This window comes from Triticum aestivum, chromosome 3B (assembly GCF_018294505.1).
Source record: "Triticum aestivum cultivar Chinese Spring chromosome 3B, IWGSC CS RefSeq v2.1, whole genome shotgun sequence".
NCBI lineage: Eukaryota > Viridiplantae > Streptophyta > Magnoliopsida > Poales > Poaceae > Triticum > Triticum aestivum.
This window is the reverse complement of record NC_057801.1, coordinates 264,278,934-264,351,022: the sequence shown is the minus strand read 5'-3', so window position 1 is coordinate 264,351,022 and position 72,089 is coordinate 264,278,934. Positions and strand designations below refer to the sequence as shown.

Genomic DNA, 72,089 nt, shown 5'->3' with positions numbered 1-72,089 from the left:
TAGAAAGGGGGTAGGTATGGGGAGGCAAGATATCAGCTATGGTGAAGGTGTACACATGAGTTTTACGAGTTCAGGCCGTTCTCGGTGGAAGTAACAGCCCTACGTCTCGGTGCCCGGAGGCGGTCGATTGGATTATATGTGTGATGTTATAGAGGGTGCGAACCCTTGTGCCCAAGAAGGGGGGTGGCTTATATAGAGTACGCTAGGACCCCCATCGCCCTCCATTACAAGGGACTTAATGTACATAAAGTGGGGGTGTTACTGGTAACGCCAGCCTTAACTGTTGTTAATGACCTTAAAGACTACGGAGTGAACGCCTGTCCGTTGTAATGCTGAGTGACTCCTGGTCTTTGGTAGGTCGAGTGATTATTTGAATGGTCGAGTGACAATAGGTAAGAGGACTCCCGAGTGACATGATTGTCGAGTGGATTGCACTCGACATCTTCGACTGGGGGTCCCTTGTTGCCTCTTGGACATCTTATCTTCTAGGGTAGTGACCTTGGGTAGGACGTATAGGCCAGACCTATGACCCTACCCCAGGTCTGTATCCTCATCAGTAGCCCCCGAATGGATTAAGGTTCGAGTGGAAAGTAGGTTGAAGTTGAAGTTGTTCTGAGCTTTGCACCTTCGCAAGCGTTTTCTGCAAGATGGAAAACTCACGTTGGTACTTCAGCATCGACTCAGCCGCCTTGATCCATTCAAAGAGTTGTCGACTGAACTTGTGGCATCATGCGCCGAGTGCTGTATTAGAGCGCAGGATCTTGGGCGCGATTGGCTGCTGTGTATCCCGGATTTCGCGGGATACGTAATTTTGGGGAAGCACGCGGGACGGGGAGCGCCGAAGCAGACGGAGTGGTTAAACAGTGATGCCTCGATTTCTGCACCGCCTTTTTCGCCATGTACGTTGCGCATGACTGTTGCGGGATTTGACAGGATTGCCTGGTCCCACGCGTCAGTCACTCGGAAGCAACCCTTTATAAGGCGACGGGGCCAAGGCGTCTGCACTGTGCACGCCCATTCCTCCTTCTTCTTCCTCCGTTTCTTCACCGCGCCCAGCTCTTCCGCTCTCGATGCTGCCGCTCTGCCGCCATGGTGAAGGACAAGATGGCGGTGCTAGAGTGCACAAAGAAGGCGACGGGGGCGGCGAAGGGCAAAAAGCAGAACCAAGGGTCGTCATCGCACGCGGGGCTGCCACCGGGCTGGATCCAGGGTGATTGGATCCGGTCTTCGATTCGGCAAGAAGATCTGGACGAGCTGGCAGAGTCCGGACTGATCGCCAAGGGAGCGGCAAGGTTGCCGGAGGGGGAGATGGAGCCTCAGCCTCGACCGGGTGAGTGTGTACTGCTCGCCACCCACGTCGACCGGGGTTTTTCACTTCCTCGGCACCCTTTCTTCTGGGGATTCTTGAATTTCTTCAGTGCTCAACTCCACCATTTTTCTCCCAACACCATCGCGTATCTGGCCGCATTCGTGTCGATGTGTGAAAACTTCTTGGGGTGTCAAAAGCACTGGGGTTTTTCAAACATATCTTCACCATCCACTCCCAGTCAATTAAAAAAGCAAAGTCGAGTGACTCAAAGACCCATGTCATCCAGTTGTGTGGGGGTTTAGGTATCCAAAAAAGGCATAGGAGTTCTTTCCCTGCTATGACTCTCCCTGAATCCGTTAGAGGCTAGCAGTCGACCTGGTTCTACTGCCAAGACACTGTAGCTCCAGGTCAGTCGACCGGCCTCCCCCACTTCACATTCGACCGCGTTCAGACTCCTTCTCCACTCAAAGTGACCGCTGCTGAGAACGTGGATACGAGGATGCTGGTGGATAAAGTGGTCCAACTTATCAACGAGGGTGTCACCGTCCTAGACCTGCTAGAAGTGTTCCTCAGTCAACGCATCCAGCCTCTCCAGGCTCGTGATCATCCTATGTGGTTGTACTCTGGACCTGAAGACACCGCTCGGGTCCACCCAGAGGAAGTGTCGTCCGAGATCGTGGCCATGTGGTTGAGGAGTATCACAGGCAATCAGGACAATCCCAGAGGATCCAAGCGAGTCATCCCTTTCAGAGACGACAATCCACCTAACAAGGTATGCCCTTTTATTCCGACCGCGTGGCGTATATGTTCTGACTGCACTTGATGTCGACTGACTTTTACTTGACGTTTTGTCTTGTAGGTTTTCACCGAGATGTATTCGATGCCAACGGCGAACAAGCTCTAGAGAAGGGCCAGGAGGGAGAGGCCAGTGCAGAAGAGAGCGGCGACTGGGAGTCTTCAGATGAAGAGGAGGAGGAGAGCGAGGAGTCGTACGACGAGGAAGAAGTCGACTCGCCGCCGTGTTTCGAGCGCCGATCCAAGCAGCAACACGACCCGGCAGGCGGGCGCGGGAAGAACGTGGCTCCGAGTACTCATGCTTAGAAGCACACTCGGACGTTGACTCCGGAGCCGACGGAGAAGATTGCCAAGTATTCCAAGGTTGCTCCTCCCAAGACTCGGAAGACTTTGCCGCAGATCAAGATGGATGTCCCAGTGGCTTTTGGGTGAGTATCACACTTGTGTTTATACAGACCGACTGAAATTTATGTTCTGACCAATTGGATTATGCATATTTCTAGTCCCACCTCTGCTGCTACTGACATGGATGTCGATAAGGCACCAGGAGACGAGGAGGCCACCTCTTAGGCTGGTAAGTCCGTTCGACCAAGTTTCATTTAGTCGAGTGGGTAGTCAATCGGCTGAATATTTGATATTTCTCCCTTTCTGTAGCTCTGCAAGAAATCATTGTGCTCCCTAATGACGAAGAAGAAGAAGCGCCTCTATAGGAGAGGAGGAAGAAGAGTGGAAGCTCGAGCAGGAGGAGGCTCGAAATCCAAGTCCCTCAGTCGACGCCGGCACTTGAGGCGGTGGTCGAACGTTCCGGAGGGCCGGTTCGAACCAACGTCACATTCGCCAGCCCGCTGACGACTGATCTTTTGTCGGGATCGACTGCATAGACTCCTGTCGCTCCGGTGCAACTCCACGCGTCTGACCCAGTAACTGCTTTGACTACCTTGGATCCATCACTCTTCGCCGCGCATCATACCCCAGACGACTCGCCGAGTGCCGCTAGGGAAGCTCTTCGTCAGGTGAACCTTGTCATGGAGCAGGTGAAGGTGATGCATGAAGCTAGTCAGGTGGCTTACAACGCCAGCACTACCCTTCAGACCAATGTTCAGGTCAGCAAAACTCCGACTGAACTTTTGAGTGTTGTTTTATATCTAATCACCCACTAGGATGTTCCTTTGTTTAGAGTTTAGGAAATCTTCCACTCCGCTCGCCTCGAGCTGAGTCTCAGTAAACTGTTCGAATCAGTGGGGGCATGCCGAGTGCACCCACTGGGTGTAGTCCCCGAGACCACGGTCGACTGCTGGCAGTCGATTGAGTTCTAATGATGTATTCTCTTGCTTCTTCTTTTTTGAACTCACGCTGGGCAGACCCTGCTGAGTATTGATCTGAACCAGTGGGGGCACGCTAAGTGCACCCACTGGGTGTAGTCCCCGAGACTACTATTGAATATTTGATTTGGCAGTAGTCTTAGAGTAACTTTTCCCTGTCACTGTCTCTTATTTCTGTCGACTAACATATCTCTCTTGCAGACTGCAGAGGTCTTGTGATCTTGGAGCTCAACTTTCCGAGTTAAAGAAGAAGCATATCAGCGTTGAACTTGACCTTGAACTCGCAAAGAAGAATCTCAAGACTGCTCAACAAGAGACAGCCATCATGGGAGGTAATCATTCGACCGTCTTGTCTGCTTTGTAGCTCGCACTTCGCACTGCTTTTTCTTTCAGTCTCTTTGAACCGAGTGACTTCACACAAGAAGATGTGCGTAGTAAAAATCGCCAACTTCAGGCTCATTTGAAGAGTGTTGTTTCTTTAGAGAGGATGAAGGAGGCTTTGGAGAAGAAGGACATGGACCTTGCTGCTGCTCAGAAAGAAGCACGTGAGACGATGAAACTTGCGGACCAGAAGCTGGCTTCAGTCGGCAAATTGTAGGAGGAGAACGCGAAGTTGAAGACCGCTATCTCGGAAGCTAATCAAGAAGTCGAGCAGCTGTGGAAGGACAAGGAGAACTTGACAACTAAAGTTGGCGGCCTCAGAACCAAGACAGACAAGCTAGAGTCCTATCTGGAACAACTTGCCGCGAAACTTGTTCTGAAGCTTGAAGGTATGGTCATTTGACTGGTTAATTTGTTGTCGACTGAAGTTTGTTGTTATATTGTCGACTCATCGTTCTTCCCGATGGGACAGAACTTTGTCAGGACTTTGAAGCTCAAACCGGGTGGGTCGAGACAGGTCTCGACCCCATCAATTGTCCCATGAAAGATGACGTTGCAATGAACCTGCTGCGATTGGAGTCGCGCTTGGATGGTGCAGTCGCTTATCTGGCTCGACTGAAGGCGGCGATGACCCGAGTGGACACTAAACTCTAGCCTCGGGTGGAACTTTCTCAAGACCTTGAGTCGCTGATGACTCGACTTAATCAGATTCCTGGCTGAGTGCAAGAGTGGAAGAAGTCCTCTGCTCGCTGTGGTGCTGACGTCGACTTGTCATTGGTTCGAGTGCACTGCAAGGAGGCTAAGGAAGACAAGCTGGCTACCCTCAAGGTAGCGAATGCTAAGAAGCACTCCTTCCAGTCCTTCATGGACACCTTCCTCGAGGCAGCCACTCGTATTGCCGACAGCATCGACCTCGACAGCTTCTGCGATCCGGCCAGTCCTTCTCCCGCCGAGTGACTGAAAAACATTATGCTTCACCTTTATTTGCCTCAGAATGCCGAGTGATTTTGTAATTGTTAAAACTCCTTCGGGCCTGATGCCCGAGTACTTTAATCTGCGATTAGGAATCTTTGGATTTATCTTTGAATATATTGCATTTATCTTCGAGTGAAATTCGTTCTCCTCTCGGATTGGTTTCTGTTCGCTTGATGCAGCTTCTGAAGAAGAATCAGCAGTCGACCAGTTGGACGAACCTTGAGCAACATTGATCAGCTCATCAGCAAGGCACTCAGCAATGGTCTTGACATTCCTGTCGGCCGTCTACCTTGGTGCCAGCCGTTGGATGGACCTTTGACAGTGTGCACAATCTCGTCCTTCCTCTTGACGGTGCAGCCCCCCCCCCCCCCCCGGGGGGGGTGTCGTGGTCGACCAGCACCATTCGGCGGGGCCGGTCAGCTCATCAATGAGGTATTCAGCAATGGTCATGACGTTCCTGAAAGTGGCTCGCCTTGGCGGCACGCTCAATCTCGTCCTTCTTCTTGATGGTGCATCTCTGGAGTGGGGGTCGTGGCCGGCCCGCACTTTGCCAAGTCCCCGAGCGAGAAGGTCAATTTTCACTCGGAAGGGTTTTTAAAACTTAGGCGAGTACTGGATTGCAGCTAAGCCTCTGAGTGGGAGGATTGCTCACCACTCGGTAGGATTTTTCAAACTTAGGCGAGTACTGGACTGCAGCTAAGCCCTCGAGTGGGAGGATTGCTCACCACTCGGTAGGATTTTTCAAACTTAGGCGAGTACTGGACTGCAGCTAAGCCCTCGAGTGGGAGGATTGCTCACCACTCGGTAGGATTTTTCAAACTTAGGTGAGGACTAGACTGCAGCTAAGCCCCCGAGTGGGAGGATTGCTCACCACTCGGTAGGATTTTTCAAACTTAGGCGAGTACTGGACTGCAGCTAAGCCGCCGAGTGGGAGGATTGCTCACCACTCGGTAGGATTTTTCAAACTTAGGCGAGTACTAGACTGCAACTAAGCCCCCGAGTGGGAGGATTGCTCACCACTCGGTAGGATTTTTCAAACTTAGGCGAGTACTGGACTGCAGCTAAGCCCTCGAGTGGGAGGATTGCTCACCACTCAGTAAGATTTTTCAAACTTAGGCGAGTACTGGACTGCAGCTAAGCTCTCGAGCGGGAAGATTGCTCTCACAATCTCATCCTTCTTCTTGACGGTGCGGCCCCGGGAGGGGGGGTCATGGCCGACCCGTACCGTTTGATGGAACTTTTTAAACTTAGGCGAGTACTGGACTGCAGCTAAGCCCCCGAGTGAGAGGCGGACTCACCACTCGGTAGGATTTTTTATTACTTAGGTGAGTACTGGACTGCAGCTAAGCCCCCGAGTGAGAGGTAGACTCACCACTCGGTAGGATTTTTTATTACTTACGCGAGTACTGGACTGCAGTTAAGCCCCCGAGTGAGAGGCAGACTCACCACTCAGTAGGATTTTCTCTTCGACTTAGGCAAAACGGATTCGCAGCTAAGATACCCACTGGGGGATTTTAGAACATGTAAAAAATGAAGAACAATCATTCGGAAGACTGTAAAATCATGTCTTTTGATAATCAAACTAAAAGGTACTTCTTATTACATCTCACCAGTCTAAATACTTAAGAGTAAAAAGGGCGGAGCAGTTCCGCATTCCAGGCGCGTGGCTCATCTTTGTTGTGCTCGACGTTGAAGAGACGATACGCTCCATTGTGGAGCACTTTGGTGACGACGAAAGGGCCTTCCTAGGCAGGAGAGAGCTTGTGTGGTTTCTGCTGGTCCACTCAAAGAACCAGGTCTCCTTCTTGAAATGCCCGACCCCTTACGTTTCTGGCATGGAATCGACGCAAGTCTTGCTGATAAATGGTCGACCGGATCAAGGCCATCTCTCTTTCTTCTTCTAGGGGATCGACTGCATCTTGCCAAGCCTGCTCTGCTTCCTCTTTTGAGAAGAGTTTGACTCGGGGCGCATTGTGGAGCAAATCACTCGGGAGTACGGCCTCGGCTCCGTAGACTAAGAAGAACGGAGTCCGTCCAATCGACCAATTAGGAGTCGTCCTCAATCCCCAAAGTACTGATGGGAGCTCATCGACCCAAGCCCCTGCTGCATGCTTGAGGTCACGCATCAATCGGGGTTTCAGTCCTTTGAGAATCAATCCATTTGCTTGCTCATCCTGACCATTCGACTAAGGATGAGCGACCGAACCATAGTCGACCCTCGTGCCTTGGGAAGCACAAAAGGCTCTGAATTCATCAGAGTTGAAGTTCGAGCCGTTATCTGTGATGATGCTATGCGGAACACCATATCTGAATATCAGTTCCCTGATGAAACTCACAGCTATACTTGCTTCAAGGTTTTTAATGGGCTTGGCTTCGATCCATTTGGTGAACTTGTCGACTGCCACTAGCACATGAGTAAATCCACTCCTGCCAGTCCTCAGAGGTCCAACCATGTCCAATCCCCAGACAGCAAAAGGCCAGACGAGTGGAATTGTCTTCAGAGCTAACGCAGGTTTATGGGACATGTTGGAGTAAAACTGACAGCCTTCACGCTTGTCCACTATTTCCTTTGCCATCTCATTGGCCCGTGGCCAGTAAAATCCGGCTCGGTATGCTTTGGCCACGATGGTCCGAGAGGACGCATGGTGACCATAGGTCCCCAAGTGAATATAATTGAGGATCATTTGGCCTTCTTCTGGCGTGATGCACTTCTGGCAGACCCCAGTTACACTTTCTCTGAACAACTGTCCTTTTATCACGGTAAAGGCCTTAGATCATCGGAGGATCTGTCGAGCCTCTTCTTCATCCTATGGAAGTTCTTTCCTAAGAATGTATGCAATGTACGGCACTGTTCAGTCGAGAGTGATGACCAAAACCTCCATGACTAAGTCGACCACAGTTGGGATTTCGACTTCAGTCGGATCTGTGGCGCTCTTGGGCTATGGTGACTCTTTAGTGAAAGGATCTTCCTGAACTGAAGGTGAATGAATATGTTCCAGAAACACATTGCGGAGAATGGCCTCTCTCTTTGTACCTATCTTTTCCAACTCATCTGCAGCTTGATTTTTCAGTCAGGGTATATGGTGAAGCTCCAATCCTTCAAACTTATTTTCCAGCTTTCTTACTGCATTGCAATAACCAGTCATGGTTGGGCTTCTGACATCCCATTCCTTCATCACTCGATTAACCACCAAATTTGAGTCACCGTATACCATAAGGCGACGGACGCCGAGTGAAATGGCCATACACAACCCGTATAAAAGTGCTTCATATTCTGCTTCATTATTGGAGGAATCAAAATGAATCTGGAGAACATAGTTAAGCTTGTCTCCACGGGGGGACACCAATACTACCCCAGCACCTGATCAATTCAGCATCTTGGAGCCCTCAAAGAACATAGTCCAATGCTCTGAGTGAACATGAGTCGGTAGTTGCTGCTCAATCCACTCGGCAAGGAAATCTATGATTGCTTGGAACTTGATAGCTTTCTTCGCCTCAAACTTGATATCCAATGGAAGGAGTTCGATCGCCCATTTTGCCACTCGACCAATTGCATCTCTGTTATTCAGAATTTCAGATAGTGGTGCATCGCTGACGATTGTAATGGAGTGATCAGAGAAATAATGTGCAAGCTTCTTCATGGTCATGTATATTCCATAGACAAGCTTCTGATGATGTGGATATCGTTGCTTGGATGGAGTCAAAACTTCAGAGAGATAATAAACTGGGCGCTGAACCTTGTAAGCTTTTCCTTCCTCTACTCGCTCGACCGTGAGTACTGTACTGACAACTTGTCCAGTGGCTGCAATATAAAGCAGTAAAGAATCTTTGCTGATTGGCGCAGCGAGCACCGGCTGGGTGGAAAGCAGGGTTTTGAGTTCTGCAAACGCTGCATCAGCTTCCTCAGTCCACTTGAACTTATCAGATTTCTTCATCAGTCGGTAAAGAGGCAAGGCCTTTTCACCGAGATGAGAAATGAATCAACTCAAGGCGGCCAAACAACCAGTCAACTTCTGAACGTCATGCACTCGCACAGGGCGTTTCATTCGGAGGATGGTATCAACTTTTTCAGGATTGGCGTCGATTCCTCGTTCGGAAACGAGAAAACTGAGTAACTTTCCTCCTGGAACTCCGAACGTGCACTTTGACGGATTAAGCTTGATATCATACCTTCTTAGGTTGGCAAAGGTTTCTGCGAGGTCAGTCAATAGGTCGGAACCTTTGCGAGACTTGACCACAATGTCATCCATGTATGCTTCCACATTCCGACTGATTTGAGTGAGCAGGCACTTCTGAATAATTCTCATGAATGTGGGTCCAGCATTTTTAAGACCAAATGGCATGGTGACATAGCAAAAGCACCCGAATGGGGTGATGAAGGCTATTTTTATTTCATCGGGACCATATAGTCGGATCTGATGATACCCGGAATATGCATCTAAAAAAGACAAGCGCTCACACCCCGCAGTCGAGTCAACAATCTGATCGATGCGGGGGAGAGGGAAGTGATCTTTCGGGCAGGCCCAATTGATATGCTTGAAATCAATGCACATATAAAGTGAATCGTCCTTCTTAGGGACCATGACTACATTGGCAAGCCACTCAGAGTGGTAGATCTCTCATATGAACTCTGCTGCTAGCAGCTGAGCCACTTCTTCGCCAATCGCTTTCCTCTTCTGCACGGCGGACCGCCGAAGGTGCTCTTTGATGGGTTTTGCCTTGGGGTTGACACACAAATGGTGCTCAGCCAGTCCTCTGGGTACACCCAGCATGTCAGAGGGTTTCCATGCAAAGATGTCCCAGTTCTCACGGAGGAACTGGATGAGCGCTTCTTCCTATTTACTGTCGAGTGTCGTTGATATATGAGTCGGCGCGGCATTGGGATCGGTCGGGTGAATATGAATTGGCTTCGTTTCACCAGACGACTGAAATGCAGAATCCGTGGCAGGCTTCTTGGCTCGGAGCAAATCACTCGGATCTGCATTCTTCTGATACCCTTGAAGTTCAACAGCTGCCATCTGCGCATCGGCAATTTTGGAACCTTTCTGGAAGCATTCCTCTGCCTTCTGCCGATTGCCAGTAACTATGATCACACCTTTGGGGCCAGGCATCTTCAACTTGAGGTACACATAACATGGTCGAGCCATAAAACGTGCATAGGCAGGCCTACCCAGAATGGCATGATAAGCACTCTGGAAATCCACGACTTCAAATGTCAACTTTTCCTTATGATAATGCTTGGAATCACCAAAAACCACGTCGAGAGTGATCTGGCCGAGCGATTTGGCTTTCTTTCCAAGGATAACACCATGGAAACTCATATTGCTCTCGCTAAGTTTGGACATCGGAATGCCCATCCCCTTCAAGGTTTCAGCATAAAGGATATTCAGACCGCTACCACCTTCCATCAGCACTTTAGTCAGTCGAGTGCCCCGACCATCGGGTCGACCACCAGCGCTTGCCTCCCGGGGGTGGCTACACGAGCAGGATGGTCAGTCTGGTCGAATGTGATGGCTGTCTGAGACCATTTCAGGTATGTGGTCATTGTCGCTGGAGCGACCATATTCACTTCTCTGTTGATAACTTTCAGCCGACTCTTTCTCTCAACATCAGCAAAAATCATGAGGGTGGAATTAACTTTGGGATAACCGTCGTCTTCCTCTTCATCCTCATCTTTGTCCGACTCTTTCTCCTTCTCACTGGGTTGTTTTTCTTGGACCTTCTAGATCAGGAGTCGACATTGTGGAGTGGTATGCTTAGGGTAGATCAGATTACCTTCTTCATCCTTCTTCGTGTGGATGTGACATGGCAAATCCAACACATCATTCCCTGCTTGATCCTTTACCTTCTTAGGGGGCAGGGCCCTTTAGGTTTTCCCTTAAACTTTCCTTGAGCCACCACTGCAATCTCACCGGGTTCCGCCGGCTGGGCCTTACGCTTCTGTTTCCAATTGGAATTACCTCCACCGGCCTCTTGGCCGACTGGCTTACTCTTCCTGCTACGGAGTCGATCCTCTTCTTCTCCGTTAGCGTACCGGGTGGCTATCTCCATCATCTGAGTCAGAGTCATATCTCCAGTCCGACTGAACTTTAGGACCAACTCTCGGTATTTGACGCCTTCCTTGAAGGCGCACACTGCTTGATGCTCTGATACATTTTCAATGGTGTGATGCAAAGTGGTCCACCTCTGAATGAAGTCCCTCAAAGTCTCACTTGGCTTCTGCACACAATGCTGCAACTCGGTCAATCATGTTGGACGCTTGCAAGTGCCCTCAAAAGTTCTGACGAACACTCGAGCCAGCTCTTCCCAACTATATATACTGCTTGGAGCCAACTGAGTCAACCACGCTTGGGCCGACCCTTCCAACATCAGGGGAAGATGTTTCATCGCTACTTCATCGTTTCCGCCTCCAATCTGCACAGCCACTCGGTAATCCTCAAGCCAAGTTTCAGGCTTGGATTCTCCAGTGAACTTACTGACTCCAGTTGCCAACCTGAAGTTGGGAGGAATCACTGCCGCCCTGATGGCTCTGCTGAAACACTCTGGACCTGAAACATGCACTCTTCTGCCACTTGGACGATCTCTACCAGGGTCTTCTCTATGTGCTCTGTTCCGGTCGACTAGGCCTTGAACGAGAATGGATCCCGCATCGAAGCCTGGCTCCCTTGGGTCGACTGGTGCTCTGCGCTCGCCACTGTGACGGCGTCTATCATCGTTCCGCCGAGGCACATATGACGCACTCCTCGGAGGAGGCGTGGGCACTCGACGATGATTGTCGCGGTCGAGCTGACGATCATACTGTCCACGGCCTTCACGCCGCACGGGCGATCTAGGGCTATGGGCCGACTGAACTGTATCCGCTACTACGGATCTGCTGTGAATCCTATTCCGCGACTGAGACACTGCTGTGTCCTGCTCTCCTGCTGCCCGAAGCAAGGCCCGGATCCACATCAACCCTCTACCAGCCTCCGACTGGGAAGGTTGGATCGACTCTGCTATTCGAGCCGCAGCTGTGAGGTTCTAAATCAGAGTACGGTATACCTTAGGCGAAGGTGGGAAAAGATGCCATCGACTGGACTCAGGGACCCACTCCCGAGCACGCTTGTCGAGAGCGCGCTGCAGGTTCTCCAGTTGAGTGCGCTCAGCCAAATTAGCTAGGCGCGCCTCTTCCAAGGCCCGAGCCTCGGGGGTTTCTCCAACGACGGGCGTGTGAAGTGCATCCATGTTGCGGCGACGAAGTTCTTCTCTCTGTTGTGAAGAAAGAGGTTCAGGATGGTATTCCTCATGGACGCGCGACGGATCGCCACCACCATCTTCACCGTCTTCGCGATGAAAGCCAAGTGGACCACGCGGTCCATCGACCATCAAGACTTCAGCCGCAAGGTCGCTGCTATCGCACTCGGATGCGGTCTCTGCAGAGCCAATCGACAGATCGAACAGGCCGTGGAGAGTTTCGTCGGGCTCGATTGTCGCGACTTGATGGGTGGCCGAATGCCGAGCCACCACGTGTTTCACCCACCGCTGAAGCCGCGATCGACCGAATCACTTGCGGCGGCAAACATCGGGGAGGGAAGACACCATCGGAGCCGACTGATACTGAGTCGACGGCTGCCAGAGAAGGACGCTGCGAACGAACGCGCGAAAGTGCGTCGCACCATGGATGGGGAGCGCCTAAATGTCATGGGGAGCTTCTTGAAGCCATGCTGATTCATCGACGACTAAAACGAGCGCGCCGAGATGGATCTCGCGGCCCTCAGCCAATCCGCCGCCGGAAACCATGATGATGATGATCGGAAACACTTGCAACTTCACCAACAAGTCGCTAAGATACCTGCCCCAAGGTGGGCGCCAACTGTCGTGGTTCTAAGACTGGCAGTAGAAAGGGGGGTAGGTATGGAGAGGCAAGATTTCAGCTATGGTGAAGGTGTACACACGAGTTTTACGAGTTCAGGCCCTTCTCGGTGGAAGTAACAGCCCTACGTCTCGGTGCCCGGAGGCGGTCGATTGGATTATATGCGTGATGTTACAGAGGGTGCGAACCCTTGTATCCGAGGAGAGGGGTGGCTTATATAGAGTACGTTAGGACCCCCATCGCCCTCCATTACAAGGGACTTAATGTACATAAAGTGGGGGCGTTACTGGTAACGCCAGCCTTAACTGTTGTTAATGACCTTAAAGACTACGGAGTGAACGCCTGTCCGTTGTAATGCTGAGTGACTCCTGGTCTTTGGTAGGTCGAGTGATTATCTGGATGGTCGAATGACAGTAGGTAGGAGGACTCCCGAGTGACATGATTGTCGAGTGGATTGCACTCGACATTTTGGACATCTTATCTTCTAGGGTAGTGACCTTGGGTAGGACGTATAGGCCAGACCTATGACCCCACCCCAGGTCTGTATCCTGATCATGCTGCCCCCTTCCCCTAGTCCAATTCGGACCCATGAGGGGCGGCGCACGCCACCTCCCCTTGGACTGCCTCCTCTATTTCCCGTATGGCCCAATAAGGCCCATTACTTCTCCCAGTGAATTCCGTAACTCCCCGGTACTCTGAAAAATACCCGAATCACTCGGAACCTTTCCAATGTCCGAATATAGTCTTCCAATATATCGATATTTATGTATCAACCATTTCGAGACTCCTCGTCACGTCCTGATCTCATCCGGGACTCCGAACAAACTTCGGTCATCAAAACACATAACTCATAATACAAATCGTCATCGAATGTTAAGTGTGCGGACCCTACGGGTTCGAGAACTATGTAGACATGATCGAGACACATCTCCAATCAATAACCAATAGCGGAACCTGGATGCTCATATTGGCTCCTACATATTCTGCGAAGATCTTTATTGGTCAAACCGCATAACAACATACGTTGTTCCCTTTGTCATCGGTATGTTACTTGCCCGAGATTCGATCGCCGGTATCATCATACCTAGTTCAATCTCATTACCGGAAAGTCTTTTTACTCGCTCCATAATACTTCATCTCGCAACTAACTCATTAGTCACATTGCTTGCAAGGCTTATAGTGATGAGCATTACCGACAGGGCCCAGAGATACCTCTCCGAAACACGAAGTGACAAATCCTAATCTTGTTCTATGCCAACCCAACAAACACCTTCGGAGACACCTATAGAGCATCTTTATAATCACCCTTTTACATTGTGACTTTGATATCACACAAGGTGTTCCTATGGTATTCGTGAGTTGCATAATCTCATAGTCTGAGGAACATGTATAAGTCATGAAGAAAACAGTAGCAATGAAACTGTAACGATCATAATGCTAAGCTAACAGATGGGTCATGTCCATCACATCATTCTCCTAATGATGTGATCCCATTCATCAAATGACAAGACATGTCTATGGTTAGGAAAGATAACCATCTTTGATTAACGAGCTAGTCTAATAGAGGCATACTAGGGACAATATGTTTTGTCTATGTATTCACACATGTACTAAGTTTCCGGTTAATACAATTCTAGCATGAATAATAAACATTTATCATGATATAAAGAAATATAAATCACAACTTTATTATTGCCTCTAGGGCATATTTTCTTCAGTCTCCCACTTGCACTAGAGTCAATAATCTAGTTCACATCGCCATGTGATTTAACATCAATAGTTCGTATCTGTATGTGATTAACACCCATAGTTCACATCGCCATGTGACCAACAACCAAAGGGTTTACTAGAGTTAATAATCTAGTTCACATTGCTATGTGATTAACACCCAAAGAGTACTAAGGTGTGATCATGTTTTGCTTATGAGAGAAGTTTAGTCAACGGGCCTGTCACATTCAGAGCCGCACGTATTTTGCAAATATTCTATGTATACAATACTCTGCATAGAGCTACTCTAGCTAATTGCTCCCATTTTCAATATGTATCCAGATTGAGACTTAGAGTCATCTGGATCGGTGTAAAAGTTTGCATTGACGTAACTCTTTATGACGAACTCTTTATCACCCCCATCACCAAGAAACATTTCCTTAGTTCTCACTATGGATAATTTTGACCGCTGTCCAGTGATCTACTATTAGATCACTATTGTACCCCCTTGCCAAACTCATGGCAAGGTACACAATAGGTCTGGTACACAGCACAGCATACTTTATAGAACTTATGACTGTGGCATAGGGAATGACTTTCATTCTCTTTCTATCTTCTGCCATGGTCGGGCTTTGAGTCTTACTCAACTTTACACCTTGTAATATAGACAAGAACTCCTTCTTTGACTGATCCATTTTGAACTCTTTCAAAAACTTGTCAAGGTATTTACTCATTGAAAAATCTTATCAAGCATCTTGATCTATCCCTATAGATCTTGATGCCCAATATGTAAGCAGCTTCACCAAGGTCTTTCTTTGAAAATCTCCTTTCAAACTCTCCTTTATGCTTTCCAGAAAATTCTACATTATTTTCGATCAACAATATGTCATTCACATATACTTATCAGAAAGGCTGTAGTGCTCCCACTCACTTTCTTGTAAATACAGGCTTCACCACAAGTTTGTATAAAACTATATGCTTTGATCATCATCAAAGCATATATTCCAACTACTAGATGCTTGCACCAGTCCACAGATGGATCACTGGAGCTCGCACACTTTGTTAGCACCTTTAGGATTGACAAAACCTTTGGTTGCATCATATACAACTCTTCTTTAAGAAATATACATTTGAGGAATGCAGTTTTCACATCCATTTGCCAGATTTCATAAAATATGGCAACTGCTAACATTATTCAGACAGATTTAAGCATCGCTACAGTTGAGAAAATCTCATTGTAGTCAATACCTTGAACTTGTTGAAAACCTTTTGCGACAAGTCAAGCTTTGTAAATAGTAACACTACCATCAGCATCCGTATTCCTATTAAAAATCCATTTATTTTCTATGGCTTGCAGATCATCGGGCAAGTCCACCAAAGTCCACACTTTGTTCTCATACATGGATCCCATCTCAGATTTCATGGCCTCAAGCCATTTCACGGAATTTGGGCTCATCATCGCTTCCTCATAGTTCGTAGGTTCACCATGGTCTAGTAACATGACTTCCAGAACACGATTACCGTACCACTCTGGTGCAGATCTCACTCTGGAAGACCTACGATGTTCGGTAGTAACTTGATCTGAAGTATCATGATCATCATCATTAACTTCCTCACTTATTGGTGTAGGAATCACTGGAACTGATTCTGTGATGAACTACTTTCCAATGATGGAGAAGGTACAATTACCTCATCAAGTTCTACTTTCCTCCCACTCACTTCTTTCGAGAGAAACTCCTTCTCTAGAAAGGATCCATTTTTAGCAACAAAGATTTTGCCTTCGGATATGTGATAGAAGGTGTACCCAACAGTTTCCTTTGGGTATCCTATGAAGACACACTTCTCCGATTTGGGTTCGAGCTTATCAGGTTGAAGCTTTTTCACATAAGCATCGCAACCCAAATTTTAAGAAACGACAACTTTGGTTTCTTGCCAAACCACAATTCATAAGGCGTCATCTCAACGGATTTTGATGGTGCCCTGTTTAACGTGAGTGCAGCTGTCTCTAATGCATAACCCCAAAACGATAGTGGTAAATCGGTAAGAGACATCATAGATTGCACCATATTAATAAAGTGCGGTTACGACGTTCGGACACACCATTACGCTATGGTGTTCCAGGTGGCATGAGCTGTGAAACTATTCCACATTGCTTTAAATGAAGTCCAAACTCGTAACTAAAATATTCTCCTCTACGACCAGATCGTAGAAACTTTATTTTCTTGTTACGATGATTCTCCACTTCACTCTGAAATTCTTTGAACTTTTCAAATGATTCAGACTTGTGTTTCGTTAAGAAGATATACTAATATATGCTCAAATCATCTATGAAGGTCGGAAAATAACGATACCCGACACGAGCATCAACACTCATTGGACTGCATACATCGGTATGTATTATTTTCAATAACTCACTAGCTCGTTCCATTGTTCCGGAGAACGGAGTTTTAGTCATCTTGCCCATAAGGCACGGTTCACAAGAATCAAATGATTCATAATCAAGTGATTCCAAAAGTCCATCTTTATGGAGTTTCTTCATGCGCTTTACACCGATATGACCCATACGGCAGTGCCACAAATAAGTTGCACTATCATTATCAACTTTGCATCTTTTGGCATCAATATTACGAATATGTGTATCACTACGATCGAGATCCAACAAACTATTTTCATTGGGTGTATGACCATCGAAGGTTTTATTCATGTAAACAGAATAACAATTATTCTCTGTCTTAAATGAATAATTGTATTGCAATTAACATGATCTAATCATATTCATGCTCAACGCAAACACCAGATAACATTTATTTAGGTTCAACACTAATCCCGAAAGTATAGGGAGTGCTCGATGATGATCATATCAATCTTGGAACCACTTCCAACACACATCGTCACTTCATCCTCAACTAGTCTCTATTTATTCTGCAACTCTTGTTTCAAGTTACTAATCTTAGCAACCGAACAAGTATGAAATACCTAGGGATTACAATGAGAACTAGTAAGGTACACATCAATAGTATGTATATCAAATATACCTTTGTTCACTTTGCCATCCTTCTTATCCGCCAAATATTTGGGGTAGTTCCACATCCAGTGACCATTTCCTTTGCAGAAGAAGCACTCAGTTTCAGGATTAGGTCTAGCTTCGGGCTTCTTCACGGGAGTGACAACTTGGTTGCCATTCTTCTTGAAGTTCCCTTTCTTTCCCTTTGCCCTTTTCTTGAAACTAGTGGTCCTGTTTAATCATCAACACTTGATGCTCTTTCTTCATTTCTACCTTCATATATTTTAGCATCACGAAGAGCTCAGGAATCGTTTTCGTCATCCCTTGCATACTATAGTTCACCACGAAGTTCCAGTAACTTGGTGATGGTGACTAGAGAACTCTGTCAATCACTATCTTATCTGGAAGATTATCTCCGACTTGATTCAAGTGATTGTAGTACCAAGACATTCTGAGCACATGCTCACTAGTTGAGAAATTCCCCTCCATCTTTTAGGAAAAGTACTTGTCAGAGGTATCATACCTCTTGACACGGGCATGAGTCTGAAATACCAATTTCAGCTCTTGGAATATCTCATATGCTCTGTGATGTTTCAAAAACGTTTTTGAAGTCCCGCTTCTAAGCCGTAAAGTATGGTGCACTAAACTATCAAGTAGTCATCATATTGAGCTAGCCAAACATTCATAACGTCTGCATCTGCTCCTGCAATAGGTCTGTCACCTAGCGGTGCATCAAGGACATAATTCTTCTGTGCAGCAATGAGGAGACACCTCAGATCACGGACCTAGTCCGCATCATTGCTACTATCATCTTTCAACTTAGTTTTCTCTAGGAACATATAGAAACATGTGGAAGCTATAACACGAGCTATTGATCTACAACATAATTTGCAAAACACTATCAGGACTAAGTTCATGATAAATTAAAGTTCAATTAATAATATTACTTAAGAACTCCCACTTAGATAGACATCCCTCTAGTCATCTAAATGATCACGTGATCCAAATCAACTAAACCATGTCCGATCATCACGTGAGATGGAGTAGTTTTCAATGGGGAACATCACTATGTTGATCATATCTACTATATGATTCACGCTCGACCTTTCGGTCTCTAGTGTTCCGAGGCCATATCTGCATATGCTAGGCTCGTCAAGTTTAACCCGAGTTTTTTGCGTGTGCAAAACTGGCTTGCACCTGTTGTATGTGAATGTAGAGCTTATCACACCCGATCATCACGTGGTGTCTCGGCACGAAGTACTATTGCAATGGTGCATACTCAGGGAGAACACTTATACCTTGAAATTTTAGTAAGGGATCATCTTATAATGCTACCGTCGTACTAAGAAAAATAAGATGCATAAAAGATAAACATCACATGCAATCAAAATATGTGACATGATATGGCCATCATCATCTTGTGCTCATGATCTCCATCACCGAAGCATCATCATGATCTCCATCGTCACCGGTGCGACACCTTGATCTCTATCGTAGCATCGTTGTCGTCTCGCCAACTATTGTTACTACGACTATCGTTACCGCTTAGTGATAAAGTAAAACAATTACATGGCGATTGCATTGCATATAATAAAGCGACAAACATATGGCTCCTGCCAGTCACCGATAACTTTGTTACAAAACATGATCATATCATACAACAATTTATATCACATCATGCCTTGACCATATCACATCACACCAAGCCCTGCAAAAACAAGTTAGACGTCCTCTACTTTGTTGTTGCAAGTTTTACGTGGCTGCTTCAAGCTTCTAGCAAGAACTGTTCTTACCTACGCATCAAAACCACAATGATTTTTCGTCAAGTGTGTTGTTTTAACCTTCAACAAGGACCGGCCATAGTCAAACTCGATTCAACTAAAGTTGGAGAAATAGACACCTGCCAGCCACCTGTGTGCAAAAGCACGTCGGTAGAACCAGTCTCATGAACGCGGTCATGTAATGTCGGTCCAGACCGCTTCATGCAACAATACCGCCGAATCAAAGTAAGACGTTGCTGGTAAGCAGTATGACTATTATCGCTCACAACTCTTTGTGTTTTACTCGTGCATAAAACATCTACACATAGACCTGGCTCGGATGCCACTGTTGGGGAACGAGATAATTTCGAAAAATCCTACGATCACGCAAGATCTATCTAGGAGATGCATAGCAACGAGAGTGGAGAGTGTGTCCACGTACCCTCGTAGACCGAAAGCGGAAGCATTTCAATAACGCGGTTGATGTAGTCAAACGTCTTCATGATCCAACCGATCCAAGTACCGAACGTACAGCACCGCTGCGTTCAGCACACGTTCAGCTCGATGACGTCCCTCGTGCTCTTGATCCAGTTGAGAACGAGGGTGAGTTTCGTCAGCATGATGGGGTGGTGAAGGTGATGATGATGCTACTGGCGCAGGACTTCTCCTAAGCTCTATGATGGTATGATCGAGGTGTGTAACTCTAGAGGGGGGCACCGCACACGGTTAAGAGAAACTTGTGTGTCTATGGGGTGCCCCCTGCCCCCATATACAAAGGAGGGAGGGAGAGAGGGTGCCCCCCTAGGGGCGCGCCAAGTGTATGGAGTCCTACTAGGACTTCCAAGTCCTAGTAAGAATCATTTCCCTTTTAGGAGTAGGAGAGAAGGAAGGAGAGAGGGAGTAGGAAAGGGCAAGGGGGGCGCCACCCCCTTCCCCTAGTCCAATTTGGAACCATTGGGAGGGCGCCACCTCCCCTTGGACTGCCTCCTCTATTTCCTGTATGGCCTAATAAGGCCCATTACTTCTCCCGGTGAATTCCCATAACTCCCCGGTACTCCAAAAAATACCTGAATCACTCGGAACCTTTCCGATGTTTGAATATAGCCTTCCAATATATTGATCTTTACGTCTCGACCATTTCGGGACTCCTCGTCACATCCGCGAGCTCATCCGGGACACCGAACAAACTTCTGTCATCAAAACATATAACTCATAATACAAATCGTCATCGAACGTTAAGCGTGCGGACCCTACGGGTTCGAGAACTAGACATGATCGAGACACATCTCCAACCAATAACCAATAGCGGAACCTGGATGCTCATATTGGCTCCTACATATTCTGCGAAGATCTTTATCGATCAAACCAACAACATACGTTGTTCCCTTTGTCATCGGTATGTTACTTGCCCGAGATTCGATCGCCGGTATCATCATACCTAGTTCAATCTCATTACCGGCAAGTCTCTTTACTCGTTCTGTAATACTTCATCTCCCAACTAACTCATTAGTCACATTGATTGCAAGGTTTATAGTGATGAGCATTACCGAGAGGGCCCAGAGATACCTCTCCGAAACACGGAGTGACAAATCCTAATCTTGATCTATGTCAACCCAACAAACACCTTCGGAGACACCTGTAGAGCATCTTTATAATCACCCTTTTATGTTGTGACGTTTGATAGCACACAAGGTGTTCCTCCGGTATTCGTGAGTTGCATAATCTCATAGTCTGAGGAACATGTATAAGTCATGAAGAAAACAGTAGCAATGAAACTGTAACGATCATAATGCTAAGCTAACAGATGGGTCATGTCCATCACATCATTCTCCTAATGATGTGATCTCGTTCATCAAATGACAACACATGTCTATGGTTAGGAAACATAACCATCTTTGTTTAACGAGCTAGTCTAGTAGAGGCATACTAGGGACAATATGTTTTGTCTATGTATTCACACATGTACTAAGTTTCCGGTTAATACATTTCTAGCATGAATAATAAACATTTATCATGATATAAGGAAATATAAATAACAACTTTATTATTGCCTCTAGGGCATATTTCCTTCACCTCCTACTACGTTATGGCCGCCGATGACCAGGAGTAGTTTAGGAGGATCCCAGGCAGGAGGCATGCGCCTCTTTCGATCCGTATCCCAGTTTGTGCTAGCCATCTTATGGCACCTTTTTTAACTTTATGACTACACTCAGATATTGTTGCTTTCGTTGACTCGTTTATGTTCGAGCACTTGTATTCGAGCCCTCGAGGCCCCTGGCTTGTAATATGATGCTTGTATGACTTATTTTACTTTTAGAGTTGTGTTGTGATATCTTCCCGTGAGTCCCTGATCTTGATCATACATGTTTGCGTGCATGATTAGTGTACGGTCAAATCGGGGGCATCACAGGGTGGGGGAAGATTTGTTACCTGAATCTAGGACTTGGTCGAAAGAGGAAATAATGGGGACGAAAAGTAGCAGAGACTGGGTATCCAAGTGGTCTCTTGGTCTAATAGGGAAATAAAGGGAAGCACGGTACAAACTCCATATAAACCGATCTATTGGTTGAAAAAAGAAAGAAAGTGGGGACTGGGGGACAAGTCAGCAGAGTATGTCCAGCACTAGATTTGCTAGCTTGACACAGTATAAGGTGGCTATACCGAACAAAAATGGGACCAACCCAGATATCATATTCTGATGTTTGTTGCCCGGAGCCCCTCTTATGTAATTCCACTGGTAAAATGTAGCAGTCGCAGTGTTAAAGTAAGGACACGTTAAACCAAGTAATGTCGTATTTGACGGTTGTCATAGTTAATCCTAATGCCCACACCAATATCTAGCAATGTTGCTGCTTTAGAAATTGCTACTGTCCTTGTAGGATCGCCATTTAGATGAGGAACATGCTTCTTTTCATTTGATGTATGTTTCATCACCTGTTAGTCACCCTCCTTTCCACCTCTTTGTGAAACAGAGATATACATTTCTCGCTTGATCTTAGTTGAACTGCACAAATGATATCCAAATTATAGTTGAACATTCCGTGAGCTTCACAACCAACCTTGATGTTGCTCAATTTTATTGCAACCAATGAAGAAGAAGTTGCTAGCTCATGGGACATTGCTTCATTTTAGGTGAACTGCACAAAAAGGTCCCATGAATTGAATCATCCATGTTGGTGACTAGTGTCATCCCTTCTAAGATGGCGTCGAGTGCAGATATGGTTCCCATCACGAGGTATGTTCCTTTTTCGTTCGACCATTTGCCAAAGATCCCGCATGTTGAGTCTGCTCTTGTGCTACTGTTTTGGCACTGCCATGATAAAGTAGTAATGTTATTATTTTGCACCTTAATCTAGTGGCACTATTAATTTGAGGCAATGTTTTGGCACCGCTAGTGCCACTAATTTTTTATATATATCGAAAGAGGGGGGTTTCCTCCGATTTCATTAACGAAACCCAACCATAGAGAACCATTATCCTACAACATCTCAATGTAAATGGGTGGTTATGCAACTACTACTAGAATAGACTGAGTACTAGCAGGGGACAAGTTTGCCACATAAGCTAGGCAGGTAGGGGGACGCAGCACCAGCTCTACCAAGTTTGGATCACAACCCAAATGCTACCACAGAAACATCAGGGGGGAAGATAGGGACTGAAAGAGCCAGCTTCAGCATCCCAGTCTAAGCCCCCTCTGGCCTCCATCCTTGCGACGCATAGTGCACCTCGCTTGCCACCTGCTCGACCCTAGTGCCACTGATAAAATGAAGTAATAATACAATTAAAATAGAGCGAGTGTCCTCTCTATCATTTCATTTACAATGTAGATAAAGAAAGTGCTTTTCTTTTGTTATTATATGTTTCATCAACTAGTCCCATTGTTAATGTTTAAGTGTTTCTGCAGTCTGGGGTGCTTAATTTTAGTTGATCTGCACAAAAGTATAGATTGGAATGTCTCAAGGCCCCTCCTTGTACTACCGCTATACACTGATGTTCATCACCGGTAGAAGGTGTATCAGGGAGAATTGGGTCGATTTCCAGTATGAGGCCTACCATATGATGCGTGCAGGGCCCATCTCGCCCTCGCAGCATGGCATACTATGATACTATCGCAATATTTTCTTCTATTTATTAGTGTATATTTCATCAACTAGTGACACTATAATGTAATCATGCTTTTTCATTATCTGTGCAAATAGGGTTATTCAGCTGCATTTTGGTGGAACTGCACAAATGTACGGATGGAACCGGCATATATGCAGAGTGCAAGGTGTGCCAAGTAAAAATTACCGACACCAACCATGCTCCATCTAAGCATTGGCATCCACCACCACCAGTGGGATGTGTGGCGCTCTCTGTGGACGGATCTTTCTCGGCAGCAAATCCTCTAACCAAATACTAGTAGCTTATATTGGCACTTTTCTAGGGAGTACTCTTTTCAGAAAGAAGCATCAATCTATTTTTCTTTATTTGCACACAGTGTCACAACTTTGTTTTTGGTCCAGAGCTATTTTAGGGTGATTGGCGTAGTACTCAGAGACTGATTGTAAGCATGAATTTTATTGGCCATCACACTGATTGTAAGCATGAGCAGATGGAAGATTAGGTTAGTGCAAAGTCGGTGGAGTCTTCGTTGACCGAACCCAACTGCAACAGGAGAAAAGAAGTTGGCCCGGTGACGCTTCCCCGCCATCCTCTCCCTCGCCGTTCACATCGTCTCACGGGGCGACTGTCTGCCGTCGAGGAATAGGAGGGGACTGCCCCCAACCCAATAGTCGGGCAGGTTGTGAATTGTTAGGAGGAGCTTATGGTTGTCAGTATTGCAGGTTGTGAATTGTGTTTTGTGTTCCGTATTTTGAGAGTACTTTTAGATATGAATGTCTTTTGAATTTCAGATTTGCAGTATTGAGCATATGAGGAATTTTATGAATTCTAGAGATCTATTTTTAGCACTTAAAAATGTAGATTCATATAAAAGTGCAAACAATGTGATTCTTATAGAAGAAACTGCAAGTTTCAGATAAGAAACTACAAGTTTCAGAGGCAGAGCATTTATATTAACACACACTTTTCAAAAGGGATAACATCATGTTGGAGGTTTTATTCATGGTCGAAAATGGAACTACTAGCCAGTTAACATCATGCTGATCAACATTCATGCATAGCACATCTTCATATGATGCACAGTCAAAAAGATATGGTATTTTCAAAATGCCCACACAATGTCGAGTGTGCGAATAACAGAGAAAACGAGGGACAGAGTTTTGGTGTTGGACATGGTGTGCATAGATGACAATGGGGACCCACATGTTAATAATGGCAGAGGCAAAAAATTTGGAGATATTTTTATTGCATCAGGTGGAATCGAACCTGGGCGGAACAACGGTCGGGTAGTGTCACTTAGCCACTGGGCTATTTCAATAGTTTCGGTAAAAATAAGGCACAACATCTACCATTACTACCGTATGCCTTCCCCGGCTCCGGTGGTTCGTTCTCGTCCTCCGCTTTTGTGTGCTCGCCGCGGCGCCGCTGTCTGCCGTTGTGAACATGTTGAACAAACGAGAGGAATATGGAGAGGACTGTATGTGGAGAGGCAGACAATCCGGCCACTAGGTCTATGGCCCTACGCAAGCAAGTGTCTCATTAAAAAAATACTTCCTCCTAATGCTATACTAAATTGGGGCCCACGGGTTTGTCAACATAGTTACATTTTTTTAGGTGCTTCAACGTAGTTACTAAAGAAGATAAATTTACAACGAAGTCGGGGAGCTGACAGGTGTCATTTATTATCAGTGGGCCAGCAAGTATCAGCTAGGTTGTGGGCTGCCCCATCTAGGCTTTGTTTTTTAACATGCACAACCCACGACATGCCGGTTTATATTTTATTGAGGGCCATCATGTATCGACCGACCTATGGACCTCTCATCCTAGGTTTTATTTTTCCTGAAACATCCGCAACCCAATTTATGTGTTTTTTGAAGAAAACGCGGAGGTCTGTTCTATTTTTCTATATAAGAAAAGGAACGCCAGGTCCAACTTATGTTTCCCTTCTAACTATATTATATATATTTATATTATTTCATATGTTATTATATATTATTGTTATTATCATCATATATTTAACAGATACTTACATATATAAGAAAATAATATCCCACGTCTTATTAACTTATAAAAATAATTTTTAAAAATAAATTCCTGGATTTTTTACATAAAGGCAACGAAAATCCTGGTTATTGTGTACAAAAGCTTGGCAAGATGTAAGGATCAATGTAATAATAAAGCACTTATTATTTAAATATATTTATAACAAAATGCCCATCCCCTGTTTATTTTTTGATAACATTGATGCGCCCAACCCAACATTATAATTAGAACCAGCCCAGCAAAATCGTGTATTTTGATAAAGTGCAAATGGGCTGTAATTTTTTTAGGAAAAAATAAATGAGCCACATGGATGCTACATTATTTGTGCAGCCAGCCCAGCAAATTCGTGTATTTAGAAAAAGTGAAATGGGTTGTAGTTTTAGAAAAAATGGGTCGCATGACCCTACATTATTTGTTCATCCAACCTAGTAAATGGACTGCAATTCTCAAAAAAAGATCAAATGGACTATAAATTCTGAAAAAATGGGTTGAATATGTGCCACATTTTTTGGAGGCTAAAATATGGGCCAATAGGTCAAAGCCAACGCTAGTCGTTGTCAACTTAGTCAACAAATGATTCTGACATAGATAGCCGTTGGATTTACATCCAACGGCCGGCATCCATCTTCAATCTCCCGTCTTCTTCCTCGAGCGCCGCCGGGACCACCTGCTCCCGCTTCCTGCTGCTAGCAGCTCTGCTTAGAACACTTCGTTGTGAAGCGCTACCGCACCGCCGGCAAGGCCATTCCTCCACACCTCATGTTCTTCTCCACCGACTGCCGAACCACGCCGCACCAGAACCAGTTAACCCTCGTACACCTCCCTGTCTGCGACTCCACTCCCGTGTCTTCCCATTTCCGGCTTGTTGCTGTCTGAGGCCTCGCCGTCGTCCACCACCTTGGATGCACTCGGCGCGGCATGGCCAACGTGGTCAACAAACGAGAGTCATCAAAAGAGGACTGTACGTTGAGAGGCTAACAGTGGGTACGCACTAGGTTCATGGACGCACACATGCAACCGCCTCCTTATTACGTGAATTTAAAATTATTCATCCCCTGAAAGCTGGGACCCACCACGTATATCTTCGCACGCAAGGAATGGCCTCCTTAGTCCTGTCACTAACAGCTGGGACCCACCAGCTACATCTTCGCATGCAAGGAAGTGCATCCATATTACGGGCAAAAAATATGATTCTCCCCCTGACAGTTGGGACCCACCAGCTATATATTCGCACACAAGGAAGTGCCTCCTTACCTCCCTGACAGCTGGGACCCACTCGGTCGAATCGTACGTAGGGTTGTCTGTCTAGTCGCGAACGTGTACGTACATACTGGTCGATCGGTCTGTCTGCAGGCTGCAGCTATGAACTGTGGCCGAGTAAGGAAGGGCACATGCCATAGTAGAGGCGCAAACGTAGCATGTCATGCTGTCCCGTCTATATCGTGTACACGTACGTACATCCAGGGTGCAAGAAAGTAAATACGGCTACATACGTACATACGGGCAGGGTCTCAAACGTCTACTCGCGCATACGTAAGGCCAGAGCTTGTGTACATGGAGAGACAGCGGAGAGCAGCGATGATGTCCTATTCATCGGCAGCCAACCGACTGGGTCGGAACAGAGAAACTGCATCGTGTTCATCGGGAGGCAATGAAATGTGTCGTGTTCATTGGGAGCCAACTGATTTGGGCAGAACATCCAAAACGAGGCCTGACGTACCGCAGAACGGAGGAAACGGCCTTCTGTTCGACCGCCTACGGTCGAAATGGGATCCTATTCACCGGGAGGGGTCTAGCGTACTGCAAAACGGAGGAAACGGACTTCTCTTCGACCTCCTACGGTTAAAACGGGGTCCTGTTGATCGGGAGGGGTGTGGCGTACTGCAAAGCAGAGGAAACGGACTTCTCTTCGACCTCCTACGGTCGAAATGGGGGTCCTGTTCATCGGGAGGGGTGTGGCATACCGCAAAACGGGACTCCACGGGCTACTGTTCATCCACCGTCTGCTGCCTTGTTCCAGCCTCCATGGGCTACTGTTCATCCACCATCGACCTCCTCCAGCCTTCACCTGCGACTGTTCATCCACAGCGTCTCCCACCTGCCTCCACCAGCTCCTGTTCATCCACAGGCTCCTGTTCATCCAGCCTCCACCGGCTACTGTTCAACCAGCCCTCCACGGGCTAATGTTCATCCATCCCTCCACCGACTACTGTTCAACCAGCCCTCCACGGGGTCCTGTTCATCCACCCCCAACCGGCTCGATCGGGGTCCTGTTCATCCAGCGCCAACGGCCTCTACTACCATGGGGTCCTGTTCATCCAACCCCCACCGGGAACTGTTCATCCAACCCCTAACAGTGCTCATTGTTCATCAAGAGGCAGCAGGTTCGATCGGCTTCAGTTAGCAACAGTAGCGAAGGAATCTCTCGATCGAGTTCAGTTAACAGCCAGGGATCGATCGATCGCCCGGGTTCAGTAACGCGCAGCCAGTGCAATTGCTCGGGTTCAGTGGGCGAACGCCTCGCTCGGGTTTAGTTAGAGCCCAATGCCTCACACCCACGCGCGTACGTGTACGAGAGAAATGCGCAATCCCTCCGTGCATCGCTCGGCCCCGACCACCCATCGTAACCGGCAACTCCCCGATATTTTCCTCGCCCTCGCTTCTACCATGGTTTTTTTCCGTCATGGACGGCCCAAAGAATGTCATGCAGCTGCGTCTCCAGCCCGCCCAGGATGAAAAGCCCATTTTTTGTCATGTTTTTTGTCATAGAAATAGGAGCCCACCACATCTATGATGATACTGGGTTTTTTCACAATTATTGTCATAGAAGTGTCATAAGCATGACAGGAAAAAAATCCGTTCGGCCCAAAATGTCATGGATGTGTCTTTTTTTGTAGTGCTGGAAGCTATTATGGAATGTGATCAAGACTATGCCTGCCAAAGACTTGACGTACACTCCAAGACATCTCCTGCCGCCTCCATATGTGCCCCTGGATACCGACTATGTAACCCTAGACCCCCTACTTGGGATGTATATAAGCCGGAGGGTTTAGCCCGCAGAAGGAACCGAATCGCGATTACATTCACCTAGCCCTAGGGTTAGAACACAACTTACGAGAGGTAGATTAAGCTTGTACTCAATACATCATCATCAATATAAATGACGGCAGGACGTAGGGTTTTACCTCCATCAAGCGGGCCGAACCTGGGTAAACGTCGTCTCCCTTGTTCTTGTTACCACCGATCTGAGATCCACAGCTTGGGGGCCCCTACCCCGAGGTGTACCAGTTTTGACACCGACACCGGCCATTAACGTGCTGACTAGAAACTGCTCCTTGCTGAGTAATTGAGAATGCAAGTCTCTGAAAGACGGACTGGAGAACTGCAGGAGATGGAGGTTGGTCAAAGAATCTTGGTGTTTGAACAGCACGAGCATAGGATTTTAGATGACCCTTATGGTAAAAGTTAGTCCATTCTGCATCTTCTTCACGGCAGAAAGCCTCAAATTCCTTAAGGTAATCAAGACCTCCAGAACCCCAAAGAGAAAAAAGGAGAGATTGAAGTTCTGATTTGGATGTTACCTCCCTTCAAAATGGCCATACCTACATCCTTTGATGCAACTTAGAACTTGAAAGACCAATTTTGACAACAAGAAACCTTGAACATCGAGGCGTGTCCACCAAAGCACGATTGTAGAATGAGCCCTACTGAGTCAATGTTGAGCATGATCTTTGATCTTGAAAAATCCGCCACTAGAAAGAATTCCTTTAGATTCCTTCCTTCGATGAAGTCTACAAGAAAGCCAAACTTCTTCAAGATCAAGTCCTCGAAAGCCAAGCCTTGTTCGAACTTCACGTCAGAAAGAGACATGATTTGGGAGATTGGTAAATGCAACCGGGATGGCCAGCAGTGATATGGTGGCCGTCGTGTCCGAGGAGTAGACCACGGCGGTGGAGAAGGCATTGGTCACCGCGGCCGGAGCGGCCTACTGCGAGGATATGGGGAGAGCGCCAGGGCTAGATAATGTCAAGTTGTCAACTAGTGTCTCGTGGGCGTTGTCAAACAACCAATAAAACGCGAAGACTTCTGAAGCTCTGCGTCATCATCCCTGAACCTTGCGAGGAGACCCTGCAACACAATAATCTGCATTCAGACACAAGCAAGTCCTCATATTCAATCACGGCATAATCACTGCCATGCTGCTTCCCCATTTATTCTCTTCGGCACCGGAAAAACAAGGGCACACATGTGCATCAAACATGCCTGCACCAGTCCTCGCCGTCTATGGTTTTCAATACCACTATATGTACCTCTTCCAGGTGGAAGAGAACTAGGACCCGCTCCTGCGCCGCGGCCGGACTAACCACCCAAGCAAAGCAGGACATCCCTTCGGCAGCAGCACAAGAAGAAGGAAGAACAACAGCAGAAAATCATACCGGCGAGGAAGAAGAATCTTCGTCTCCACACAACCACCACCCATCCAAAGACATCTAAGAAATATAATTCGCTACACATTCCCGACCCTCTCCAAGGTGATCCATACAAAATGTTGAAACGTGGGTGGGATTGGAACTGTGTACAACCACATGAGGAAATGTACAGAGTTCCAGTGCACAGGAGACACCATTCAAAAAACACATGAGGCAATGGTGTTTGCTATACATAGTGTATACTATACTCCTTCCGTCCCAAAATAAAATAAATGTCTCGACTTTGTACTAATTTTGAGACAGAGGGAGTACTGTATAATAGTACAACCTAAACATCCTACTGCATAATCTGTTGTCTAAAATGTACAGGAGAACTCCTTTCCCCTCTCATAGCAATAGGCCGAGCTCCTGTTCTTTCCAGGCAAAGAGGATAACCAATTCTACAATTTGAAATGTTCAGAGCACTTGAATTTTAATCTGAGTCCCTACAACTTCTGATCCATGCCAAAAACCACAGAACCTGCACAAGACAAAGAGAAAAGGGGGAGCAAGTAGTAAGTACAGGAGCAGCGGCAGTAGGCAGCAGTTTTTTCCTTTGTCATGGTCAGTGTTAATGTCAGTGCTAGGACTGCAAGTTAACTTGGATACCTAGAGTTGGCAGTAGGACGGCGAGAGTTGCAACGCCCACCACTTTGATGGGTATTCCGGTGAGCACCATGTCCTTGATGGTGATGTAGCCGGTGCCAAACCCGACGACGTTGGGCGGCGAGGCGGTGGGCAGCAGGTACGACAGCTGCGCGCCGACCGTGCCGGGGACCATGAGCAGCAGCGGGTGCACGCCGATGGTCTTTCCCAGCTCCGCCAGCAGCGGCAGGACCAGGGTGGTGGCCGCGTCGTCGGACGTGAACTCCGTGATGGCGGCGCTGAAGACGCACGCCACGGGCGCGATCACCAGCGGCGGTGCGCCCCTCAGGAATCCCAGCCCCTCCGAGAGTATGTCCGTCAGGCCGCTCGCCTTGAAGCCTTCGGCGATGGCGAAGCCCGCGCCGAGGAGGAGGATGATGTTCCACTGCAGCTTCCGGCACTTGCCCCAGTCCATGAGCTTCTCGCCGCCGCCCTTGCCGTTGGGGATTATGAAGAGCAGAGTCGTCATCATGATCTGCATTAGTAAGTCGATACGACATATCCAGTGAGCTCGTGCGGCAGATTTGTCTGTTCAAAAGCTGCGTGCGGTATCATGCATCGGTGCTCTTACGGTGACTGTTCCATCCCCGACTTTGCCGTGGAAGAGGACTCCCCACCCAGGTATGTCGTTCGTCAGGCTCCTCGTCATCCACAGCACAATTAGGCCCTGCAAGAATTCATTCTCACTTCATTTAGTTTTGCTCAATAAGCCAAACAGAATGGCTACAACTTGTACTGGCCGAGAACGTAGAAGCATACCCCCAAAACGGCTAGAACCATCTTCTCTGCAAAAGCCATTGGACCTGCGGATAAGAAAGCAGAACAGACATCAGATAACAGGTTAATAATCAGTTTAACACTGACCAGAAAGCCAAAGAGTTGACCACTGACAAGAACGTATGGTCCTCACACGGAGCAACATGGTTTGTCCAAGCTAGAAAAGAAAGAAAGAGCACGTACCAAGCAAGCTTAGCTCCCTCCTGAGATGGGTCCTGTCGAGGTAAGCCGACAGCGCTCTTCCCGTGTTGCTGGAGCAGTACATGAGGCAGAGCGTGACCCAGAGCGCGGCGAACAGGACAAGCGCGACGGGGAAGCCGAAGGACATCCAGGAGCTAAAGGTGATGGGCCGCTGCTCGGGAAAGTAGGTCGACCACATACCCACCAGAATGATGTTGGCGCCCGTGCCCGTCAGCGTCGACATCCCGCCGATGGTGGACGCGTACATGACGCCGAGCACCACCGCCTTGGAGAACCGCCGGACCTCGTGCGCGTGGGCGGACGAGGACGCCGCCTGGCCGCGCGGGAACCGCTGCAGGATCCCCGTCGCCACCGGCATCATCATGACGGTGCAGGGCGTGTTGTGGATCCACATGCTGATGAACATGGTGGTGCCGCAGATGCCCAGCAGCAGCAGCGGAGGCCTCACCGGGTCCCCGCAGAAGAGCGACGTGATCTGCATGCGCGTTAGTTAGTTTTTCTTCAACGTGTGGGCGCGTGCGTGGGTGCCTAGTTGTAAGTAATCGTTCGATCGACGATCGAGGGTGCGTACGTTGAGAGCGAGCCGGCGGTGGATGTTGTAGTGCTCGATGGCGAGCGCGAGGATGAAGCTGCCGAGGACGAGGGAGATGACGTCGTCCATGTAGGCCTTGGCGACGGCGTCCGAGGAGGAGATGCCGAACGCCGGGAAGAGGAACAGCGGCGCCATGGACGCCACGCCCAGCGGCACGGCGTCGGTGAGCCACCAGATGAACACCCACGCCAGCACGCCCAGCATGTTGCGCGCCGCGGCGCGGCCTTGGCCCAAGTCCACGAATGCGCAGATCAGGGCCGACGCCAGCGGCCCCGCCGCGATCACGAGGTACTTGTTGGCGAGCAGCGACCCGAGGGCCGAGCACGCGCACCCGTCCGTCCTGCCGTCGGCATGCAGAGGCAGCAGCGGCGTCGACACGTCCTCCATCGAGCTCTCCCACTGCTGGCTGCACCGCGGATCCATGCGCCGACCGATCGCTCGATGCAAATGCACTTTCGCGTTCTCGGTCGGTTCTGTTGCTTGCCGCTTCTTGATGTCCAAAAAGGTTTGAGTAGTCTTTCTTATAGGCGCGGCGCGGGAACACAACTCAACTCTGTTCGGACAACTCAAATGTTGTTATCACGCACAGTGCTGGTTTACACGTAGTCGAAATGGCGAGTAACCGTGATGACGCCTCATACAAGGCGCCACGTCGGAGACAATATTCAAGTGTCTAGAGGAGAGCCATTTTCCCTGGCGCCTAGCAAGAGCAGGTTCCAAGTGGGATGTTTCTGCTGCGATGACGCGTCATGCAAGCCGCCACGTCAGATGCAAGTTACTGGGACGGGCAGAGATTTTTCGCTGGCGCCTATCCAGAATCCCAAGTTCCAGACCGCTACCAGTTGGACTAGTTAAGCGATCGGTTACTTTTTCGAAAAGAGGCGCTTTATTACTTAAAAGATTTAAGCATTACACCCGGCCTCTGCATAGCTAAGATGCACACAGCCAAACAATATCCTCTCATTCAATAAATAAATAAATAAATAAAGGCAAAATACAAGGAAAACATGCAGTATCCGTATAACGCCTAAAGCGGAGGGAGGCCAATCCTAAGATCATGCTGCCACCCATGTTGGGTAAAAGTATCCCTCGCCGTAGCCTCCAATCGTGTACACACCTCCATAAACAGGTCTCGATTCTCCACACGTTGTAGAGAGGACCATAAACGAAGAGTCCCGGTACATCTATAGATAACCTGCATAAGAGAAGTACTTTTATCGTTAAAAACCTTATCATTTCTACAGAGCCAAAGCGACCAAATAACGGCAAGCGCTCCCACTCTGAGAAGGGTTCTAAACCTGTGATAAATCCCATGTAGCCAGTTGCCAAATACATTAGCAACACTACAAGGAGGATACAAGCCAGAAGCTATTTGGATGACTGACCAAATAGAACGAGCCAATTTGCATTGAAAGAATAAATGTTTTATTGTCTCATCATGGTGACAAAAGACACACTGCGGACTTCCATGCCAATTCCTCTTAATAAGGTTATCTTTAGTAAGAATGACTCCACGACGAAGATACCATGCGAAGATTTTATTCTTAAGCGGTATCTTCATCTTCCAGATCTTCTTGTTATTATCAACTGGCACATCAGATTGGATTAACGCTCTATACATAGACTCTACAGAGAACTGTCCATTCTCATGTAGGTTCCATCGGAATACATCAGACCCATGTGACAATTGCACTGTGGACAACCGCTGGAGCAGGATGTTCCACGATTGTAGTCTGGGTCCAAATAAATCCCTTCTGAATGTCACATTTGGCGGAAATGATTCCATTACCGTGGCGATAGTATCGCCCTTGTGACGCACAATGTTGTATAGAGCCGGATATTGTTCCCGGAGAGTGGCATTTCCTAGCCACATATCCTCCCAGAATCTAATTTCCGAGCCATCCTTAATCGAGAAAGATCCATAGCAAAAGAAATATTTCTTCGTAGCCATTAGACCCGCCCAAAAGTGAGAATCCCCAGGCTTCCAATATACTTGGGATACTGCCTTGGAGCCCACATATTTCCGTCTGAGGAGGGTTTGCCATACACCATCTTCCGTTAGTAATTTAAACAACCATTTGCCGAGTAGGGACCTATTCTTAACCTCAAGGTCATGAATGCCCAACCCGCCTTGGTCTTTGGGACGGCAAACCACACTCCATTTAGCCAATCGATATTTCTTTTTCTCGCTATCTCCTTGCCAAAAGAATCGTGATCGGAAATAATTCAATCTATGTAAAACTCCTTTTGGCAACTGGAAGAAGGAGATCATATATAGTACCATATTACTTAGTACTGAGTTTATTAGGACCAATCTTCCTCCTAGAGACAGCAGCTTACCTTTCCAACTGCTAAGTCTTTTTTGCAGCCTCTCCTCGACGTGTTTCCATTCAGCATTTGTAAGTCTTCGATAATGTATCGGTATCCCCAAATATGTGATCGGAAACTGGCCCAACCCACATCCGAACAGTTCGGCATACAGGTGAGCCTCGTCTTGGGCCTCGCCAAAGCAAAACAATTCACTTTTATGAAAATTGATCTTAAGACCTGAGAGTTGCTCGAATGCTGATAAAATTAATTTCAGATTTCTCGCTTTCTCGAGGTCATGATCCATGAAGAGAATTGTATCGTCGGCATACTGAAGTATGGAGAGGCCACCATCAACTAGATGATTTACTACCCCATCAATTTGTCCATCAGCCTTGGCACGCTCAATCATGACTGCTAGCATATCCGCCACTATATTGAATAGCATGGGCGATATCGAGTCACCTTGTCGCAATCCCTTCTTCGTTTGGAAATAGTGGCCAAGGTCATCATTGACCTTAATGGCAACACTGCCTCCTGAAACAAAGCTATGGATCATTGCGCGCCACTCTGCAGAAAATCCTTTCATTCTGAGAGTCTGTTGAAGAAAGGGCCATTTGACTTTGTCATAAGCTTTTTCAAAGTCTATTTTAAGTATGACCCCATTCAACTTTTTTCTATGTAATTCATGGACAGTTTCATGAAGGATAACAACTCCGTCTAGGATGTGTCTACCTTGCATAAAAGCTGTCTGTGAAGGACGAACCACATGTTCAGCAACCGAATTCAGCCTAATAGTTGCAACCTTCGTGAATATTTTAAAACTAACATTAAGGAGGCAAATAGGTCTATATTGTTGTATCCTTTCAGCCTCATTAACCTTAGGTAATAAAATAATCTCACCAAAGTTTAAGCGAAACAAATCTAGTTGGCCAGCATGTAGATAGCTAAACAAGAGGAGGAGATCCGGTTTGATGACTTCCCAGAAGTTCTGATAGAACTCTGCGGGAAAACCATCCGGACCCGGGGCTTTGTTGTGCTCCATTAGAAAAACTGCCTTTCTAACTTCCTCCTCGGAGTATGGTGCTGTTAGAAGGTTGTTTTCCTCATCCGAGACCTGAGGGATGTCATCTGTTCGAGACTCATCCATCGAGAAGTTTCCTTCCTCTGGGGCTCCGAACAAATTTTTATAATAATTAGTGATATAAGATTTAAGTTGCTCATGTCCCTCAATTGTGCCCTCATCCTGTTGAAGTGAATGAATAAGTTTCTTCCGGTGTCTGCCATTGGCGACGCCATGGAAATATCTAGTATTCGAATCACCTTTCAGGATAAATTGAGAGTTAGAGTGTTGGTACCATTTGAGTTCCTCTTCACGCAGCATGCTTGCTATCTCTGCATTCGATTGACTCTTGATCTCGATTTCATGCTCAGATAATGGTCTAACCTCTGCCAATGCTTCTAATTCATCAATGATAGATGAAAGACGAAGCTTCTCCTTTTTGAGGATACCCACTGTATGCCTAGCCCAACCACCAAGGAATTTACGTAATGCACGCATTTTGTTATTCCATTTGTGTATTGGGGTATCCCCGGCCACCGGTTTCTCCCATACCTTCTTGACCATGTCATGGAAGCCATCCCGGAGCAATCAACCAAGTTCGAACTTGAACTTGCGTCTATGTTGTGGTCGTGGCAAACCAGTAGTTAGGAGAATTGGTGTGTGGTCTGATATGGCCTCGATACGAGGTAGAGCACGAACAGACACCATAGGAAATTTAGATTCCCAGTCAGTATCCATTAAAACGCGATCTAGTTTCTCGTATGTTGGTTCCGGAAGACTGTTCGCCCGAGTGAATTGTCTTCCAATCATGGAAACCTCTCGCAGATCGAGACTGTCGATGACAGCATTGAAAAGGAAAGGCCAATGATTATCAAACCTACCACGGCTTTTCTCATTTGGAAAACGAAGCAAATTGAAATCCCCTCCTATAAGAATGGGGTAGGGATTATCTTTCGCCAGATTAACCAATTCACGGAGAAAATCAGCCTTGAGTTCATCCTAGGCTGCCCCATACACGGCGACGAGGGTCCATGTGAAGTTGTCGGCCTTGTTACGAATATGGAGTTTAACGTGAAACTCACCATCCGAACTAGCCAAAACATCCATAGTCCCCGTGTTTACGCCAAGTAAGATGCCCCCAGAACGACCTCTAGGCGGTCGTGAAACCCAAGTGTATTCTATCCCGCCAGAAAGACGGTTAAGAAGACTTACTGAGAAGTCACGTCTCCCCGTTTCAGAGATAGCCAAAAAATCTAAATTGTATTCCTTATTACACTCCGCAATGAATAAATGCTTAGCCAAGTCACGAAGACCTCTGCTGTTAAGAAACATTCCATTCATGGGGAAACAATAGGAGATTTAGAAAATTTCGCCCTCTTATGGGACTTACTAACTTTTTTCGAACGTGCGATCTTTGATTTACGTCCGGAGGCTGTAAGCTCAATCAAAGAACTAAGCCCGGGTTCATCTAGACCCACATCCGAAACCGCTCCAACTAAATGAGAGAGTAGCTGACCATCTGATGTGGCATGCAGCTCCTCCTCGTCAGTAGGAGAGGCAAAAGGCTTGCTAGAAACATGTGGAACAACTTTTAATCGATCATATTCCAAATGTTTCAGAGCCTTTGTCGAAATAGAAATATCCTTCTCATTCTTTCCCAGACTAACACCCACATTATTCAACTTAGAAATGATGCTAGTATTGAAAAAAACTAAAAAGGATTTGGGTGGCGATGTAGTACCTTGGTGATCGAGGTTCTGCGTTGCTTTACGCCGCATAGCCTTGGCCAAGGAGTCCTCATCTGTGGCTGAAGTACCATCATCGGCAACTGTATGCCGACTACTCCGGCGTGACGGTGTCACCCCCCTCGATGTGGAGGCGCCAGCTCTACTGTCGGTGGAGGGGATGATGATGGAGAAGCAACCCCCTCCCCGATAGTCTCAACAGCAGGATGGAGCGACGAGGTCACCATCTCACGTGTGTCAGGCACCGGACCAGACGTACCAGCGGATGCCGGAGGGGTGGACGTGGCTAGCTCTACCTGCGGCTGGGGCCGAAGCGCAGCCACGGATGCATGCATGCATGCCTGCACACCCGCGGCCGGCCCTTCAGGACCATGTCCATGCATGCATGCATGCACACCCACGGCCAGCTCTTCAGCATCACGTCCATGCATGCATGTGTGTACACCAGTGGTCGGCCCTTCACGACCACTCCCAGCTGGGGCCAGCGTGCACAGCTCGACCCGAGCAGGTAGCTGGGCGGCCACCTCCAGCACATCCGGTGGCCGGTGCTTCGAAGCCTCAGCCAGCCGCCCAGCCGTGCTGTCGCTGCCCTGCACCGTCATGGCAACAGCCGGCTGCGTCGCTGTCGTCAGTGTTTGCAACGACGGCTGCAACACCACCCGACCTGCAGGCTGCTTGTGCTTGGAAGATGAGTCCAGGCGCCCCGCCGAGCCGCCGGTGGCCGGCACCGACTTGAGTACCGCGGGATGCGACGCTGCCGTATGAGTTGGTGACGACGGCTGCGATGCAAAATCGACCCGTGGCGTGGACTGTTCAAGACCACCACCTAACGTGGAGTTGGCTCTAAGATGGGCGGCAAGTTCCATGCCTCTCGGTGTCTGCGGTGAAGAGTTAAACGGAGTGACTGCAATAATCATAGGGCCGCCTTCCGGTGCACCACCAAGGCCAGGACTCGCGAGTTCCCGGCGCTGCACTTGAGGCACCTGAATGTGTGTCGCTGGGGCAGAACTAGAGGACGAATTGATGGATGGATTCCCGTTGTGTTCTGAGGTGTCCATCTCGTCGTCTTTCTCCTTCGCACCACTACCATCTTCAGCATCATCACCCTTGCGTCTCCAAATAAACGGAACAAAGTCTGGATCTGGAGTGTATCCTGCTGGCTCCCTCCTGAACGTGAATGCGTAGCCCTTGAGCTTGACTAGCACATCTGTCGAGACAAAAGGCCCAACATCATCCTTGTCCTTTGCCAAAATCTGAGTGTTGGTCATAGCCACGAGAATACGGACAACTCCAAGGCGTCGCAGGCTAATGAGATCGACATCCAAGGTCTTACCCATAAGAGTACCAACGGCCCATAAGCCCCAAAAATGGCGCACCGTATGGGGAACACCATCGACATGGAGCCAAATCTGTTGAAGTTCTATCTTATGTGGAACCTCCTGTGATCTCCATGCGGTAACCGTCATCTGGGCATTAACTGATGGCACGTTCATCTGGATTCAATCCACCCTGTTCAAATCCTCAAAAGACGGGAAGCTAACAAGGTAAGCATCGGACCCATGCTGAATAGCCTCCCACTTCCATTGATCATGTACCGGGCATCTCCTAGCAATCTGGGTCTCGACAACGGTAGCCGGTACCATGAGGCCACTAACCTGAACACGGGCGATCGGTGTCTGTGTCGGCGCCAAGTGATCTTTCACCACACAATCTGGCAACTGTGCAAAGTAAGTCTCCTCTGCACCAACTCCCGAAACAAAAGCATTGGGCTTGGGGAGTTTAAGAACCGGACGGCCCTTCAGGACAATGATTAGAAACAAAAGCATTGAGTAACACAGTAAACAAAATTGGGACATTGAGGGAGTATAAGTCTGATGTGACCCCAAATGCCGTCGCTAAAAGTATTGTTAGTAAGGTGAATCAGAGCAAGACTGAGAAGTATATAGTTCCTGCTAGACGCTAGGAAAAAAAACTACTGTTGTACATTGCAGCAATCAAAGAGTTGAACTGAGAGACAACTTTCTACACAACGGGAAGACAACATCGCATATTTTCATTGGACATGTTTCTGTTCAGCTTGTTGCACCAGACGACGTGGAGCCATGACTTAGAACTCCATGCATGCAAAATCATCTACGTGAGCACACAAGGGAGTAGTACTAGTCTGTTTTGTCTTTGTGATCAGTTTGCCGTATTTTTAAATTAGTTAATTAGTGATAAAATAAGATAGGAGAGATAGAGTTGGATCAGTAGTAGTACGTGGTTGTGGTCAGGTCGAGTCCAACTAGTATTCGGAAAGAGTCCAGGTCGGTTGTAACTGGTGCCGGCGTGCACTATTAATAGGGCCAACCGGCCGTGTATCGAGGACATGTTAGCTTTCTTTAGTCAATTACAAACAGAGGATAATCCGCCAGGTTCCGGTGGCAAGCTCAATGGCTTGTGTTTCTTGGCAAGGAGATTAAACGGCGCGCCATCTAATTTACTGTCGATTCTAGTAGAATCGCCCATGTGCTTCTTCTACCTGAAGACGTACGTGTAGTTCTCGCCGGTTTGCATCTATCTGATCGTAAGCTTGCGTTTCTTTCTTCTGTTATTTGGTGTAGACTGGATATTGGACTTGGAGTTGCTGAGTTTGTACTGTGTGAAAGATTTGGAAAAATTATTCGGGCCATCAATTTTGTGCTGACTGTCGCATCAAAGTCTTTATAAAGATTCTAATATGGACTACATGCAAAGCAAAATGAATTAATCTACACTCTAAAATACATCTACATACACCTGCATGTAGTTCATATTGAAATATCTAAAAAGGCTTATATTTAGAAATGAAGTGATACAATTGAACAAAATGACAAAACTCTCTGATAAAAATGAGGCCAACTAATTGCCAGGTGTGTGAAAATAAATTACTCTCAATCAATTTCTCTGTCCTTTTAATTTTCTCTGTCGGATTGAAATCCAACCACCCAGTCATCTTGCTGTCATCGTTTTGCCTCCCCTTCCTGGCCGAGCCTATGACTCATCGTGTCGCCACTGCCCTAGTGTTGCCTCTAAACCCGGCCACCAACTCCGACGCCAACAAGCTGCACACGGACCTTCTGCTTCTCTTCCACGGCTCCATGGTCGACGTTTCGCTGAGCCAGGTCGTTTCCCCACTAGTAGAAAACGGAGCTTTAATACCGGTTCATAAGGGCCTTTAGTGCCGGTTCTGCAACCACCACTAAAGAGTGGAGACTAAAGTCCCCCCTCCCCCTTAGTACCGGTTCGGCACGAACCGCCACTAAAAGCCCACCACATGGCGTGAGCTCGCGCCGTGGTATGGGGGACCTTTAGTACCGGTTGGTGTTACCAACCGGTACTAAAGGTATTATTTTTTTGAAAAAAAAATTGAAAATTTTGGGGAAAAAAATTGGTTTTTTTTATTTTCAATTTTCTGAATTATTTGATGATTTAGTCTCTAATCGCCCATCTTAACTACTCAAGTGTGGATCACTCATTCCAAATCGTGTAACTTCCCGACCGGTCACCCATCCTCTCACTCCCCCGGCCTAAGCACGCTTAACTTCGGAGTTCTATTCCCCCTACTTTCCAAGTCTGCACTTGTTGTTTTCCTGACAAATGTAAGCTGTAAATACTATTAACCCTCAGCAGTTTAGCTTGAGCATTAGGTCACACATTTCACCGTTTGAGTTTGAAACTATTATTCTAAAAAACAGTAATTATTTAGTAACACTAATATTTCTTGAATAAGTTTGACCACAGTTTGACCAGATTTGACCAAAATTCAAAAAAATGAAATAATTATTTAGTAACACTAATATTCTTGAATAAGTATGTAGTAACATTAATACTTCTTGAATAAGTAGTTTGACCATAGTTTGACCAGATTTAACCAAAATTTAAAAAAACTTAAATTTGAGCATATCTTTTTCTCCTTTTGGAATTTGAGGATTCTAAAAAATTGCAAACAGGCCCTAGGCGGTCAAAATCGGATGCGGATTTTCGTGCTGAATTTTTTTGATATATTATACGTTTTATCCGACATCGTATGCAAAAGTTATAGCCGTTTTACATTTTCCCTACACTTTTTGCAAAACATGTCCAAATTTAAGTTTTTTAATTTTCCTAACTAGTAGATGTAGTAATATAACTACATCTCAAAGAATTTTATTTTTTGAATTTTTTATCATTTTCTTTGTATTTTTCAAAACTAAAATAGTGATACACGGGGGGTAGAGTTTGAAAATTGCCCTTTAGTACCGGTTTGTGCCACGAACCGGTACTAAAGGTGACCGCGGGGCCCCGGCCTGACGCTAGCCTGCCACCACCCCTTTAGTATCGCTTCGTGGCATGAACCGGTACTAAAGGTGCAAAACAAACCGGCATTGGTGCATAGTCGTTCGAACCGGCGCTAATGGTACCATTAGTACCGGGCCAAAATCAAACTGGGACTAATGTGTCTCACATTAGGTCCTTTTTCTACGAGTGCCTCTCCGGTGAGGTTTTGCATCACCCCGCGAGCACTCAGGGGCCATATGTGTGAGAAATCGACTACTTGGAAAACAAAATTCAGGCAACTAATGTTTAGTAAATGTGGATAAAAATCACTACTCCCTCCGTCTATGTGTGTAAGTCATCTTACAAAACCAAATAATCTCAAAACACTTAGGTGCGGTGCATTAACTTCTATCTCGTTTCTTGTTTCTTCACATACTCCCTCGGTTTTATTTACTCTGCATATTAGAGTTGACTGAAGTCAAACTTTGTAAAGTTTGACCAAGTTTATATAAAATAATATAGACATTTATTATAATAAATCTATACGATGTGAAAGTACATTCAATAATAAATCTAATGTTGTTGATTTGTTATTGTATATCTTAATATTTTTGTTTATAAATTTGGTCAAAGTTTGTAAAGCTTGACTTTGACCAAAGCTAGTATGCAAACTAAATAAAAACGGAGGGAGTATTAACCAATAAGAGACGAGGGGTGTGCATGCTTTTAATGACTTGAGACTACCAAACACGACATGCAGTAGTTAGTGTTAGAACAGGATACGTAGAGGTAGTCAGATATGTTTAAACTTGTTCTGTTCCTGTCTCTTCTTCTGTTCTTCTTCTCCAAGTCTATCTCTCATTGTAATCTGGAAGTCCCAGCGATATTCCAAAATATTCTAAGCCACGGTAACTCTTCTATAAATATACATGCGTCCCGAGCAAAGGGTTTAACGCTTCCCATCAAATCTTATATGGTCATCAGAGCCCTTCCTCTCGTACGTCTAGTTTTCCTAAGAGATCGATCTAGTTGATCGAGAGAGAAACCTGAAACCTATCCAGAGAGAGACATCGAGAGAAAACATGTCAGGCACCAATGCCAGCACCGCTGCCTCCACCATCGCCGCCGCCAATACCGCCTTGATTGGATCCACCATGAGCGCCTTGTCCACCCAATCTGCACCATCCACCTATGCATCTTCTTCCACCTTCAGCAGTGTCTCTTCTCTCGGGTCTCCTCCATCTGAGAAGCTCACGAGGACGAACTTCCTCCTCTGGAAGGCCATCGTGCTACCTGTCACATCCCTAGCTTCTGGTGCTGCCTAGGGTTTGCATCATGTTTAAATTTTTGAAACTTGAACTGAGGAAATTTGGAAGCCTCAAAACCCTAAATAAAAGAAGGGCAAAAACCCTAAAATCTCATTCATTGTTCCAAAATGCTCTTCTTAGATGTTTAATATTTTTGGCAAGGGTTTTGATCCAAACCAAAAATAATGAACATTTTAAAAGGATTTATTTTTGGGACTTTGAATTTAAATCATTAGTTATTTGAATTTGAATTATATTCATATAATTAGAATATAATTTCAAATACCCCTGAAATGTTTTATGAGCTTTTGGAAAAGTCCATCTAGCAAAACAAAAATATTCAAAGGAGTTTTTGGCATTGTTTGAATTATTTTAAATTCAAAACAGTGGCAAAACAAATTTAAAAAAATAAAACAGAACAGAAAAATAAAAGAGAGAAGCCCAGCCACTTACCTGGCGCTCACCTGCAGCAGAGCCGGCCCAGCTTCTGTTGGCCCAGCCCAGCGCCCCCCTTGTCATCTTCCTCCTCTGCCAGGAGGACAAACAGGTGCGTGGCGGGCGCCGACGCTGCCCCGGCCACCTCCTGCTTCCCCGGCCACCTCCTGCTTCCCCGGCCCTCCTAGTGACGCCACGACGACGCCCCATGTCCCCTCGCTCCTCTCCCCCCCTCGCTCTGGACCCCTTCCTCCTCCTCTGCTCTCTCTCTCTCTCTCACGGCCGCCCAAATCAGCCGGTGCCCGCCGCTGCAAAGCACCGCGCCCACCGCCGTCCCCTTGCCCCGTGGCTGTGACCTCTAGCTCCGCCTCGATGTCGTGAAGCTCCAAGCCGAAGAACGCGCCTGCGGATGCCCAGCAGCACCGTCGTCGACGCCATCTTCGTTCCCTGCACCGACGGCCGCCGTCGACCGATCCGTCGTCACCAGGCCGTCCCCGAGGCCGCTGAGATCACCTACGACCCCGCCGTGAGCTCCTCTACCTAACCCCTCTCTCTCCGTTGTCGTTCTCCTCCTCTAGCACCGCGGTCCACCGAAGCCGAAAGCTCACCGCCGCCGTGGTTCCTCGCCGTCGTGGCCAGGGCCACCGCAACCCGCGCCTGAGCACGTCACCATGCTCGGTGAACCCCCAGGAGCACGTAGCACTCTTCGGCTTCTCCTTTAGTGCGCCGTAGCATCGCCACCGTTCGTGCCCGAACTCCGGCCGCCGCGGAAGCGGACGCCGCCGATGATCTAAGTCGTCTCCGGCGACCCCACTAGCACCAGACGACGCGGACGAGGCTCGGGGTTCCAACGGTGCCATCCGCGCCTCGAACCGTGGCCTGTGCTGCGATTCCGCACATCGCCGCCATCTCGGACCTCACCGGGGTTAGTCGCCGGCAGGTTTGACCGAGTTGACCAGGGTTTGACCCCCCCTGGGTCATTAACATGTGGGCCCGAGGCCCTGCTAATTTAGTTTAGATGCTAATTAACTTTTAGCTAACCCACTAAGTCACTGACGTGTGGACCCGCCCCTGTTAGTTATTAGTTAGGTTTAGTTAGTGCTAATTAACCTAGATTAGTACTTAACCTAACACTAACTAATTTGGTTAGTTAGTTGTGTCACTGACCAGTGGACCCCACTGGTCAGGTTTGACCTGCAGTAGCGCCTGTTGACTTGCTGACGTCACAGTGACGCAGTGCTTACGCAATAAATCATTTACTGGATTTATTCTTATTCAGGAAATTCCAGAAAATAGCTAAAACTTCAATAAATCATAGAAATTCAACCGTAACTCCAAATGAAATAATTTATATATGAAAAATGATCAGAAAAATCCAATCTATCCATCTGTACCATTTTCATGCATGTTAGAACAACTTATGACTACTGTTTAGGATAATTCAATTAAATAGCATTTAAATAATCACATATGGAGTTTGAATTTGAATCTTTGATTCAAACCAACTTCATTTAATCTGGTTGCTAGTTGCATTAGCTCAAACCACAGCATATTGCAATGTCATGAGCATGCATCATATTGTGCATTGCATTGATTATGTTTCCTTCTGTGTTGCCGGAACTTGCCCCCTCTCGATAGACGTGGTTCCGACGATGAGTTCGATGACACCGATGAAGAGCTATATTATCTTCAGAAGTGCCAGGCAAGCAAAACCCCCTTGTTCATTCCGATACAATCCTACTCTCTCGCTCCTGCTCTCTTTTACTGCATTAGGACAACAACGGCATTCTTGTTACATGCTACGGTAGTTGAACCCCTTTCCTCTGCATGACCTGTCATTGCCACAGTAAATAGATGAAACCCACTAGCATGAGTAGGAGTTGTTTGAGCCCTGATGTGCCTACTCATTCATGCTTGTTTGTCATGCCTGCTACTGCTTAGAGTTGAGTCAGGTCTGATTCATCGGGAATGAATCAGAGGTGTGTGAACATGTCCTACTGTGTGTGAACTAAGTGTGTGAACACGATTTGGTAAAGGTAGCGGTGAGAGGCCATGTAGGAGTACATGGTGGGTTGTCTCATTGCAGCCGTCCTCAGGAACTGAGTTCTGTGTTTGTGATCCATGATCAGTTACTACCACACATTGGGCTCCGGGCGCTCCAAGCTCTCTCGACTTATTAATCAACTTGATCTCTGTCCAGGAGTTGCAACTAGTTTATGGTGTTTGTAGGTAGTGTTAGTAGTCTACCAAGTGGCACCCGGTACAGGTGGGCTTGGGACAGACTAGGCACAGTGGCACGGTGTACCAAGCGTAGATCCACCCGTCGAGGTGGGCTTGGGAACCCTGCACACATCGTTTGGGGCCGTGAGCGACACCCCGGCCGGATCTCCTTGCGGATGGAACCCGAATAGGCGATAAACCTGGACTAGAGACTTGTTCGGTTAGTCAGGTCGTGGCCGACTCCCTCGCCCGGCTTCCGCTTGAAGGTTGCCGAGGTACATGACGTGTACAGGGCGATAAGTGGCGAAAGCGTGTGTGAAGAAGTACACCCCTGCAGGGTTATCATTATCTATTCGAATAGTCGGATTCCTCGGATATGGAAACTTGGACCCCTTGTACAGTTCATAGACAAGTGAAAGTGGATACTCTAAAATACGCAAGATAAGCGTGAGTGCTATGGATGGCGTTCTCGTAGGGAGACGGGAGCGGATCCATAGTGGTGTATTGATATGGTGAATATGTGGACTCGTGTGCGCCACCTCAAAAGAGTTACTTGCAGTCGTAGTTCAGGATAGCCACCGAGTCAAAGCTGGCTTGCTGCAGTTAAACTCCACCACCCCCTTTGTTGATAATGATGCATATGTAGTTAGTTCTGATGTAAGTCTTGCTGGGTACATTTGTACTCACGTTTGCCTATTTTATGTTTTTGCAGAGAGACTTCAGTCTCACTAGTAATTCCGCGTGGACTTCGACGTTTAGCTTGTTACCTCAGCTACGATCTTGTGCCCTCGGCAGGATCTGGTAGATAGTCAGGCTTTCAGCCTTTTTCATTTATAGATGTCTGTACTCAGACATGATAGCTTCCGCTTGTGCTTTGACTTGTATTCTCTGAATGTGGGGTCATGAGACCTATGTTTGTAATATCTCGCTCCTCGGAGCCTAATGAATAAATATTTGAGTTGTAGAGTCATGTTGTGATGCCATGTTGTATTTGCACATATCGAGCATATTGTGTGTATGTTATTGAAAGCTTGGTATGTGTGGGATCTGACTATCTAGTTGTTTACCTTTAGTAGCCTCTCTTACCGGGAAATGTCTCCTAGTGTTTCCACCGAGCCATGGTAGCTTGCTACTGCTCCGGAACACTTAGGCTGGCCGGCATGTGTCCTTCTTCGTTCCTGTGTCTGTCCCTTCGGGGAAATGTCACGCGATGAATACCGGAGTCCTGTTAGCCCGCTACAGCTCGGTTCATCGGAGTCCTGCTAGCCCAGTGCTACAGCCTGGATTCACTCGCTGATGACCGACACGTTCGATGCTGGGTCATGGATGCCTGTCCCTGTAAGTTAGTGCCACTTTGGGTTTACGACTAGCCATGTCAGCCCGGGCTCCTTATCATATGGATGCTAGCGACACTATCATATACGTGTGCCAAAAGACGCAAACGGTCCCGGGCAAAGGTAAGGCGACACCCGTGGGAATACCGTGCGTGAGGCCGCAAAGTGATATGAGGTGTTACATGCTAGATCGATGTGGCATTGAGTCGGGGTCCTGACACTACCCCAAATAAAGGGAGCACAGATGGAACACTTCCTTGACGCCGCAAGTCCGGCGCCCCCTCCTACCATCACCGTCACCAAAGAGAGGAAAGAGGAGCAAGTCTTCAACTACGCCCGGTCGATCTGGTACGCCCAACAGCAACAGGTACAAGGATACCTTATGGGGTCTCTGTCACGTGAGATTCTTGCACAGGTCGCTACTCTTCAGACGCCGCCGAGGTGTGGAGTGCCATCCACGCCTCCTTTGCTGCCCAAACGCAAGCACATATCGTCAACACCCGCATCGCCCTTGCCAATCTGCACAAAGGGAGCATGGGCATGCCTGAGTGCCTGAGTATCTGGTGAAGATCAAAGCCTTCGCCGATGAGATTGCCTGCACCGGTGATCCCCTCTCTAAAGGAGAGCTAACCTCCTATGTGCTCAAAGGGCTGGACATCGAGTATAACCCGGTGATCTCAGCCCTGGCTGCACGCATCGAGCCGGTGACCGTCCAAGAGCTCTACAATCAGTTGCTATGTTTTGAAGCCCGTACGAATCTGCTACAAGGTAACAACATCCGCCAGTCTTCGGTTAATTCTATCTCACGTGGTCGTGGCACTGGAGGCCGAGGCCGTGGTCACCGCGGTCACCAACAGGGGCGCGGACGCGGCAACAGCAACAACAGCGGGCGTGGGCGCACCAACAACTCTGGCCCACGCTCCTCCGACGCCTCCTACTCCAACACCAGGCCGCGTTGCCAGCTTTGCAAAAAGTCAGGGCATGAGGTGAAAGATTGCTGGCACCGCTACGACGAAGATTACGTGCCTGAAGAGCGCCGTGTAGCTGCAGCCATCGGGGAGCAAGAAGAAGCTGGCGAAACCATCTGGTATGCTGATTCTGGAGCTACTGATCATGTCACTAGCGAATTGGAGAAGCTTGCAAACCGGGAGAGATATTATGGCAATGATCAGATAAACACCGCCGCAACTGGAGGAGGTATGGACATATGTCACATTGGTCAATCTTCTATTAATTTCCCTAATATTAAACGTGATCTTCTTCTAAAAGATGTTCTTCATGTCCCTCAAGCCTACAAAAATCTTGCTTCCATGTCTCGTTTGTCCGCTGATAATAATATCTTTTTTGAAACTCATCCCAAGTATTTTTTTTCATTAAGGATCGGGCAACGAGGGAGCTCCTCCATCACGGTAGATGCGTCGGTGGTCTATACCCTATCACATCAAGAGCTTTTAGCTGCAAGCGTATCGCCAAGTCTACTCCGTCGTCAAGCCATCTTTAGAAAGGTGGCATCGAAGATTAGGTCATCCTTCATTTAAAATAGTTGATCAAGTAGTGAATAAAGGCAATCTTAAATTGTCTAGTCGTGAAAATAAAGAGTCTGTTTGTGATGCTTGCCAATGTGCCAAGAGTCACCAACTCCCCTATCCTAGATCAAATAGTGTGTCTCATGCTCCGTTGGAACTGATATTCAGTGATGTATGGGGTCATGCCAAAGATTCGTTTGGAAGAAAGAAATATTATGTTAGCTTCATTGATGATTATAGTAAGTTTACATGGATATACTTGCTTAAGTTCAAATCCGAAGTCTTCTCTATCTTCCAAGAATTCCAAAAACTTGTTGAACGTCAATTTAACAAGAAAGTCATTACAGTCCAGAGTGACTGGGGAGGAGAGTATGAGAAACTCAACTCTTTCTTTAGAAGCATAGGCATTGAGCATCATGTTTCATGTCCACATGCACACCAACAGAACGGTTCTGCTGAACGCAAACACCGTCATATTGTTGAAGTAGGCCTTTATCTTCTTGCTCATGCATCTATGCCTCTAAAGTATTGGGATGAAGCATTCATTGCTGCCACCTATCTCATCAATCGTTTGCCTACTAAAGTTATTGGGAACACAACTCCTTTAGAATGATTGTTTCATCAAAAGCCAGATAATAATTCTCTCAAAGTTTTTGGTTGTGCATGTTATCCTAATCTTCGTCCATACAATCGCCACAAACTCGAGTTTCGCTCTACTCAATGCGTCTTTCTTGGCTATAGCAATCTTCATAAGGGATACAAGTGTCTAGAAGTTTCAACTGGATGCATCTACATCTCTAGGGATGTTATTTTTGATGAAACTATTTTCCCTTTTGCCAAACTTCATCCAAATGCGGGAGCTCTTCTTCAAGCAGAAATCTCCCTTCTCTCGGATCCTTTGACATGTCCTGATCACGGGGGAGAATTAATAGAACATGATCATGTGTCTATTCCGAAAAAAAATCAGATACTAATGAAAACAATGCAGCACCTAGCTATGATTTTATGTGTGCAGAAGAGGACGAAACCTGCGCTAGATCCGAGGCTGATTTGGCGCAGGACTGCAGCTCCAGGGAAGGCGCTCGATCCCAGGTGGATACTCCTACAGTTCGGCGTACAGGGCGTGCAGCGACGCCTTCCGCGTCTCCCGTGATGCCAAGTGGCAGGGCGAGCCCACCAGCCGAGCCAGTGGCCGACCGAGACGCAGGCGTGGACCCAGATGGTGCGGGGTGCAGCCTGCCCGCACGCGCCATGCGGGAACCGGCGCGTTGTGTGGCTGACAGCCCGACCGAAGCGAGACCCGCCGACAGCCCTGTGCGGAGATCCCCTGCTGGGGCGCCTGGCGCGAGGCAGATCCCGCCGGATCGTGCGCCCTCCTCGGATCTGGAGCCCTGTGGCGCTGCAGCCCAGGATGATTTGGCCGGATCTTCTGTGGCCAACTCTAGTAATCTTGAAACTACAACAGCTGCCACATGTGGGTCACCTGAAATTCATCAGCACCATACCAGGTCAAAATCTGGAGTGTTCAAGCCTAAGGAATACAAGGATGGTACAGTAAGGTATGACTCTCGCAAATATGCTTTTCTCACAAGCTCGGGTGAACCTACTCATTTAGCTGAAGCACTTGCTCACAAAGAATGGAAAGGGACTATGGATAATGAATATCAAGCGCTCATGAAAAATAAAACTTGGCATCTTGTACCACCAGAAAAGGGAAAGAATTTGATTGACTGCAAATGGGTCTATAAGATTAAAAGAAAGTCTGATGGAAGCATAGATAGATACAAAGCTAGATTGGTTGCAAAAGGGTTTAAACAAAGGTTTGGAATTGACTATGAGGATACCTTTAGCCCTGTTGTTAAGGCGGCTACTATTCGACTTGTATTGTCTATTGCTATTTCGAGAGGGTGGAGCTTACGCCAACTAGACGTCCAGAACGCGTTTCTTCATGGTGTTCTTGAGGAAGAAGTGTTCATGCGGCAACCACCAGGGTATGAAAACAAGAGCACACCTCATTTTGTTTGTAAATTGGACAAAGCTTTGTATGGCTTAAACCAGGCTCCAAGAGCCTGGTACTCCAGGTTAAGTACTCAGTTACAACAACTTGGTTTTGTTCCAAGCAAGGCAGATACCTCACTATTCTTTTATCACAAAGGCAACATCTCTATGTTTGTTCTTGTATATGTTGATGATATAATTGTTGCTAGTTCCAGCTCAGAAGCCACTACCTGCCTGCTTCGTGATCTTAATGTGGAGTTTGCACTTAAGGATTTGGGTATCACTATTTTCTTGATATAGAGGTAAAACAGATCAAGGATGGAATACTTCTTACACAAGAGAAATACACCACAAATATTTTAAGAAGGGTAGGACTGGAACATTGCAAACCGGTTAGTACACCACTCTCCACTTCTGAGAAACTTACAATTGAAGGAGGTGAGTTACTTGGACCGAATGATGCAACAAACTATAGGAGTGTTGTTGGTGCTCTACAATACTTAACGTTGACCAGACCTGATATTTCATATTCTGTCAACAAAGTATGTCAGTTCTTGCATGCACCTAGTACAGTTCAGTGGACTGCAGTAAAAAGAATTTTGAGGTATCTAAAGTTCACTATGGGACTTGGAATTAAGATTGTTAAGTCATCATCTTTGCTAGTTAGTGCATATTCAGATGCTGACTGGGCAGGATGTCCTGATGATAGAAGGTCTACTGGTGGATTTGCTGTGTTTCTGGGATCAAACCTTGTGTCATGGAGTGCAAGGAAACAGGCTACTGTATCAAGATCGAGCACTGAAGCAGAATACAAGGCTCTTGCGAATGCAACAACCGAAATCATGTGGATTCAGACCCTTCTATATGAATTAGGGATCAAAACTCCACAAGCTGCAAGGTTATGGTGTGACAACATTGGGGCTACCTATCTTTCTGCAAATCCTGTGTTCCATGCACGTACAAAACACATAGAGGTTGATTTCCACTTCGTGAGAGAAAGAGTAGCACGAAAGCTACTTGATATCAAGTTTATTCCCACAGGAGATCAACTCGCCGATGGCTTCACTAAACCGCTTACTACAAGGAGATTGAACGAGTTCAAATACAATCTAAACCTAGAGAAATTTTCATAGGTTTGGATTGAGGGAGGACGTTAGAACAGGATACATAGAGGTAGTCAGATATGTTTAAACTTGTTCTATTTCTATCTCTTCTTCTGTTCTTCTTCTCCAGGTCTATCTCTCGTTGTAATCTGAAAGTCCTAGTGATATTCTAAAACATTGCAAGCCACTGCAACTCTTCTATAAATATACATGCGGCCCGAGCAAAGGGTTTAACGCTTCCCATCAAATCTTATAGTTAGTTCATTCCATGCAATGTTGTTAATTAGCAAATAAACATTAAGGTCATTCGTTTTTCCCTCCTCCTTGGTCACGGTGCACAATCTAAGATGACTTACTCACCTAGACAGAGCCCGTACACGTCCACACCCATCCAAACGCCCACTTTCGTTCGGCCAGGAAGGCTTGTGCCTGGCCTCGAGATGACCTTTGCCGGCCGGCTAGGCCCCACTGCGCCGGGCCCTGCTGGTGGTTGGATAAGCCCGGCCGACGGAAGAAGGTTGCGAAGTTTTTTCTTCTCCCTTCCCCGTTAATGCGCGGCTACATTCGCCAATCGAGCGCAAGGTGGCGCCTCCCTGAGATGCAACCCGCGCCCGCGCGGCAGAGCTTTGCAAGCAATCTAATCTCATGTTACTCAGCTTCAAAACAAAAAAAATCTCATGTTACTCGTCGTGCGTCACTCGCCCGTGACACATAAGTTACTTCGAGACCAGTCTCCATCGCGATTCTGTTTACTCGCTCGGTTTTACTTGTCCGCTCTCTGACAAGACATACGTACACCAGCATTGTTTCTGAGTTCTGACAAATCTAGTCTAGAGCTTGAGATGCAACGACTCTTCTTGCCGGTGCGATCGAGTCGTACGTACGTGCTGCCGCCTGAAACGTTATCGTTCCGGCCGACACGGTCAGGCTGAGCTTGTTGCGTGGTGCACCTGATCCCTGTGTGTGGCTGGCAAGCTTGGCGGGTCAGCTTTTTTTTCCCCCTTCTATCTGCAACCTTTTTTCAGAAAAAAAAAGGTATACCGTATGTGCACGCGGACAGGTCAGAGTGAATGTAGGAATTCTGTTGCGTAACTGCTCGCGGGTAACTGCTCGCCTTGGGGATTAATCTGCACTTTCCACCATCGATATCGCATTAAGTCATGCAGTAATCCGTACACGTTACCTGTTCAGTGTCTTGTAGTACGAGGCTTGCACTGTTGCACACATGCATGCCTGCACGGTTGCACGCCACTGCTGCACACATGCGTGGCATCAAATAGAAGCCAGCCGGCCCGCCGACCGCTTCCAGGTGAACGGTCCATAGTTCATGGCACGTGGCGCATGGCGAATTGTGACATGGCAGCTCCTGAGTATCTCATTCCGAACCCGAAAAGATCGATCGGCTCTCTTCGTTCGCTGCCCTGCCTCCTCTCGCCACGAGAGCGCGCCACGGCCAAGAGTCGATGCATTATCCTCTGTCACGTCACGAGGTGTACAGATATTCCCTGGTCAAGCATAGGTTGGATTGTGTCGATTGATAAGCTAGATCCATCGAAAACAACAGCTTGTAGCACGACGTGACCCGGCCCGACGGGACGTACACGCTTCTACTCCTGTTGCACGTATCACACGTAAACGTATCGTCAATCTGTCTTCTCCGAAAGAGGCTCTCACCCGATTTATATATAAAGCAACAACCCAATCATAGTATACGGACAAATAATACAAATGGTAAGTGGTGAGGAGACCTTCTTACAAAGCAGATTCAAAAAACGGACCACACAGACGCGACTACGTTACAGAGACAACAAAACAGGAAGATCAGAGTGGGACGGAATGCATATGCTTCGTATCTTCTAATCCTACAGAGCAGGTGGAACAACTGGGTGTGACCTTCATATGTCTATTAGTAGCGAGCGTAACCCGGCATGAGAGTGTTTCATATAGTGTACGCCATAGAAAAAATTTAACTTTTGTCGAACAAGCTAACTTCATCTTCTCCCAAATAGGGTTAGCTGTGATTCGGCCCATCCCATTAAAGTATTTTAATTTGTTGTCATACTAGTGCTTTCACTCCACGGAATAAGCCGACCGAACCGAAAACACGCCATTTTTCTTATAATTTCAAGCAATGAAATCCGGCATATCATGTTGCGAGGGTGGAATAGAGAGAATCCGTTGCACATCGATGGGCCACATAGTTTGTCCAATTAATACCTAATCTAAGAGCATGTTCGAAAATGATCCAGCTCCTTCAAATCCTCAGCTCCAGCTCCTCCTCTCAAAAAGTTGCTCCTTGTAAAAAATAGCACTAGAAAAATCTGTTCGACATGCAGCTCTGCTCCCGATTCACTAGGACCGATAGAAACAAGCGAGTCAGGTGTGCCCACTCGAACCGTTTTCACTTGGCGGTGGCATTTCTTTTGTAAATCTTACCAACTCCATGATTTCCCGATTTGACATCCTGCAAATTGCCGCTCCGCAGAAGTGCACAACAGCATGCTCCACTCCGGATTTGCAACTCTGGGGAATGAGCGTTTGGCGCTGCTCCGCCGGTTCTGGGAGCAGAGTTAAGGAGTGGAGAGAGTTTGAGCACGCTCTAAATGGTCACCGGCGACTGTTCCCTGTGTCCGGTCATGAGCCCTGAGAACTGAAGCTTCATTGTCCCAAGTTCTGCCTCAGCGCTCTCCAGCTCCGCCTCCGCAACCTCCGCCTCGAGAGGCATGGGAAGTAAAGTTGTCCGCCTCCACATCGCCGCCAAGCGACTAATCGGCCTATGATGGAGCCCACCAAGCTTGGCGTCGACTGGAGGGGAGGAGCGATGGCCTTCCTAGGACACGAGCGACAGCGACCTACCGTGCACTACTCTTCCTCGCGGCCACAATCGCCTCGGGAGCGGCGCGGGCGATGGTCTCTCTGTCGGAGCGAGTGAGCGGTCACGTCCGCTTTGGCCGGGCATGAATGCGGACGCTGACCGAAAACGCGCGGGAGAGGAGAGAGGTTTTTGGTGTGCCGGGGTGGTCAGAAGAGGGTGTGGGATCGGTCCAGATTCCCGAAAAGCCCCCACGTTTGTCTCCGATTTGCGAGAGAAATCACGTCCGGACCCTGTTGCGGACCGATACATGCCCACGTTAAAAGGCTTCCGCTGTCTGGACAGTATGGCTCGGATGCACGCGGGGGGTTTGCGGGTCGACGTTGGAGAAGCCATAAGCATAACTAATTAAATGTTTTTTAGGCAAATTACGTGTTGCGAGCATGGCAATTCTCTTCAGCAAGCATAACAAATTTGAGCAAAATAATTAAAAATGTCTGGATTTGTCATGTATGTTAAAAGGAACTGTCAGGCTCGCGACCAGTAATTTGCTATTCCCTCTATAAATTAATATAAGAGCGTTTAGATCACTATTTTAGTATTCTAAACGCTTTTATATTAGGCATTTAGATCACTACTTTAATATTCTAGAAGCTTTTATATTAGTTTACGGAGGAAGTATAAAAAAAATTATTAGCATGTTTAAAAGTCTGACATCACATTTATAGGACGGTCCAAAGAACAGAAATGAAAAGTCCCAAATGAAAAAAGGCGCGTCTCGGTCGGCGCAGGGGGGCGAGCAATCGTCGACCGGTCACGACATGTCCAGGCCTATCGCCCGTCCGGATGCGGCCTGTCCCAGGTCGCGCCCAACACCGGAGGTGGCCAGACGTGGCGAGCTAACGAGTGGCGGCAGTCGTTCAGCAAATGTAAAATGTGTACGGCATCGAGGTCGATCGACGGACGGCCCGCTGGTGGCTATAGTGCTATTGCTGTGGTTCGCGGATGGCTACGTGAGTACACGCGCGCGGTCGGTGGCAAAGCTAGCGCGCCTGGACGTGTTGCCGTGGGCATGCCGGTTTCAAGAAGGAAGATATCTCGAGTCCATGGTTCGGTCGACCTTTCGCCACGAGATGCGCACCTCGTGTGGAATACTCCCTGGAACGCAAACGAGAGGCATACCTCGTGTACAATACTAGTACAAGAACGAGATCGCTGTTTTGGCTCAGAGAAGCATATGTTTCTGGATGACCAGTAAATTTAAAATAAATAGTAAATACATTTTTAAAAGTTCTGAATGTTTACATTTTATTTTATTTTATTTTTGCTAACAAAGCACTGCTATTCTGTTAAAATTTATTTACTATTTGTTTTGAATATGCATCCGCTAAGGGTAAATTAGACAAAACCAAAGCTACATTAAGAAAACACTGATTAACAATAGTAAGATCCCAATTATACTTTCTTCATTAAAAATACCACAGATGTCTATACTTCACAAACTTCACATGAGAGTAGAATTGTCGACCAAGTTTGATACACCAAAATTTTAGAATTTTTTAAATTTTCTTAGTATTTTTTAAAATTTACTAATTCACATAGATGCACATGAAACCATGTTAAAGCAGCTTAAAGTAATATGAATTTAAGGGAGTGCATGAACCTATACTAAACATACAATAGAGGGTAAAGAGGGTTAGGAGCGGCACATTATATTACGCCGGAACACGAGAGAAGCGGCTGCCATCTCACTGTGTTACTCCACCACAAGTCATATTAACACATGGGCAGCCACATATCCATCAGCATAAGATTTAGCTGACTTCAGCAATCATGTCACTTCGGCAGAACCAGAACTTGCAATTTTAAAGGACACCCATGAAAATTGCTGCGAAATTAAACATGCAGAATATAGTACTACAGAAAATTGAGTCTGTCGAGCAAACTGTTAGAACCCGAATGTGCCTTGCTGCGTTGTGGCAGGCTTTGGATACATAACATGAATGATAGACTTTGGAACAACACTAGTGGTAGACTAAAAGACAACCGTGTCAAGCATGGTACCTAGGGTCTGAACTATGTTGGACGACATCAGATTTGAGACATGCTCTTCTAGATGCTTCTTAGCATCTTGCCGTCCCACATTAGCTATTGCTAATTTCTCAGGAGACAACTCATCCTCCTCTTGCACTGCCTTGTTGTACTTGATGGCTAGGCTCAGCATTTCCTGCACGTAAAAACATGGCCAAAATCTAAGAACCTGCATGGACTTTCACCCTGCATTATATTAACAAAAAGGATTGTCCAGTGGAAGTAGAAAGTTGAATGCTACACACCTGAACAGTCTGCTCATTGGTTTCTGAATGTGCGTCAAATTTCTTCAGAATTAATCCATCAGTCCATTTCTTTTTGTGAAGGTTGAGCAGCATCTTCTCCTCCAGCTCATTTTTGCGGTAATTTATTGCAATAGAGTAGTAGTGTCTATTGAGCCCATGAATAAGAGCCTGGGAGTAAACAGACAGTATAAGCATTTAGGAATGAACAATACAGAAATTTCTAAGCTATCATACTAATAGAATCAGCATTTTACCTGAATAGACGGCTTATTCAGGTGCCCAACATTGGATGTTGTCTGACGTGGCTCCTGCCCAAGCATCATGGTCTGAGGGTTAATGAGACGAAATGCATCGATGACCACCTTCCCCTTGACACTCTGGATGGGGTCAATCACGACGGCAACTGCCCTGGGGTTCAAAGCTTCGAAACTCTGCAGGTTCAGTATTCAACATTATAACACATATAAGCTTTATTACATGTCTGTTTGCCTCAAGACAACAAACTCTTTTCACAAACTTATACAAGATTGGCGAAGTATGTGTATGTGTGCACCTGTTGAGTATTGATATCAACACCCGATAGCCAGCAACCAAAACCAGGATGAGAGTGATACCACCCTACCACCATTTCTGGCCTGTCAAAGTAATTCCAAGTATCAACTGACAAGTTTGTCAAAAAATGAACATCCAAGGTGGCAATGATATAGCTATTGCCAACAATTTCTTCAAAAAATAATTGCAGAAATTGGGAAACAAAGGGTGCACATGATGTTCACTGCACAGCTGAGCATACATCCTTAGTACTCCATACACGGCAGTTTTTTAAAGGATAATATGTAGTAATTTCTTATCGGAACCTTCAAATAGCTTGTAAGAGACCCGTAACTACAAATAGTTGAACAGCCATCTTTAAAATCCAGGCTCCGGCAACGACCACATTAAGAGCTAGCATCAGAGCTACTTACTAGAAAGGTAACAGAACCATGGACGGTGAACCATGGACAGTGTATATGTGCTTAACTATAACACAATAAATTGATGATTAGGTGTTGCATTCCTAGAACGGGTTGCAAAATCATTTTTGGAACCAATTCAACATTTATTTCTAATAGAAAGACTGTACGGGAGACCCATACTGTATAAATGTGAGCGGCAGGATTTGAACCCTGATGGGTGGAGTTGTGAAGTCGTGCCCCCACAACTCCTCCACCGCACCAAAAGGTGGTTAGCAATCAATTTGACAATTGATATTGCTAAAGAGGATATGAAATTATTCTGTTGGCAATGACACAATTCGAGATTCTGCTTGAAGCTATGTTGCTCAGAATCTATTACCGACGTCTTTAACAATATGATATGATGTAAACAATAGTTCCAACTTGCTGGCACAGCTTTGGTTCTATAATGAAACATAGCTGAATTAGTCGAAAAGGCAAACCATAACTGGTTTTAGAGAAGATTACATGTCAAACTCATAGACCTAAGGTACACTTATCTGAACTGTAAACAAAATGAATTCGCATGTACGAAGAAATATTAAGTTTCACACAAGCCAGCTGTAGGGCTACCACCTACCAATATTTCTATGATAAAACACATGAAGACGTATTATCCTAACACATTCAACTGAACACAAGCTCAATTGAGAAAGAACAGAAGCATAATTCAAAACTACCACATGAGTTAAGCCATCTAATCTAAATAAAGTACTATCTGAGTTATGTAATACCCCTGACTTATCCATTCACTAGGCTCATCATCATGCCCATCATATCGTCTATGGAGATCGTCATCAACGATTCATGATACATAACCAAGGGTGGAGCTTCTCTAGGGGCAGAGCCTGTTAGAAGCCCGCCAACTCCAGGAAAATTCTTAATTTATAGTTAGATGCTAAGCCAGTACAAACATATGTCTTTCTCCAAAAGTGATTCAAGCATATCTTATCAGATTGGTTCACTCGATATTCGCTTCTTCTGTGTATTATGTTACACTATGTATGCAATATATCCCTAGAGTTGGTACAGTGGTAGCCATGAAAGGGCTGTGAGGAGTATAGTCCAATGGCAGATCCTCCACTGGATCACTGCTGATGAAACCTTGAAATTTTCAACTAGACAATGATAATGAACTGTGCTCCAAGTAACTACATATCTTTCTAAATAAGTATAACCACATGCTATAGTGAAAGCATTGAACAAATGGAAGTGTGAAATCAAGCATGGGGTAAGCAAATAAAGTACCAACAGATACAAGAAGCTTATGGGAACGGACTAGGATACCATGACGTGCGTCAGGGCTGACTTTGGTCACTGACATGTGCCTAAGGGAACTATAGCAACTAAGATGTAATTAAGAAAGATATAGCAACAATATACATCAAACAATGATCGAAAATCGTCGTATATAGTACTCCCTCTGTTCACTTTTGTAAGACATTTTAGACAGCTGAAATTGAACTGTTATGGGTGTTGTCTTAAATGTCTAAAACGCCTTACAAAAATGAACGGAGCGAGTACTCCATATGGCCTATCTTCCACCAATTAACATCTGGAACTAGTAGCAAATCAACCACACAAGCCTGAACAAAAAGTATCGGCTCAGGTGCGTAAATCAATTGGCATAATAAGTTGATGAGGTCGATCCTTTTCAGCTTTATCAACGAGTATGAACAAGTTAAGGGCATCAAATCTGACGCGGGAGAAAGGAAAACGACAGGAGCAACAGATCTGCGATCCGGATCGGCGGCCATACCTGCCGGTCTGCTTGAGCATGTCGAGCATATTGGTCTGGAAGACGTGGTCGACGGCCTCGACACTGACCCCCGTCCCGCTCTGCGGCATGGCGAAGACGTCGACCACCCGGACCGTGTAGTCGTCGACGAACTCGCCGAGCATGAGGCCCATGACCTCCATCGGCACGCCGGCCCTCCCTGTAATTTCCGACCAGTTAACCCTAGCTTCGTGGAGACGGAGGAGGGCGTAGATCGGGACCAAAAGGGAGCTAGCTTGAGGGACTGACCGTGCTTGAGCATCTTGAGGAGGGCGAGGGAGGAGATGTAGACCTGCTCGGAGGAGTCGAGCAACGGCGAGTCCGACGGCGGCTGGCCCATCCCGCCGGCGCCGAAGATCCGCTGAAGTCGCTCCATGGCTTCTCTCGGTTGTTCGATTTGGTTCGGAGGGCGCTTGCGGAAGACGGCGTTTTTTTTTTTCTCGGCTGCGCCTGCTGCTTCTTCTTCTACTGCGACCACTGGATTTCTTTCTTCGAGCACACGAAGCTAACACCCGAGCTGGGCTTGAAGTGGGCTGGCGTGGCGAACTCTGTCTGTTGCGTAGGCCGACTGGTTTGAAGTGGGCTGGCGTGGCGAACTCTGTCTGTTGCATGGGCCGGTTGGTTTGAAGTGGGCTGCCGTGGCGAACTCTGTCTGTTGCATGGGCCGTAGTGCCGACCAAGCTGGGCTTGAGGTCTTTCAGATTTCGTCAGGTCTCTTAATATCTTCTGCTTTCCGTAAAAAAGAAAAAACTGTTCTAAAGAAATCTCTATCTCTACTACTAATAAACAATCAAACTTTTTCTTTCTTAAATACAGCTCAGGAAACGTACACAACTAGATTAGTACCATCAGATCATCCCTCTTAAGTAAAACTTAACTGTCAGGATTAATCCAATCCTGAGACGGTGTGCACTTAGCAATTACCGCAGGCTGACCGTGCTCCACCGGGTGAAGAAATATCCACGTCCTACGTCCGCAACCCTCAGCGCCAAATGTCCCGCAAAGAAAAACTTAGGGCAGAAAAAAGTCTCACGCCGCCGCCGCCATCGTTTGCCTGCGCCGCCGCCGCCGCCACCGTTTGCCCGCGCCACCGCCCTTCCCGCGACGCCCCACCAGGCTACCACAACAGGACCTGCCCAGGCGTGCTCTTGATTCACCGGTCTTCCCTGCTGGCCCTCCCCTTGGCCCCATATTTGTCTTCGATTCGCCTCTGCTCGATGAAGGACGACATCAGCCTCGACCAAGGACTGTAGAGGTGGATCCATGTGCGTGCTTCCTCCACTAATCACCCCCCTACTCTTGACCACTCACCCTTCTCCTTGATATATTTATTCCTTTGTTTGCCAAGCTGCTGGTCGAATCTCACCTAATCGGGCTTGTTGCGTGCTTGTGAACTGACAGGATCTACCAGCCCCGGTAAGGACGTATGAGGATGGTGGCGCCGTGATGTGGGATGAGGATCAAGGGCCGGGCACCTATGAGGATGGATGGGATCGACTTGCTGTCGACGAAAGACGAGATCAAATAGCAGTTATCTTTTCGGAGGGACGGATCGACCCCACTGTCGAGATATGGATGCGGGCATCTTCCGTGCGCGGTTTCGCGTATGCTTGAGCTGTAAGCTCTCTGCTAGCTCTAGAAAATTGCTGATTCATTTGGTGATTCATCTTTGTTACTGATCATCGTAGTGCTTATCGAATGATATTATGATAATGGAGCTTATTTCAGTTAGAAACGTTGTTAGCTCTGCCTCTCATGTAGTCTTTCTTGTATGCATGGATGGGGCTGAACATTCATAAGCAGAAGATTCTTAATTTAATTGGATCAAATTGTTTCATATAATCTTCCCTATGATGACTTCAGGCTGCATGGCTCCACTGTGTACTCTGTTTTGCAGAGATTCCATAGGCAGGTTTGGCTATGCAGGTTTCTCCTGTCCATATGTAGCTCGGGTCAATTTAGAGCTTTCGTAGCCATTACCGGAGCTACAAGAAACCACCATGTCTTCTATATCGTTCTGACTACTGGGTTGCTGCAACAAGTCGCTATTGGTCATGATTGATTCTTGTGTTAAAGGTGTGATCTTGATATGGCCACTTATCAATCTTGTGCTGGTTCATGGTGATGATTCCAATATGTTCTGTGATTTATTCGGTTTATGGCTAAGGAAGTGATGATTTTATTACCTCTTAGATGCACAACATTTCACACTTGACATCAGGATGAGGCATATGCCCAATCCACTTCTGTCCTGACCTGGAACTGTACCCACCAGCTATACATTGTGCAATATTAACCCTCATATTTCATGAGATTTTGATCAAATTGCAATTTCGGGTCTGTCGGCTATACCGTCAACTGGTGATTTCTTTTTTAAGTATTCCCTCTGTAATGAAATATAAGAGCGTTTAGATCACTACTTTAGTAATCTAAACGCCACCATATTTCTTTACGGGGAGTACATTCTTATTCCTTTTCAATTATTTTCTCTTGATGCTCTAGGCCTTAGCTGAACTCTTAACATATGTTTTTTCTATTTGATTCCGATCTCTCTGCCATTACATGGGACATTGGGCATATATCACACATTGTTTTGGTAGCAGTTATAGTTGATTATTATCAATAGTAAGCTCTAAAACATTTGGAACGGCTCAAGTACTATTTAAAGTGTTGCTTATGAGTGCCCCCATGAAGATACCTACCAACAACTCTGCTCTGTACTGTTACTTCTGTAGCACTGAATGCCATGCTAAATCTTACTATTTTGCAGGATAATGTCCCTGAGTATATAAATCTGTTAGTTTTCCTTAATTGTTTAGAGAAAGATAATAGCGATTACGTTGGCACTGCTCATGCCATCCTATGTTACATGATTTTGTTGGATGGTTCAGTTATTGTGATTTCTCAAGTTAGGCATGGTATGTTTCCTCAACATTGGGTGTGTGTTTGTTTTCGGCTGTGCCTAAATATTGGTGTTTATATCGCAACGAAGTTGATGCATTACAAAATTTCTGATTTTCTCTAATTTAATGGCATTTTCTCCTCCTTGTAGAAGATGGTTCTAAGTGGGCTACTGAAACAACGGCAATATTCCAAGAAGGCTAAGAACAGGAGAGCACAAGGAACATATTCCTAATCAGGCAACAACCTTCTTTGATACATTATTTGTTCATCGGAAGTCCTTGAAGAAGGATGGATACAACAGATGCAGAGATCTACAGGTTGTTTCCGGGCATATTGGAGATGTCACAATAAATGTTCAGCCTTGTTATCTGCAGAAAAATAAATGATTGTCTGGTTTGGTTTTGGATTATTAGAAGTTCCAGTCATGTCATGAATCATGAGTAAGTTTGTAAAATTCTTTCTTATGAGGCCTGATAGATTGTCATTCAGTATGCTGCTGCCACTTAGTAATGTAACCTCATAAGAGGTGGAGAGTATTTATTCTCAGGATGAGAGCAATAATTAGATTTTCCTTTAATGCTAAAACATTATCTTGGATTTTTGTACAAAATAATATGACTGATGTTACTCTTTGTTCTCTATTATAAGATATAGACATGGGAGGTTATCTTAGAAAACTCAATTACGATAATCGAATAAGGAGATTTGTAAACATGTTTTTTATATGAATTTCAAGGTCTTAACATGCATGAATGATCTTGCCGGATGATGCTGACTTATTTTTGTAAATTTGAACGTAATTCATCATACTACATCAGTAAGAAGCATATATGATTTCATTCCTACTGTTTGCTATTTGTGTACCACACAATTGCCGTGCTTCTGGTTGATGACGACTGTCAATTCAAAACTCTTCTTATACGCCATGTAAACCCATTTCATTATGTGAGATTTATCTTTGTAATGGATTAGAATATTTTTCGTGCTATTTTTTTAAACAAATGAAGAAGAGAAGATATTTAAAAAAATCTGGAGAAATATTAGTGTACATATAACTTCAATATATAGAAAAGGTGGCTTATTTAGTGTATATATTTGCATTAATTGAGACGTGCGTGCACGTGCAAACTTACTAGTATCTCCTGTTGTGAATGAACCTTTGTCAAGCTTTGGAAATCCCCCATCTTGAAAAAAGCTTACACTCCCAGGCTTTTATTGTTGTGTTATATAGTATTACCTCCGTCCCCAAATCATTGTTATGTTATATAGAATTTCTGAATGGAGGGGGTACTAATAAAATATGCAGGTAATTGTAAAGAACTTTCTCAACCATGAAGCTTGCGATATTAATGCTGGAAATCGACTTTATGTAGGCAAAGCAATAAAACCAGCTCGCAGAAATGGCATGGCATAATTAAAGCATGTACATAATTTGTTTTTGCGTTAAAATATTTTTGTTTTCGCAATCGGCATGGCATTATTGCCAAGAAGGGCCACGTTAATTCCCACCAAAATCGCAACTATTCCACGATGGTGTGTTTTCCCCTTTACACCACGGCAGCCGCGCTTCTTTATGTTATCCATCCCCTCCCCAAGCAAAAGGTGTGCAGCACTCGGGCCACTGAACTTGGATTGGCACCCTTGTCGACGCGAGTGGATATGCTCCGAATGATTCATCCATCCGGCCTTCCCACCCTTTTCCCAGCCTTTCTGGTTCTCCTCATTATTATTTGCCCTCGCCAAAAGCTCGTTGCCCGTCAGATCACAGTGCCTCGACTCGAAGGCAAAGCCTTCTCCGCTAGCGACGAGATCGCGGGTGGGGGTTTTGGCCGCTTTTGGGGGCGCCGGCAGAGCACATGAAAAATCAGCTCGGCTCAGCTCTCCTTGCCGAATTGTCGTTCTCGCGCCAGACCATGACGATGACATGAGCCTGCAATGAAGATCAAAACGAATTAGGCTAACGCAACCCGGCGGCGGACGGCAAGAGCTGACACGTAACAGTGATCGCTCCTTCTTCCAGCGCGCGAACAAAACTTATCCACTGTACTGGCGACGCCGTCGTCGTCCGCGGCGATCGGTGCTTCTCAACCTAGCTAGAAGCTAGAGTAGCTCGATCTGAGCGTGACAGCTGGTGTTTGGAGTGCTGGGACGCCGCGGCACGACGCTGTACGCGGCCGCCGCGATAGTGACGGTGACTGGACGTGTCTGGCTGCGAGCCGGAAGGGTACGGTGTTGTGCACTTCAAGCATATCTTTCTCGAAAAATCAGTTCTATCTTGCCTCCCGACTGTTGGGTCGAGGAGAAAGAAAACTTGCATTCTTTTTGTTGAAGTAAAGCAACCTTTTGGCTCTCGAATGCATCTGCACCCACGGATTTTTTTTTCCCTTTACTTTTGCTATTTTCTTGTTTTACATGAGCCCGGAATTGAATACTAGAGGCTTTAAGGCCTCCATTGGTTCATATGGTAGAAAAATCGTAGAAATAGAAAAGTTATAGGAAATAAGATAACATGTATCTCAAATCCTATGAGTATGAATAACGAAAAAGGGTTTCCCCGCTTTGTATTACAAAGCAACCAACCGAGACAACCGACGATAGGGGCTGGGGCGGAAGCAGCACAAACACGCCAAAAAGAAAGGAAAGAGAAAAAAGAAAAGAAACAAATGCCGATAACGGCGGATCGACAAAAGCGACGAAGCCTCGTGACCGCTGCGTCCACCGAAGATCACCCACCAAGCTCCGAGACTCCGAAGTGCCGGTACCCAACAACACCTCCAAGAAGGGACGCGACGATGACGACGCTGCTGCCAAGGGTTTCCCCCGGTACACGGCGAGGAGAGAGGAAGGGTAGCCCCGATGCCCTCCAGGAAGGTCCGGCGGCACCCTCAGGCGCCACCGCGTCGGTGTTGGCCAAGCCAACAAAGATTTCTCCCGATCCCAGCCTCTACCTCAGGCACTCCGGAGCTCGCCACCAGACTGACCACCACCCTACGCCAACACGAACATGAAGCTTCCCACACTGTCTCACCACAGCACTGTGAAGATGGTTCGCACAGCGGAGAAGAGGAGCCGGGACTAGGGCAACAACACCATTGGCATACGGGAGGGCCCCACCTCCACCGTCCACGACGGTAGCCGACCGGACACCATGGCAGGAGCCTACCGGGCCCGGCCGGGCCCTCAAAGACCCGGACAGCTCCCGCCTCCGCGCAGCAGCTGGTACGCCGACGGCGTCGCTGACCCAGTCCAAGCCGCTCCCCAGCCTTCCCATACAGAGAGCGTTGCGGTCGCACGGAGCCGACCCGCAAGGACCCAGAAGGAACCCTACGGGCCCAGATCTGGGCCGGGGACGCGCCCCCGGCCGGCCAACACCACCGGACCACCCCGCCGCCAAGAGGCGGCACCACCAAGGCGAGCACCGCCGGCCTCCACACCAGGACGCCGGACCGCCACCAGCCGAAGCGCACCGTCACCGGCCATCACCGCCCGAGCAGGGGAGGACCGCGCGCGGGGAAGGGCAAGCCCACCGCCGCCAGCATCACGCGGCCGAGGGCTGGCGGCGCAGGCTGACGGCGGCGGGAGGAGGGCTGCGCACGGGGAGGAGCTGGAGGCGCGCGGAGGCAGAGCCCCCGGCCGCCTCGCTCGAGGAGGCGGCGCGGGGGTACGGGGGCGAGGAGGGGGTGGGGGAGGAGGGGGCTGGCGGCTCCGGCGGGCTCCGGCCGCCGCGGCGGCGGCTCCGCGCGGGGGAGCCGGCGGTGGCGGCGGGGAACCCTAGGGTGCGGGGGAGAGCGGGGAGCGGGGGTGCCTTATGAGTATGAATAGGCAAGGAGATGCTCTTTGATTCACATCATAGGATATTTTTCATTGAGTCTAGGCTAATGTTTATTTTTCTATGAAATGTGAAGAATAGGAAGAATTCCTCCACAGGAATATGATTTCATTCCTGTAAGAGAGAAGTGCATATTTCAACCCCCAACTCTTGCCCTAGTCTAATATACACCCCTCGACTTCAAAACAGTCTAATCTACAACCCCAACTCTCAAAACCATCTAAGATTCAACCCTGAGACCGATTTTGACCCTGTTGACTGGTTTTGAACCCATTGACCGCCCAGTCAGCGTGCCACATCAGCGACACCGTTCATAAATTCATTTTCTGAAAAAAAAAATCCCCAAAAAACTGAGAAATTCAATTTCCAGGGGAAAAATCCTACGTGAACAATAAATTCGAAAAAAATATAGAAAGTACCATTTTCCGAAGAAAAAAATATTTTTTCGCCTCTTAAGTATTAGCACAAATTTTTGAAAAGTCCCAGTTTTCACACCTGTGAACAGTACTAGTGGAACGAAAAATTTCGATTGTACTGTTCACGTGGTGAAAAACGAAATCCTAAAATTTCTATTCACGCGGTGAAAACGGAATTTAGCAAAATGATTTTTTTCACCGCGTATGCAGTGAATTCGGCTAATTTTTAAAAGTAATACATTTTTTATTATTTTGCAAAAATATTACGCCCGTTTAAAAATTTACAAAAATAATACAGCGTCGGCCCGCAGCAGGCCGACTGGAGGCCTATCAGCTTGCTGCTGGCCGATAGACCTATCGACCACAAGTTCAGGTCCAGTCGGCCTGCTGTGGGCCGATAGGCCTGCTGTAGGCCGATAGGCCTGCTCTAGGCCGACTGATGCATGCACCAATATTTTCCCGCCACCCGTTTCCCGCCAACCCTTCCTCCTCAATATTTTCCCGCCACCCGTTTCCCACCAACCCTTCCCCCTCAATATTTTCCCGCCAACTTTTTCCCGCCACCCGTTTTCCTCCACCCGTTTCCCGCCATATGTTCCCGCCAACCCCTTCCCGCCATACCGCAGTCGTTCTTTCCCGCCATTTTCTCCTCTCTACCTATAAAACCCCCTTCAGACGGAGGTGGATAAGCATTCCAGTGTAGTGTAGTTGAGATGTCCCATTATCCTTTCGATCGTAGTTTTCACCCTGGGATGAGCAGGACTCTTTTGAGGCTAGCTACCGATTTCAGGATGGACAATAGGATAGTTCCATGGGACGAACTCACCGGTAGTGACACCATAATGAATGAGTTGGCTCACGAATTACGTAGGTCTGGGTGGCCTGAAAGGACCTATGAGGAGGTACATAAAGAACTTCTTAGGTTGCATGAAAGGTGGAAGAAGGTAGTGGTGCCAAAGAGTGAAACTTTCAGAAGGATTGCAGCAAATATTCCATCTTTATGGACTGAGGAGAGCGAGGACGAAGATGATATCTTCATGCCGCCGCTTCCGGGTTCTGCATCGTCGAAGGGCAAGAGTTCTTCATCGTCGAAGGGCAAGGTTTCTGCATCGTCGAAGGGCAAGGGTTCTTCATCGTCGAAGGGCAAGAGTTCTGCGTCGATGGAGGATGACGATGATGACTTCATGTAGTTTTATGTTGTATGTTGTAAGTTCAGTCGTACATACCGTTTAATTTAGATGTTGTTCTATGTAGTTGTTTGTACTGTCTTGTTGTATGAGCATTCTGTTCTATCTAAATATGATGTTGTAGTTCGGATAACATAGTACTAAAATAGAGTAGGCATATGTCTCATACATAAGTACATAGTCATTTGTCTCGTACATAGAATAGACATAAGTCTCACACATAAATAGATGGTAATGTCTCTACTGATAGATAGAAGCGTCAGTGACGACGTCTGGCCTGGCGGGGAGGCGGATCTGGAAGCGGCGTCCATCCCCACCTGTCGGGTGCCCTAATGGGACGCGAAGGAACCTCAGACTCTCCCTGGTCATGCTGTGTATCCTGTGTGGGGCCTGGTGGAGGAGTCGAAAACATGTTCATCCAGTGGGTGTGTTGCGACATCGGAGCCTGTATGTTCTCCTCGGGATGTTGATCACTCCCCCACGTATCATGTGATGCCGACATAGACGCATGATATCCAATCATACTTAGGCCCATGATGCTCCCATACCGGATCCGGAACATCTGGAAAAACACCATGAAAACGTTGTGTAAGACCTTGCTCCCAACCAGCCGGTGATGGTCCTATGGCATGACCTACCAACGGTAGTCCCAGCAAAAGTGACACATCCTTGAGAGTAGGAGCCATCTCTCCCCATCGGAAGTGAAACGTGTGGGTCTCTGGCCTCCAATGGTCCACTAAGCAGCTCAACAAGGAGGAGTCGACGGCGAGGCGTTTGCAGCCCGGGATAGACTCAACCAGACGCGTGAAAGGTAATAGGCCGGCCCATTTCAACCTTCATGATAGAACTTTTCAGTTAGTGTCTCCCATTAATTTGCATGTCAGTGTGCAAATTAATAAGGCATGTACGGCTGAACCCATCCTATGTGTATCATCCAGTTCTCCTTAGGAGTGCGAGTAACCAGAGGCTCAACCTTGCGCTCAGACCATATTGCAGCACGATGACCCCTATCAATGTCCCCATTCAGCAACCACATTCCCGACATTCCTGCACATAAAAATTCAGAACATAGGGCCAAACTCAATAAAAATTTAGAACATAGTGCCACACTTACTAAAAATTCAGAACATAGTGCCACACTTCATAAAAATTCAGAACATAGTGCCACACTTACTAAAAATTCAGAACATAGTGCCACACTTAATAAAAATTCAGAACATAGTGCCACACTTACTAAAAATTCAGAACATAGTGCACACTTAAAATTCAACATAGTGCCACACTTACTAAAATTCAGAATAGGAACATAGTGCCGCACTTAATACAATCAGACATAGTGCGCACTTAATGACTCCTAGCTTATCCTCTTCCTCTCCCTCTTACTCCTCTACTTCCTCTACCTCCTCTTCGTCCCCGGTTGCCTCGTCCACGCCCAGTGACGAAAGTGGGACAATTAGTGTCCCTATGGCCAAATTCATTGCATATAATGCATTGCCTAGTCGGACCTCCTGCTTCAGATTCATCCATATCATTCCGGATGCGCTGACACTGCCGTCTACCTCTACTTGTACGCATATGCTCTGGGTTTGGAATGTAACGCCTTTCAGCGGGATTGACGCTGTTGAAGTTACCCATTGATCGAAAACCCATCAGCTCACCTGTCCAGGTATTGAGAACAGACTCTTTTAGAAAAAATGGAGACACAAACGATATTGCGTCCATTCCTAGTTGTCTGCAAGCAGCAAGTACATGTGAGCAAGGTAGGTGAAGCAATTTTGGTTTGTTGCATGTGCACTCACACGTTGGCCAGGCTTCATTACCAATTCTCACCTCGTGCGTCCTCAGCTCATTTGCACATCCGAATTTGTTGTTGGCTAAGCGGACCTCAAACCTTCTTTCTTGATTACCGATGGAGACTACAGTGTGTGACCTAGCTTTTTGCATCTTGTTGTCCATGTACTTCGTGACTCTTTCACAGTAATGTGTATTGGGGTTGTTCAAAATATGTTGCTCTTCTTTTTGGCGTCTATCTCTGAAATACTTCACGGTGCCATAGAAAATACCCTCAATAATGGATGTAAGTGGCAATGCCCGGTTTCCTCTAAGGACAGAGTTGTATGTTTGCGCGAGGTTCGTTGTCATGACACCGTACCTTGCTCCAAATGTGTCATGTAGCAAAGACCACCTCTCCAGAGGCTCATGCTCTATCCACTGCTCGGAAGTTTTAATCGACCTCCCGAGCCTTCTCCTAGTACCAGGTGGGTCAAAGCCTGGAAGGTCACATAGCCCAACAGGCTCCTCCTCCACGGCCGCTGTTCCTGTTGCCAAATGTGCAGCTACTGCTTCAACATGTGCCCTCACCGCTGCATCTCTTGCAGCTTTCTTGTCCCTCATGTGTCTCTGTGTGCACACATTAAGTCTGTCACGTATCAAATTGTACTTCCATAACTGGTTCTGCTTGCAGAGTTTTTTGAACAGATTCATCAGGTTCTTATTTCTAAACTGCGAGAAGAAATTAGCCCCCAGATGGCGCATGCACCAACGGCTCTGCAAGTCCAGCCATGGAGTTTGTTCCTCAGGGCCTGGGTTTGTCAGTTTCCTTGTCACACTGAGTATACCTGCGTGCCTGTCATGAAGGATGCACACATTGGGCTTCTCCTTCACAACTGATATTTTCAAATGCCTGAAGAACCATGTCCAACTTTCAATGTTCTCACTCTCCACAAAAGCAAATGCGAGTGGGACAATTTGATTTTGGCCATCTTGACCTATGGCCGTCAGGGACCCTTGTACTTGCCTATGAGAAATGTACCATCAACACATATCACCAGTCGGCAATGCCTGAAAGCTTCGATGCATACACCGAAAGAGAAGAAGAGACGATGCAGCACCCTCACAGTTGGGAACTCTGGCATGAACAGGTCTTGGATATCGATATAGGTGCCTGGATTCCGCTGCTGCAGGGTGTGGAGGAGCTGGACAATAGAGTCATATGCATCAAAATAAGAACCGAATCTCCTCTCAAGCACCGCATGCTTAGCCCTCCAAGCCTTGCCATAAGAAATTCTGTACTTGAACCTGGCAAAGACTTTTGTCTGGAATGCCTTCACTTCCATAGCTTTGCCCTGCACTATCTCATCGTAAAACAACCGAGCAATAAGCGTGGATGAAAGGTTGGCATGATCTTGAGGGATGGAGGGAATAAGACAAGTGTGATTAACTAAGTCACTGATCATCCAACTTGTGCCATACTTAGGGAGATAGTCGTGCACCCTGGCAGGACAATCTGCGTTCCTGCAAACCATTGTCAGGTATTTCTGACTTGACACCTGAGTAGTGAAAACCCTTTGCGTGGACATTGCCCAGTTTGTTATTGCATCCTTCAGAGCTTGCTTGTTGGGATACATAGCACCCGTTGCAATATTGTTCTGGTGATATTGCCAGGCAGAATCATGTCCATTGTTCACGATCATAGCAGATGAGAAGTCATGATTCCACGATGCAGGATTCGGACCTCCTCTGCATTTTCTTCTTCATCCGACTCGTCTGAATCATAGGCATGACCCAAATCAACATCAGTGTCTTCTTCTTCCATCTGGTCCTGCATGTGCCCATCTACCTTGTCAGCGTCCACCTCGCCATTGTATTCACCATCGGCATTTCCCCCTTCTACCTGACTATTCTGCCCTGGTTCATAACCATCAGCATTTCCTCCTTCTACCTGACTGCTCTGTCCTTGTTCGTAACCATCATCTCCAGCATTTGACATAGATAACCGCCTACCTACACTGCTTTGCCCAGGATCGTTGCCACTTTGGCCTTCATGTGCAGTGACCTCCTTCACGACGGGAAGCACTAAAGCAATAGGATTGCATCCCCTTCGTTCACAACCTTGTAACCACCGCACCCAATCGGAGTCTCGCTCTATTGGCCTCAAATAAAAGTAAATTATTGTACTTGACCGTGTACACAATGCATGAATACCGACGGTGTGTGTTTCAGTATCAAGACCTAAACCTGCCGCAATCCATTCTTTCAACTGACTGACTGACCATATTTGAGGTGCGCTCATTGGCACCTCTATGTGAGTAAATTCACTCAGATCAGCTCCCATCTCAGTTGTTTGGACAGTACCAGGACCATAGTAAAATCTGAAGTTCACTACATCAGACATCTCGGCTCACCTATTTTTTTCACAACGAAATATGATGACTACTTGATAGTTTAGTGCGCCATGCTTTACGGCTTAGAATCGAGACTTCAAAAACGTTTTGAACGCCACAAAGCATATGAGATGTTCCAAGAGCTGAAATTGGTATTTCAGACTCATGCCCATGTTGAGAGGTATGAGACCTCTGACAAGTACTTTGCCTACAAGATGGAGGAGAATAGCTCAGCTAGTGAGCATGTGCTCAGAATGTCTGGGTACTACAATCACTTGAATCAAGTGGGAGCTAATCTTCCAGATAAGATAGTGATTAACACAGTTCTCTAGTCACTATCACCAAGCTACTAGAACTTCATGATGAACTATAATATGCAAGGGGTGACGAAAATGATTCACGAGTTTTTCGCGATACT

General features: G+C 46.8%; 2 protein-coding genes and 1 long non-coding RNA gene across 6 annotated transcripts; 1 reads left to right on the top strand and 2 right to left on the bottom strand.

Annotated features, from left to right (window-relative positions):
* Positions 1-29,743: 29,743 nt before the first annotated feature.
* LOC123065334 (tonoplast dicarboxylate transporter) lies at positions 29,744-32,407 on the bottom strand. Its single transcript, XM_044488657.1, has 6 exons — positions 31,916-32,407; positions 31,327-31,819; positions 31,126-31,169; positions 30,938-31,033; positions 30,331-30,841; positions 29,744-30,202 (listed from the first exon to the last, which is right to left on the bottom strand). The coding sequence occupies exons 1-6, from the start codon at positions 32,357-32,359 to the stop codon at positions 30,168-30,170; spliced, it is 1,623 nt and encodes a 540-aa protein (XP_044344592.1). The 5' UTR covers positions 32,360-32,407; the 3' UTR covers positions 29,744-30,167.
* Positions 32,408-55,943: 23,536 nt separating this feature from the next.
* Positions 55,944-59,695, bottom strand: LOC123069646 (26S proteasome non-ATPase regulatory subunit 14 homolog). The gene is made up of 6 exons (XM_044492555.1): positions 59,422-59,695; positions 59,155-59,332; positions 56,954-57,035; positions 56,655-56,831; positions 56,401-56,568; positions 55,944-56,291 (listed from the first exon to the last, which is right to left on the bottom strand). The coding sequence occupies exons 1-6, from the start codon at positions 59,546-59,548 to the stop codon at positions 56,100-56,102; spliced, it is 924 nt and encodes a 307-aa protein (XP_044348490.1). The 5' UTR covers positions 59,549-59,695; the 3' UTR covers positions 55,944-56,099.
* Positions 59,696-60,084: 389 nt separating this feature from the next.
* Positions 60,085-62,758, top strand: LOC123069645 (uncharacterized). 4 transcript variants are annotated; one of them, XR_006432676.1, is made up of 4 exons: positions 60,128-60,437; positions 60,574-60,789; positions 61,070-61,248; positions 62,225-62,758. It is a non-coding gene; the product is annotated as an uncharacterized lncRNA (long non-coding RNA). The 4 variants fall into 4 exon arrangements; XR_006432678.1 differs by having other exon boundaries at positions 61,070-62,758; XR_006432677.1 differs by having other exon boundaries at positions 60,574-61,248.
* Positions 62,759-72,089: the final 9,331 nt, after the last annotated feature.

Coding starts and splice junctions, on each gene's coding strand:
- LOC123065334 (XM_044488657.1), bottom strand. CDS start 32,359: ATGGATCCGCGGTGCAGCCAGCAGTGGGAGAGCTCGATGGAGGACGTG. Junction 31,034..31,125: donor TGGTTCTAGCCGTTTTGGGG/GTATGCTTCTAC, acceptor GAATTCTTGCAG/GGCCTAATTGTGCTGTGGAT. Junction 30,842..30,937: donor TCGGGGATGGAACAGTCACC/GTAAGAGCACCG, acceptor TTACTAATGCAG/ATCATGATGACGACTCTGCT.
- LOC123069646 (XM_044492555.1), bottom strand. CDS start 59,548: ATGGAGCGACTTCAGCGGATCTTCGGCGCCGGCGGGATGGGCCAGCCG. Junction 59,333..59,421: donor CCTCAAGATGCTCAAGCACG/GTCAGTCCCTCA, acceptor CGGAAATTACAG/GGAGGGCCGGCGTGCCGATG. Junction 57,036..59,154: donor ATGCTCAAGCAGACCGGCAG/GTATGGCCGCCG, acceptor TTACTTTGACAG/GCCAGAAATGGTGGTAGGGT.